The following is a 63,347-nucleotide window of genomic DNA, read 5'->3' as shown; positions in this document are numbered from 1 at the left end:
CAGGACTCTCTGGCTCGGCCCCACCAGGACCGCTCTTTCTCTCTGGCTCGGCCCCACCAGGACCGCTCTTTCTCTCTGGCTCGGCCCCACCAGGACCGCTCTTTCTCTCTGGCTCGGCCCCACCAGGACCGCTCTATTCCTCTCTTTTTCTGGCTTATCCTATTCTGGCCGCTTTCTCTCTCTCTGCGGCTCACCTCCCCCAACCATGGGCTGCTCTTTGTGGTTTGCCCCACCATAGCTCGCCCCCTGGCCGCTCTTTTTGTTGCCGTTCCTCTAATCCCTTTCCCGTCTTATTCTGCAGCTTTGGGAAGATAAGGAAGGCAAGAAGAAGATGAACAAGAATAACGCCAAAGCCCTGAGCACGCTGCGCCAGAAACTTCGCAAGTACAACCGCGATTTTGAGGCCCCAATTGCTGCCTACAAGCAGGTGAGATGACTGCTGTGACGGAGCAGGAGACCGCCGTGCGTCCGCTATACAGCATGGCGTGTGCACAATGGTTCCCGGATGCCGCTGGCGTGAATCTTTATCTATTACCTTCTCCCAGAATCCCGAGGAATCGGCTGATGAAGACCAAGACAAAGATGAGGATGAAGATGACTCGGATGGTGAGCGCGCCGGCCGCCATGTTTGTCCTGGCAGTTTTAATAGTTACTTTGACTGTTAATAACACGTTTCCTCCTCTCCAGCCTCGTCCTCCAGCGATGACGAGAAAGATGGAGGCATCAGCGCCAGCAAGTTCCTGAAGAAGGTGGACGCCGCCCCACCTGACTCCCGCAAGTTCCCGAAGAAAGCCGAGGTGAGGGGCGTTCTGGGTAATCCAGAAAGTCTGATCTCTGGTCCCGGATTAACGGAATTGTCTTACATATTTGTAATGTCTGCTGCAGGACGCAGAGGATGATGAGGAATCTTCTGATGATGAAATCTGGGAGTCCGACTCTGAGGACTCCGACTCTGAATCCGACGACGAAGAAGGCAAATACACCACCCTGGCCGCCAGATTCCTCAAGAAGTGAGTGGACGGGGACTCCTTCACACATGGCTGGGGAGCGCTGCTTTACCATAGTTTTCTCCAGGGCAGATTTACCTACTAGTCCACGACTCTGCAACCTCAAGCTTTTGTGAAACTACAACTCCCAGCATGCACACTTGCTTGGGAGTTGTACTTTCACCCTTGCACTAGTCTTTGAGGGTCTGGCCTGGTGGCTGCTGAGGCTCTGACACTGCTGCGTTGCAGGACGGGACCTCCAGGAGAACGTCAGACCACCGAGAAGAAGAAGGAGGAGAAGGCCAAGAAGAAGCATGATCGGAAAGTCAAGAGCAAAGCCGAGGAGGAAGCTGAAATGGATGACAACGAGGGCGGGGGAGAGTGGGAGAAGGTCAAAGGGGGCGCCCCAATGGTTAAGGTGAGATTGTAGGGATTGTATGGGGGGGATCTGAGGGGGGGGGTTCCGTCCTCTTTCCTCACCCCAACTCTTTGACCCCCCCCCCCACAGGAGAAGCCCAAGATGTTTGCTAAAGGTACAGAGATCACCCCCCCAATTGTGGTCAAGAAGCTGAACGAGATTCTTCAGGCCAGAGGCAAGAAGGGCACAGACAGGTAACTGGGCTGGGGGTGATGGTGGGGGGTCCTCATTCTCAGGGGTCTCCCTCTTACCACGGTGTTTGCCACTTTGCAGAGCGGCGCAGATTGAGCTCCTTCATCTGCTCGTCGGAATCGCTGAAGAGAATAATTTGGGGCAGGGTATCGCCGTTAAGATCAAGTTCAACATTGTGGCCTCGCTGTATGACTACAACCCCAATCTGGCAGCATACATGAAGGTAGTGTGCCTCGTACCGCGTGCAGCCCAGTGTGAATGTCGGGCCCACGTGCAAAATCCTGATCACATGACCTGTTAATCCCGCAGGCCGACATGTGGAAGAAGTGCCTGGAATGCATTAACGACCTGCTGGACATCCTCTTCTCCAACCCCAACATGTTCATCGGGGAGAACATCGCTGAAGACTCCGAGAACCTCATCATCTCCGACCAGGTGAGCCGATGGTCTCCAGGGGTTGCCAGACGACTACAATTCCCAGCATGCCCTGACAGCCAGCTTTTATAGATCTGCGGGCTGTCATGATGTGCAGGACCAGATTGTAGCTATGTGGAGGATGTCCAGACTCCGTGACACCCACCGGCGGGCAAGAATTGGGCCTGAAGGGTGATGATGCAATTACTTCTCTGTCTCCTCCAGCCTATGCGTGTCCGCGGCTGCATCCTCACCCTGATCGAGAGAATGGATGAAGAGTTCACCAAAATCATGCAGAACACAGACCCGCACTCGCAAGGTACGAGGGGCCACATCCCAGAGGGGGGTGGAAGGGGATCTGTCGCCGGTGTCAGGGGGGCGGAGGAGGCCGCTTGGTGTCAGGAGATGATTCTGGAGATGTCGTCACTTTTTTTATTTTGCAGAATATGTGGACAATCTGAAGGACGAGGCTCGTGTCTGCGAGGTGATCGAGCGGGTGCAAAAATACATGCAGGAGAAGGGCAGCACGGATGAGATCTGCCGCGTCTACCTCCGCAGGATCATGCACACCTACTACAAGTTTGACTACAAGGCCCATCAGAGGCAGCTCAGCACCGGCCAGGAGTCTAAGGTGACGTCTCCCTGACTGACAGCAGGGGGCGCTGCTCACTGTCTTGGCCTCTTTACTTACGGTTTCATCTTCTCTGTGCAGTCTGAACAGGACCAGGCAGAGAACGAGGCGGAGGACAGCGCCGTCCTCATGGACAGACTCTGCAAGTACATCTATGCCAAGGACAGGACGGACCGTATCCGCACCTGCGCCATTCTGTGCCACATTTACCACCACGCCCTGCACAACCGCTGGTTCCAGGCCCGAGATCTCATGCTTATGTCTCACCTGCAAGACAATATCCAGCACGCCGACCCCCCTGTGCAGGTGAGAGGGGGCGCTCCAGTAACCGCAGTGGGCCCTGACACCAGGGATGCCCCTTTGTCCCACTGGACTTTCCTGTGCCCGGACCCCCTATAAACTCGCTCTTGTATTTGCCCCCAGATCCTGTATAACCGCACCATGGTCCAGCTGGGCATCTGCGCCTTCCGGCAGGGAATGATCCGCGACGCGCACAACGCCCTCCTGGACATCCAGTCCAGTGGCAGAGCCAAGGAGCTGCTGGGTCAGGGTCTGCTGATGAGGACCATGCAGGAGCGGAACCAGGAGCAGGAGAAGATCGAGAAGCGGCGACAGATCCCCTTCCACATGCACATCAACCTGGAGCTGCTGGAGTGCGTCTACCTGGTGTCCGCCATGCTGCTGGAGATCCCCTACATGGCCGCGCACGAGTTTGATGCCCGCAGGAGGATGATCAGCAAGCAGTTCCACCACCAGCTGCGTGTGGGCGAGCGGCAGCCCCTGCTGGGTGAGTCTTGTGGGGGTCCGCCACCTCCGTAAGATATGTGTGTGCGCTCAGGTCTGACTGTCCATTCTCTGCCCCCAGGACCCCCAGAAAGTATGAGGGAGCACGTGGTGGCCGCGTCCAAGGCCATGAAGATGGGAGACTGGAAAACCTGCAGGAACTTCATCATCAACGAGAAGATGAATGGGAAGGTGTGGGACCTGTTCCCAGAGGCGGACCGTGTGCGCAACATGCTGATCAGGTGAGGACGGGGTCCTGGTGGTCGAAGGGCCCCCATTATACTGGTTAGACTGGGATTTGATGATTTCCCCTCTTCTCTGCAGGAAGATCCAAGAAGAATCTCTGAGGACGTATCTGTTCACATACAGCAGCGTGTACGACGCCATCCGGTGAGACCCCAACCTAAGCTTGTATGACTACAACTCCCAGCATGCTCTGACAGTCAGGGCATGCTGGGAGCTGTAGTTGTGTGATAGCGGTATGTCCACAGGTTGTACAGATCACTGCTTCGAGGAGTTTACTAGTTATATATATATATATATATATATATATATATATATGTATTGTTTCTTTCCCACTATTTTCAAAATCTGTGCTTGCTGCCAGTGAATGGAAAGATTCTTGTTTACCTCCAGCGGCTGAAAACCCATCCTGACCTAATTCTCCTCGCAGCTGAGGGCTTGTTACAGATCTCTCTTGTCTGGAAGGTTTGTTACAATGTATCAGTGCAGGTGAAATGGATCTCTTTCTTTGTGTATAGACTGGATTCATTGTCACGCGCCTCAGCTCTAAGGCATAATAGGTGTATACTGGAAGGTGTCAATTCACTGACAGCAAGCAGTTGAGGAATTGAAATGCAGTAGAAAGTTTCATAATGCTTCATTTGAGGCCTGGAGGGGCCGGTATACGACTGCATTACCGGGCTGACCGCCGCTCTCCCCTCAGGATGGGCATCCTGTCCGACATGTTCCAGCTGGAGATCCCCGCCGTGCACGGCATCATCAGCAAGATGATCATTAACGAGGAGCTCATGGTGAGTGCTTTCCCCCCCCCCCCCCCCCATGTCTGTCAAGGCATGTGACCGCCCGCACCCCAATCCAAACCTACCGCCTCGCCCCCTAACATGAGCTATGCAGGTTCTGGCTGGCCTGCTGAATATGATCTAAAATCTCCCAGCATCCCCTGCTTCTTCAGTGCCTGCGCGGTGCTTTCATTCTGGGACGTGTCAGACTCTTTATCGTCATCACTTACAGGGAAACGACCACCCTCCCTGCATTATATAAGACGTGAGGGGGATGTCCACCTGCTTGCTGACTGTTTCCAGCACAGTTGGCCGTCTTATAGAAAACCTGTACCGACCCTTTGCCAGCCCTGACGATTCCTTCTGCCTCTCTCCTCCTTTAGGCTTCCTTGGATCAGCCCACCCAGACAGTGGTGATGCACGGGACGGAGCCCAGTTCCCTCCAGAACACGGCTCTGCAGCTGGCGGAGAAACTGGGCAACCTGGTGGAGAACAACGAGCGGATATTTGACCACAAGCAGGGCAGCTATGGTGGATACTTCAACCGCGGTGAGGAAAGCTCTATGTGCTGTAGGCTCCTGCCCGTCATCCCTTACCCTCATCCTGCCCGGAGCGCTCCACCTGCTGCAGTACTACTACCTCCAGCATGTCTGGCTATACTGGAAGTAGTAGTGCAGCAGGGGGAGGGTGACTGGTATAAGGGCCTCTCACCTTCTACATCCATCCTGCTCCTCTCCTTCTATCATCCTGCGAGCGGGTCACTGCCGGAGACGTAAGGGAAGCATTAATGCAGCGCGCACCCCACTTCCTGTATTGGAACCACTGACTCCCTGCACTGCAGTGGTCTCTGATGCAGACCTACAATTCTCAGCTGCCGGCTGTTGGGGAATGTTGGGAGTTTTAGTGGAATTCTGGACAATCCTATTCCATGCTTGGGTTGTAATTGGGGGGCCCTGATAACTCCTGTTTCTCACACCCAACAATCCCCGGGTCCCTGCAGTAAGTGACCCTCCACCCTGGACACCCTTCAGCCAGTCGGAATTATACAGAGTGATCACATGACCCCTTGAGGTACCCCAATGTCTAGCGATGAGGGCGTGAAGGTCCGGTTGTGTTGGATTTTCCTGCCCCTTTGTTTCCTTAGGAGATAAGCGGCGCCGCACACTCAGATGTCTCTTATCTGTTCCCCTGGCTGCAGCTGAGCATACAGAGGAGACATCTGTGAGAAACCTCACTTTTAGGCACAGGTCAATAGGGGAAGGTAAAGCTACACGAGACTTCCTGACCTCCGCAGTACATTTACACGGAAGTCCGGTCTTTAAACATGGCGCACATAAGTGGGTGGGCGCCATAACTGCCGAGTTACTATAAAACAGCAGAGGCCTGGGGGTAATGTCTGCGATCAGCGGTAATGCCGATCGTGAACATTAAACTTCTCTGAGAGCGCTAAAACCCGGAGCCACGTCCTTCCCGGCCCAGGCTATCTTTCCCAGGCTATATTAGTAATTGGCCTAAGCCTGTACTAAGCTTTCAGGCCTATTACTAGTATATTCCAATGCAGGCCTTTAGGTGGCAGCACTGCATTGGTATATCATGGCTTCAGTATTCTATAACCCCATTTCCCCCCATTCCTCTGTTTTCCGTATGGAATAAATTATTATTAAAATAAATAGTTTATACCATACAGAGGAATGGGGGGGGGGGGGGGGAATTAAAATTGCAGATTAGCAGTTTTGTCACCCCCCACCCTAAAAAAAAAAAAAAAAAATTGGATAAAGAGTGATCAAAAAGTCTTTCACGCTCCGAAATGGTATCAATAAAAACGACAGATCGCCCCCACAGCGCCGTAAAACATAAGTGTAAAAGGTTGCCGTGGAATTTGGGGATCAAAAGAAAAAAAAAAAAATTCTTTTTTCAGTATTAAAACAAAAAAAAAAACTCTATAAATATGGTATCGCCGTAATCGTACTGACCTGGAGAATCAAGGTATCGGGTTATTTTCACCGCCTAGGGAAAAACGTAAAAACAAAACCCATAAAACTGTGGCGGAATTGAAAGTACAACTTGCCCTGCAAAAAACAAGCCCTCCTACGGCTGTGTGAACGGAAAAATAAAAAAGTTATGGCTCCAGTTAGACAGGGAGGGGAAAAGAAAACGCTCAAACAGAAAATCGCTGGGTCCTAAAGGAGCCGTCTGTGCACGACTATCGCTCCCGCCCTCCCCCATACACATACAGGTTAGGCATGTGTTTTCTAGGGGCAGGAAGGAATAGCCCCCTCTAGTGGTGGAGGTCCCTGAATATTTTTTATTTTTTCTAATTCTCCAGACCAAAAAGACTCGTACCAGAGGAAGGAGGGCGGCTACATGCGGCGGGGGTACCGGCGGGACCAGCAGAATCAGAGCAACTACTGATCCGTCCGCCATCATCCCTTCTTCACCAGATTCTCCGCTGTTATTTTTATTTTATTTTTTTGCCATCATGTCTATTAATAAAGGTATTGGAGTGAAGGCGTCTCCGTTTCCTCATCTGTTCACTAGCACCAGTAACAGGAACCTGAGCGATCTCCTTAAAGGGACAGTACAGACCCCCCCCCCCCCCCCCCCCCAGTACTAAATAATGCAATACTTCCCCTTAAAGGGGTTGTCTCATCTTGGACATAGGTGGGACCCACACCTATCTGACGCCGGTGCCATATCCTAGTGATACGCCGGAAATGTCTAAGATAAGACAGACCCTTTAAACATCTAGTAGAAAGTGTCTGCCCCCCCTAGGATGCTGTGTATTGTGTGCAGTGAGGCAGGCGGCATCCGCTTATCTTGTGAGAAGCGTCTCAGCTGCTGCTCTCTGGTTAGGACCCCGGGCAGATGTGCCGGTTCCCAGGGATTCTTGTGGGTGGCCTCGACATTCCTAATTACAACATGAGGGGAATCGGAGAAAAAAGAGATGCAAATTGCTTCTTTTGGATAAGCACCTAGAATGGAGCGATGCCCTCTGATGGTGAAGCTGAGGAACTGCACCTTTACTGCTAAATACAGGAGTCACTGACAGTTTAACCACCTCCCGACCGCCTAACGCACGGATGCGTCCGGAAGGTGGTTGATCTATTCCTCCTGGACTCATCCGTGCGTCATCTCGCGATAGCCGAAATTTCCTGTGAACGCGCGCACACAGGAACGGAAGGTAAGAGAGTGGATCTCCAGCATGCCAGCGGTGATCGCTCGCTGGCAGGCTGGAGATCTGATTTTTTTAACCCCTAACAGGTATATTAGACGCTGTTTTGATAACAGCGTCTAATATACCTGCTACCTGGTCCTCTGGTGGTCCCTTTTGTTTGGATCGACCACCAGAGGACACAGGCAGATCTGTAAAGTACCACAAAACACTACACTACACCCCCCCTGTCACTTATTAACCCTTTATGAACCACTGATCACCCCCATATAGACTCCCTGATCACCCCCATATAGACTCCCTGATCACCCCCCTGTCATTGATCACCCCCCTGTAAGGCTCCATTCAGACATTTTTTTTGGGCCCAAGTTAGTGGAAATTTTTTGTTTGTTTTTGTTTTTTCTTACTAAGTCTCATATTCCACTAACTTGTGTCAAAAAATAAAATCTCACATGCACTCGCCGTACCCCTCACGGAATCCAAATGCGTAACATTTTTTAGACATTTATATTCCAGACTTCTTCTCACGCTTTAGGGCCCCTAAAAAGCCAGGGCAGTATAAATACCCCACATGTGACCCCATTTCGGAAAGAAGACACCCCAAGGTATTCCGTGAGGGGCATATTGAGTCCATGAAAGATTGAAATTTTTGTCCCAAGTTAGCGGAAAGGGAGACTTTGTGAGAAAATACAAAAAAAATCAATTTCCGCTAACTTGTGCCAAAAAAAATTAAAAATTCTAGGAACTCGCCATGCCCCTCACGGAATACCTTGGGGTGTCTTTTTTCCAAAATGGGGTCACATGTGGGGTATTTATACTGCCCTGGCATTTTAGGGGCCCGAAAGCGTGAGAAGAAGTCTGGGATCCAAATGTCTAAAAATGCCCTCCTAATAGGAATTTGGGCCCCTTTGCGCATCTAGGCTGCAAAAAAGTGTGACACATCTGGTATCGCCGTACTCAGGAGAAGCTGGGGAATGTGTTTTGGGGTGTCATTTTACATATACCCATGCTGGGTGAGAAAAATATCTTGGTCAAATGCCAACTTTGTATAAAAAAATGGGAAAAGTTGTCTTTTGCCAAGATATTTCTCTCACCCAGCATGGGTATATGTAAAATGACCCCCCAAAACACATTCCCCAACTTCTCCTGAGTACGGCGATACCAGATGTGTGACACTTTTTTGCAGCCAAGGTGGGCAAAGGGGCACATATTCCAAAGTGCACCTTTCGGATTTCACAGGCCATTTTTTACACATTTTGATTGCAAAGTTCTTCTCACACATTTGGGCCCCTAAATTGCCAGGGCAGTATAACTACCCCACAAGTGACCCCATTTTGGAAAGAAGACACCAAGGTATTCCGTGAGGGGCATGGCGAGTTCCTAGAATTTTTTATTTTTTGTCGCAAGTTAGTGGAATATGAGACTTTGTAAGGAAAAAAAATAAAAAAATAATCATTTTCCGCTAACTTGTGACAAAAAATAAAAAATTCTAGGAACTCGCCATGCCCCTCACGGAATACCTTGGGGTGTCTTCTTTCCAAAATGGGGTCACTTGTGGCGTAGTTATACTGCCCTGGCAATTTAGGGGCCCAAATGTGTGAGAAGAACTTTGCAATCAAAATGTGTAAAAAATGGCCTGTGAAATCTGAAAGGTGCATTTTGCAATGTGGGCCCCTTTGCCCACACTGGATAACTCTAGTTCGTACTCCTAAAACTGCTGAGGGTTTGCTCCTTTGGCTGCTGGTGCAATATTAGGTAATCAAGGAGTGCAACAGCGGTGCCCGATGCAAATATATCTATCTATCTATAAAGTGCCCCCTTTGCTGCCCCTGGTGGTAGGTGGTGGACACTGCGCTGGTGATAGTCCTGTGCCCCTTCCTCCCCCTGGACATTTTGTGACCGGTCAGACCTTTATTTACTGAATAATCCTGGTGAAACGTTAAACCCAGATGAGGCTCAGCGCTGGATTAATAAGTTTTGGAAAGTGTTCTTCCTGCAGAGCATTGCACTTTTGTCGTCATAGAGGTAGCCTATACATTAACCCCTTCCTCCCCCGGTGTATTGATTTTAGTCAGGAGGTCAGACATGCCCATAGCCTCCAGCTGCCGCCTTCCCCCCGTCGGCTGTCATTGGTCGCTGACCCCCCCCCCCCCCCCTGTACTTTCGCTCCCTGCCGTCCCTCAGGTGGTGGAGAACCTGCACACAACATGTGGAGCTTCACCCGCTGCCTTCGATCTCGGCTCTCGCCCGGGGCCTGGACGTGGCCGCAGTCCTGTAGGGCGTTCGCTCACGGGTCAGAACCAGCGCTCAGTTTTTCTGATGGAAAGATCTTCAGGCTGAAGAGCGGATGGGAGGTGGCGCGGGGGCTCCTCATATTCCGCCTCTGCTCGGTGCCCACCCTGGTGAGGAACTCCGAGAAGGTGAGTGAGGACAACGCCAACGTATGTGCCGTCAATGCAAGCAGCGGTATTCGTGGACAGCCACCAACATGAGGCCTAATACTTCACAGCTGAGGGTTTGTTACAGTGTATCCAGTCCCTAGACAGCTCTGAACTCCAGACTGATACATTGTAACAAACTATCAGGACAGGAGAGAGACTGGTGCTGCATAGACTGATACATTGTAGTAAACCTGACCTGGTCCTCACAGAGCTGAGGGTTTGTTACAATATGTCCAGTCTAGATAATTCTCTGAGCTAAAGAGCCTGAACTCCAGACTGCTACACTGTAACAAACGACATTGTATAGTCCTCACAGAGCTGAGGGTTTGTTACAATGTGTCCAGTCTAGACTAGGATGTTGCAGACTCCAGAGTGATACAATGTATCAGGCGGTTTAGCTCAGGATTGTCTAGACTGGATACAATTGTAACAAACCCATCCTGATCTCACTGCTGAGATTTGTTACAATGTATCAGAAAAGGAGAACAGTCCCCCCCACATCAGATTGTACCCCTGGATCTCTGTAAGGCTTTGGTTTAGTGATCGGCGCTGACCCTTTCTCCCGCAGCTGCTTTCCGTCTCTCGCAGGCTCCTGGGCCGCAGACTCTTTGAATGGGGCATGAGACGTTCCGTGTACGGGCAGTTTGTTGCTGGGGAGACCCTCCCCGAGATACAGGACTGTATGGACCGGCTGGCCAGGCTGGGCATTCGACCCATGTTAGCTGTGCCCATAGAAGAGGATTTGGGCGAAAGCAAAAGCGGGTGAGCCGATATCACAGTCTTGTATTACGTGGGTGATTAGAACGCGTCTTCCTCACGTCCTGGTGATACAATCGGAGTGGTCGCAGTCACTTGCTGGAAGTCTACAATTAGTGGTGTAGCTGCAGGGGTCAGCGGTAGAAGTTGCATAGGGGCTCTGGGGCCACAATCACAAACACCAGTATTATAAATGTTTTTTTCTACTTTATATTTATTGAATTATGTATTAATAAAGAATATTTAAATAAATAAATAGCACATGGTTGACAGGTCCCTGTTTTAGATTTTGAGGACTAGGAGCTCAGCAAATGTGATGGGGACATAAAAAAAATAAAAACCTCTAAGCTGCATTTCCCTCTGCTGCCACCAGAGGTCACTGATTGACTTAGAAGCTGTTGTCCTCCATGGCAGCAGAGCCACCTGCAGGCTATAGGCGGTACTGCACTGGTCCTGTAGCCGCACCGTCCGCTCATATGTCACACGTATGGTTCCGTGTTTTTTGGCAGGGAGCTCTGGTACGAGCAGAACGAAGAGATCATGCTGAAATGCGTAGACCTCTCTGCGGTCGGGGGCGACCGTCCCATGATGCAGCTGAAGATCACCGCCCTGATGAGCGCTGATCTGTGCGTGAGTGCGAGAGACGTGATGGACATGGGGCGTGTGGGGGAGGGGAGCTGACAACTCCTTTATAGCATTTCCTTTCTCCCCTTGGTGTCACCAGAAGGTCCTGTCCATGTGTCTGTCAGACCCGTCCCACCAGATCAGTCCGCAGACGATCGTCTCCATCATGGAAGGGCAGGTAGGTGTAATAACCCCGCCGACGCGTGTTCCCTGGGCCCAGGAGCTAACACTCACTATCCTTCCGTTTCTCCAGGCGTCAGACCTCCCCTTCCTGTCCGATCAGCAGAATCAGCATCTCCAGGCCTCTGTGCGGCGACTGAGCCGCGTCGGGAAGGTGAGCGCGGTGAACGTGTCGCTACACTGGAGGTTATTCTAGAATTTGCATGGTGTTGCCTAGCGACCGCCTCACTTCCTGTCTGGGTGACCACCAGCTGCCCGCAGGACGCACAGTAGACTCCTCCTCTATTCTCTCCTCAGCACGCTAAAGCGAAGGGCGTCCGTGTCCTGGTGGACGCAGAGTACACGTACATGAACCCCGCCCTCAGCCTGGTTACCATGGCGATGATGGCGCAGTGCAACCAAGACGAGCCCTGGATCTGGAACACGTATCAGTGTTATTTAAAGGTAAGATGGCCGCCCCCCGGGCGTGTGAGGGGACACAGATGTGTAGGCCTCAGAGCCGTCCTCCGCCATCTTGGACCGGCTGTTATGTCCCTTTAAGAGGCCATCTTGTTTTGTCTCTTCCTCATGGAGGATTCCTTCAAGAACCTGACCCAGGACCTGGAGGCCGCCGAGCGGCTGGCGCTGTGTTTCGGGGTGAAGCTGGTCCGCGGGGCGTATATGGACAAGGAGCGGAAGCTGGCCAAAGAGAAGGGCTACCGTGACCCCGTACAGCCCGACTGGACCGCCACCAACGCGAGGTGAGGGCCACAGCGGTCAGCCGCGGGGCCGCCCTTCTATGTGTCCATTTTCAGGGTCTCTCTGCTTGCTGTCAGTGAATAGGGACACTTTTGATAACTATCCAAAGACTGAAGAGCCGCTGAGGGTTTGTTTCAGTGTATCAGCATAGCTGACAGACCTGCCGGGATCACAGGACATTATAGGGGGGCAGGAGACCCCAAAACTATGCCGCACAGGACCAGCACTCATGACCTCTGACCTCCCCCAGTTACCAGCGCTCCCTGGACAAGCTGCTCGATCTGATTGGACGAGACGGTCGGCGCCATAACCTCATCATCGCCAGTCACAACGAGGAGTCCGTGCTCCATGCTGCTCGGAGGTGAGTGCGCGGTATCACACGGATTAGATACACAGCTCTGCAGACTGTATCACACAGGATTAGATACACAGCTCAGCAGTCAGTATCACACAGGACAGGATTAGATACACAGCTCAGCAGACAGTATCACACAGAATAGGATTAGATACACGGCTCAGCAGACAGTATCACACAGGATAGGATTAGATACACAGCTCAGCAGTCAGTATCACACAGGAGAGGATTAGATACACAGCTCAGCAGACAGTATCACACAGGAGAGGATTAGATACACAGCTCAGCAGACAGTATCACACAGGATAGGATTAGATACACAGCTCAGCAGACAGTATCACACAGGAGAGGATTAGATACACCGCTCAGCAGACAGTATCACACAGGATAGGATTAGATACACAGCTCAGCAGACAGTATCACACAGGATAGGATTAGATACACAGCTCAGCAGACAGTATCACACAGGATGGGATTAGATACACAGCTCAGCAGACAGTATCACAGAGGATCAGATTAGATACACAGCTCAGCAGACAGTATCACACAGGATAGGATTAGATACACAGCTCAGCAGACAGTATCACACAGGGCAGGATTAGATACACAGCTCAGCAGACAGTATCACACAGGACAGGATTAGATACACGGCTCAGCAGACAGTATCACACAGGATAGGATTAGATACACAGCTCAGCAGACAGTATCACACAGGACAGGATTAGATACACGGCTCAGCAGACAGTATCACACAGGTCAGGATTAGATACACGGCTCAGCAGACAGTATCACACAGGATAGGATTAGATACACAGCTCAGCAGACAGTATCACACAGGACAGGATTAGATACACGGCTCAGCAGACAGTATCACACAGGTCAGGATTAGATACACGGCTCAGCAGACAGTATCACACAGGATAGGATTAGATACACAGCTCAGCAGACAGTATCACACAGGACAGGATTAGATACACAGCTCAGCAGACAGTATCACACAGGATAGAATTAGATACACAGCTCAGCAGACAGTATCACACAGGAGAGGATTAGATACACAGCTCAGCAGACAGTATCACATAGGATAGGATTAGATACACAGCTCAGCAGACAGTATCACACAGGAGAGGATTAGATACACAGCTCAGCAGACAGTATCACACATGATGGGATTAGATACACAGCTCAGCAGACAGTATCACACAGGAGAGGATTAGATACACAGCTCAGCAGACTGTATCACACATGATGGGATTAGATACACAGCTCAGCAGACAGTATCACACATGATGGGATTAGATACACAGCTCAGCAGACTGTATCACACAGAATAGGATTAGATACACGGCTCAGCAGACAGTATCACACAGGATAGGATTAGATACACAGCTCAGCAGTCAGTATCACACAGGAGAGGATTAGATACACAGCTCAGCAGACAGTATCACACAGGAGAGGATTAGATACACAGCTCAGCAGACAGTATCACACAGGAGAGGATTAGATACACCGCTCAGCAGACAGTATCACACAGGATAGGATTAGATACACAGCTCAGCAGACAGTATCACACAGGATAGGATTAGATACACAGCTCAGCAGACAGTATCACACAGGATGGGATTAGATACACAGCTCAGCAGACAGTATCACAGAGGATCAGATTAGATACACAGCTCAGCAGACAGTATCACACAGGATAGGATTAGATACACAGCTCAGCAGACAGTATCACACAGGGCAGGATTAGATACACAGCTCAGCAGACAGTATCACACAGGACAGGATTAGATACACGGCTCAGCAGACAGTATCACACAGGATAGGATTAGATACACAGCTCAGCAGACAGTATCACACAGGTCAGGATTAGATACACGGCTCAGCAGACAGTATCACACAGGTCAGGATTAGATACACGGCTCAGCAGACAGTATCACACAGGATAGGATTAGATACACAGCTCAGCAGACAGTATCACACAGGACAGGATTAGATACACGGCTCAGCAGACAGTATCACACAGGTCAGGATTAGATACACGGCTCAGCAGACAGTATCACACAGGGTAGGATTAGATACACAGCTCAGCAGACAGTATCACACAGGACAGGATTAGATACACAGCTCAGCAGACAGTATCACACAGGATAGAATTAGATACACAGCTCAGCAGACAGTATCACACAGGAGAGGATTAGATACACAGCTCAGCAGACAGTATCACACAGGAGAGGATTAGATACACAGCTCAGCAGACAGTATCACACATGATGGGATTAGATACACAGCTCAGCAGACAGTATCACACAGGAGAGGATTAGATACACAGCTCAGCAGACAGTATCACACAGGATAGGATTAGATACACAGCTCAGCAGACAGTATCACACAGGATAGGATTAGATACACAGCTCAGCAGACAGTATCACACAGGAGAGGATTAGATACACAGCTCAGCAGACTGTATCACACATGATGGGATTAGATACACAGCTCAGCAGACAGTATCACACATGATGGGATTAGATACACAGCTCAGCAGACTGTATCACACAGGAGAGGATTAGATACACGGCTCAGCAGGCAGTATCACGCAGGATAGGATTAGATACACGGCTCAGCAGACAGTATCACGCAGGAGAGGATTAGATACACGGCTCAGCAGACAGTATCACACAGGATAGGATTAGATACACAGCTCAGCAGATAGTATCACACGGGATAGGATTAGATACACGGCTCAGCAGACAGTATCACACAGGATGGGATTAGATACACGGCTCAGCAGACAGTATCACACAGGATAGGATTAGATACACGGCTCAGCAGACAGTATCACACAGGAGAGGATTAGATACACAGCTCAGCAGACAGTATCACACAGGATAGGATTAGATACACAGCTCAGCAGGCAGTATCACACAGGAGAGGATTAGATACACAGCTCAGCAGACAGTATTACACAGGAGGGGATTAGATACACGGCTCAGCAGACAGTATCACACAGGAGAGGATTAGATACACGGCTCAGCAGACATCTTCATGTTCTTCCAGGATGGAGGAGCTCGGGATTGATAAGATCAGCGGCGCCGTGTGCTTTGGGCAGCTTCTCGGCATGTGTGATCACGTCTCGCTCACTCTCGGTAAGTTTCGCCACATTGGCTGTCACCCAGCTTTCCCAGGAGCCGATCTCTGGGTTATCCTCGTGTCTCCTCAGGTCAGGCGGGGTATCTGGTCTATAAGTCCATCCCGTACGGCTCGGTGGCCTCCGTCCTCCCGTATCTGGTGCGACGAGCGCAGGAGAATCAGAGCGTCCTGCAAGGAATCCGGAAGGAGAGAGACCTCCTGCGGCGAGAGCTGAGACGGCGCCTGCTGGGCCGGGGCTGAAGAGTCCGACCGCGTCCTCATGATCGACAACCTGACAACCTCACGTGGTCTGCGCCAAAGTGTCATAACGTGGGGGGAGGGGCACTTACTTATTGATACGAGGGCGGTGGCTCCTGCTGTGATAATAATTATAATGATTTTTCTAAAATCTGCCTCCAGAACTGGTGAAAATAATCCAAAAAGAAACTATTTATAGAAGGACACCCCCAAATCCACCTCACCGCCCCAGAACCCCTAAAACCAGGTTCACACATTGCAGACGCTGAACCAGCAGGGGGCAGCAGGGTGGAGCATGCTCACTATAGATACTGAACCAGCAGGGGGCAGCACGGTGGAGCATGCTCTGTACAGACACTGAACCAGCAGGGGGCAGCACGGTGGAGCATGCTCTGTACAGACACTGAACCAGCAGAGGGCAGCACAGTGGAGCATGCTCTGTACAGACACTGAACCAGCAGGGGGCTGCACAGTGGAGCATGCTCTGTACAGACACTGAACCAGCAGGGGGCAGCACGGTGGAGCATGCTCTGTACAGACACTGAACCAGCAGGGGGCAGCACAGTGGAGCATGCTCTGTACAGACACTGAACCAGCAGAGGGCAGCACAGTGGAGCATGCTGTGTACAGACACTGAACCAGCAGGGGGCAGCACGGTGGAGCATGCTCTGTACAGACACTGAACCAGCAGAGGGCAGCACAGTGGAGCATGCTCACTATAGACGCTGAACCAGCAGAGGGCAGCACGGTGGAGCATGCTCTGTACAGACACTGAACCAGCAGGGGGCAGCATGGTGGAGCATGCTCTGTACAGACACTGAACCAGCAGGGGGCAGCACGGTGGAGCATGCTCTGTACAGACACTGAACCAGCAGGGGGAAGCACGGTGGGGCATGCTCTGTACAGACACTGAACCAGCAGGGGGCAGCACAGTGGAGCATACTCAGTGCAGACACTGAACCGGCAGGGGGCAGCACGGTGGAGTATGCTCAGTGCAGACACTGAACCAGAAGGGGGCAGCACAGTGGAGCATGCTTTGTACAGACACTGAACCAGCAGAGGGCAGCACGGTGGAGCATGCTCTGTACAGACACTGAACCAGCAGGGGGCAGCACGGTGGAGCATGCTCTGTACAGACACTGAACCAGCAGGGGGCAGCACGGTGGAGCATGCTCTGTATAGACACTGAACCAGCAGAGGGCAGCACGGTGGAGCATGCTCTGTACAGACACTGAACCAGCAGGGGGCAGCACAGTGGAGCATGCTCTGTACAGACACTGAACCAGCAGGGGGCAGCACAGTGGAGCATGCTCTGTACAGACACTGAACCAGCAGGGGGCAGCACGGTGGAGCATGCTCAGTACAGACACTGAACCAGCAGGGGGCAGCACGGTGGAGCATGCTCTGTCCAGACACTGAACCAGCAGGGGGCAGCACGGTGGAGCATGCTCTGTACAGACACTGAACCAGCAGGGGGCAGCACGGTGGAGCATGCTCTGTACAGACACTGAACCAGCAGAGGGCAGCACGGTGGAGCATGCTCTGTACAGACACTGAACCAGCAGAGGGCAGCACGGTGGAGCATGCTCTGTACAGACACTGAACCAGCAGAGGGCAGCACAGTGGAGCATGCTCTGTACAGACACTGAACCAGCAGAGGGCAGCACGGTGGAGCATGCTCTGTACAGACACTGAACCAGCAGAGGGCAGCACGGTGGAGCATGCTCTGTACAGACACTGAACCAGCAGAGGGCAGCACGGTGGAGCATGCTCTGTACAGACACTGAACCAGCAGGGGGCAGCACGGTGGAGCATGCTCTGTACAGACACTGAACCAGCAGAGGGCAGCACGGTGGAGCATGCTCTGTACAGACACTGAACCAGCAGAGGGCAGCACGGTGGAGCATGCTCTGTACAGACACTGAACCAGCAGAGGGCAGCACGGTGGAGCATGCTCTGTACAGACACTGAACCAGCAGGGGGCAGCACGGTGGAGCATGCTCTGTACAGACACTGAACCAGCAGAGGGCAGCACAGTGGAGCATGCTCAGTGCAGACACTGAACCAGCAGGGGGCAGCACAGTGGAGCATGCTCTGTACAGACACTGAACCAGCAGAGGGCAGCACGGTGGAGCATGCTCTGTACAGACACTGAACCAGCAGGGGGCAGCACGGTGGAGCATGCTCTGTACAGACACTGAACCAGCAGAGGGCAGCAGGGTGGAGCATGCTCTGTACAGACACTGAACCAGCAGGGGGCAGCACGGTGGAGCATGCTCAGTGCAGACACTGAACCAGCAGGGGGCAGCACAGTGGAGCATGCTCTGTACAGACACTGAACCGGCAGGGGGCAGCACGGTGGGGCATGCTCAGTGCAGACACTGAACCAGCAGGGGGCAGCACGGTGGAGCATGCTCAGTGCAGACACTGAACCAGCAGGGGGCAGCACAGTGGAGCATGCTCTGTGCAGACACTGAACCGGCAGGGGGCAGCACGGTGGGGCATGCTCAGTGCAGACACTGAACCGGCAGGGGGCAGCACGGTGGAGCATGCTCAGTGCAGACACTGAACCAGCAGGGGGCAGCACGGTGGAGTATGCTCAGTGCAGACACTGAACCAGCAGGGGGCAGCACGGTGGAGTATGCTCAGTGCAGACACTGAACCAGCAGGGGGCAGCACGGTGGAGTATGCTCAGTGCAGACACTGAACCAGCAGGGGGCAGCACGGTGGAGCATGCTCAGTGCAGACACTGAACCAGCAGGGGGCAGCACGGTGGAGTATGCTCAGTGCAGACACTGAACCAGCAGGGGGCAGCACGGTGGAGCATGCTCAGTACAGACACTGAACCAGCAGAGGGCGGCACGGTGGAGCATGCTCAGTACAGACACTGAACCAGCAGAGGGCGGCACGGTGGGGCATGCTCAGTACAGACACTGAACCAGCAGAGGGCGGCACGGTGGAGCATGCTCTGTACAGACACTGAACCAGCAGAGGGCAGCACAGTGGAGCATGCTCTGTACAGACACTGAACCAGCAGGGGGCAGCAGTGTGATGAAGTTATGAGTTATAAAGCTGGGTGACTCTGGATACAGCCTGTCACCCAGCTTTCCTGGGCTCCAGAAAGGCAAATCTCTATAGCGGCAGTGTTGGGAGCTGTAGTGGCGGCCACGCTCGTACGTTCCGGCTGCCGCAGGGTTAATTCTAGGTGAGGACTTTTATAACATTATATCAGGTTAATAAGCACCCGGCTGAACTTTGACCTTTGCAGTGGCCGAGCCCCAACTAATATAGGCACGGAATGTGCTGAGCTCGGGCCCCAGCAGTGAAGGGGTTACAGAGGGGACGTCCAGACTGGATCTGGGTCACATGACACCCAAAACACAGACTGGGGGGAGGGGCAGGACTTTGGTCAAGGAGAGCAGAGGGAAGAATCTGGGCACAGTCCGCAGCTCCAGCATCATGGAGAGCAAGTAAGAGCCACGAGGCCCGCCGTGCCTCCAGCCTCCCCTCTTAAAGGGGCAGTGACCCTGCAGCCCAGGATACATTACATTGTGTATCGCCATATATATATACGGGTATGTAGAGCGCCACATGCGCATTAAACGCGGCTGCCGGGTCCTCTGCGTGTGCTCGGGGCAGGCAGCGGTCCTCTGCGTGTGCTCGGGGCAGGCGGCGGTCCTCTGCGTGTGCTCGGGGGCAGGCGGCGGTCCTCTGCGCGTGCTCGGGGGCAGGCGGCGGTCCTCTGCGCGTGCTCGGGGGCAGGCGGCGGTCCTCTGCGCGTGCTCGGGGGCAGGCGGCGGTCCTCTGCCTGTGCTCGGGGGCAGGCGGCGGTCCTCTGCCTGTGCTCGGGGGCAGGCGGCGGTCCTCTGCCTGTGCTCGGGGGCAGGCGGCGGTCCTCTGCCTGTGCTCGGGGGCAGGCGGCGGTCCTCTGCCTGTGCTCGGGGGCAGGCGGCGGTCCTCTGCCTGTGCTCGGGGCAGTCCTTTGCGTGTGCTCGGGGGCAGGCGGCGGTCCTCTGCCTGTGCTCGGGGGCAGGCGGCGGTCCTCTGCCTGTGCTCGGGGGCAGGCGGCGGTCCTCTGCCTGTGCTCGGGGGCAGGCGGCGGTCCTCTGCCTGTGCTCGGGGGCAGACGGCAGATGAAGAGAAATAACCTTTAAAAAAACGTAGTTGCGGCCCCTTTGGCGCTGCCTGGACCTCGACTGAATGAACTTCAGACCTGAAGTGTCTGGTGCCACGCTGCGCCCGCAGAGGAAGGACCATGCCTCCTGACAGGCGGACTCATCTATTTACCTAGCCCTGCCCCTCCCCACAAGCCCCACCCCTATTCAGCCCGCCAAAAACGGGCTTTTAAACCTTGTGTAGCCCATCATACTGTAACCAGTCCTGACGAGGGGTTAATCCTGCCCCAGAAACGCGTTGACTGTATAATAAAGGGTCTCTTAATACCAGACAGGTCTAAGTTCATTCAGTCGAGGTCCAGGCAGCGCCAAAGGGGCCACAACTACTAAGTTTTTTTAAAGATTATTTCATATATATACAGGGCTGGGGGACCTCAGAGGGCCACACACCCAGGGACCCGGCCCCAGAGGGTGCAATTCCCCTTTAATTATTTGGAGTGGGGGGGGGGGGGAGATAACTGATTTATCACGCAAATATACACCCTGACGAAAATAATCCCGCACCAAGGATACCTGATGAGATACGGCCTCTAGCCTGGATACCTGATGAGATACGGCCTCTAGCCTGGATACCTGATGAGATACGGCCTCTAGCCTGGATACCTGATGAGATACGGCCTCTAGCCTGGATACCTGATGAGATACGGCCTCTAGCCTGGATACCTGATGAGATACGGCCTCTAGCCTGGATACCTGATGAGATACGGCCTCTAGCCTGGATACCTGATGAGATACGGCCTCTAGCCTGGATACAAGGTGAGATACGGCCTCTAGCCTGGATACAGGATGAGATACGGCCTCTAGCCTGGATACCTGATGAGATACGGCCTCTAGCCTGGATACAAGATGAGATACGGCCTCTAGCCTGGATACAAGATGAGATACGGCCTCTAGCCCGGATACCTGATGAGATACGGCCTCTAGCCCGGATACAAGATGAGATACGGCCTCTAGCCCGGATACCTGATGAGATACAGCCTCTAACCCGGATACAAGATGAGATACAGCCTCTAACCCGGATACAAGATGAGATACGGCCTCTAACCCGGATACAAGATGAGATACGGCCTCTAACCCGGATACAAGATGAGATACGGCCTCTAGCCTGGATACCTGATGAGATACGGCCTCTAGCCTGGATACCTGATGAGATACGGCCTCTAGCCTGGATACCTGATGAGATACGGCCTCTAGCCTGGATACAAGGTGAGATACGGCCTCTAGCCTGGATACAGGATGAGATACGGCCTCTAGCCTGGATACCTGATGAGATACGGCCTCTAGCCTGGATACAAGATGAGATACGGCCTCTAGCCTGGATACCTGATGAGATACGGCCTCTAGCCCGGATACCTGATGAGATACGGCCTCTAGCCCGGATACAAGATGAGATACGGCCTCTAGCCCGGATACCTGATGAGATACAGCCTCTAACCCGGATACAAGATGAGATACAGCCTCTAACCCGGATACAAGATGAGATACGGCCTCTAACCCGGATACAAGATGAGATACGGCCTCTAGCCTGGATACCTGATGAGATACGGCCTCTAGCCTGGATACCTGATGAGATACGGCCTCTAGCTTGGATACAAGATGAGATACGGCCTCTAGCCTGGATACCTGATGAGATACGGCCTCTAGCCCGGATATCTGATGAGATACGGCCTCTAGCCCGGATACAGGATGAGATACAGCCTCTAACCCGGATACAAGATGAGATACGGCCTCTAGCCTGGATACCTGATGAGATACGGCCTCTAGCCCGGATACAGGATGAGATACAGCCTCTAACCCGGATACAAGATGAGATACGGCCTCTAGCCTGGATACCTGATGAGATACGGCCTCTAGCCTGGATACCTGATGAGATACGGCCTCTAGCCCGGATACCTGATGAGATACGGTCTCTAGCCCGGATACAAGGTGAGATACGGCCTCTAGCCTGGATACCTGATGAGATACGGCCTCTAGCCTGGATACCTGATGAGATACGGCCTCTAGCCTGGATACCTGACGAGATACGGCCTCTAGCCCGGATACAAGGTGAGATACGGCCTCTAGCCTGGATACTAGCTGAGATACGGCCTCTAGCCTGGATACAGGGTGAGATACGGTCAGACATGGCAGCATACAGGTCCTGGTATCCTGCGGCACAGTTGCCCACAGATGTTACAGCTGGGCCTGTAGATCCTGCACTCAGGCTGCCGGTCCCATAAATGCTGGATCGGCTGTAATCTGGAGGAGACATTCACGGGAAGCCCTGCTGTGTGGCCGGGCGTTATCCTGCCATGGGAGGACACACGTGGCGGTAGGATGTCCTGCCCCTCATATCATTACTGGGGGTGACGACTGTCGTATGCAATGGCTTCCCCGATCATCACACCAGCGGGGGGACAGGATAGAAGCTCTCACCACGAGGCCTCCGTACTCCAACCCGACCGTTTTCTGGTTCATTACCCCACTGCTGCTGTCAATGGCCGGACACGTAATGGGCGCAGGGACAGCAAATCTCCTGCTAAGTGCCTGGAAATAGTCCGGGCAGAGACGGGTGTAATGAAGGGGGCGACGAGACTGTGGAGACACTCGTGCTTGTCGGGGGATCCTCTCTTCTGGAGCCTATACTCTGTGTGCTATCATGTAACTACTACCCCCAACATCTCCTAACAGCGAGGGCGGAACGAACTAGATGGCGACAATTCATCGAAACAACCATCCGGCTCCTTTTGATCCAATGATCGGCCAAATGTCTTTCAGTGCGTCATAGAGATATGTCCACCAGTCACCGCTCTCTTACCAAAAGGTACACTGCCCAAAAGTAGCCTCTGAGAGCCTTTTCATAGGTCAGCGGGGGAAGCACGTTGACGCCCTCTTGTCCCAAGACCCAGTGTCTAACCCGACATCTCTGGGGCGGGATTGTTATTGTCAATCCGTGTATATGAAATCTGTCAGCAGCGCCACCTTCTGGTCACAGAAAGACACTGCACCTAATAGAAATCTATGCACTGATTCTGGCTGAGCTTGTGCTGACACACAGCAGCTAAACAGAACAAGCAGAGCTGCAGTATAAAGCAGGGAGGAAGGACAGACCAGCAGCATGAGACGGGGTGGATTTCAGACTCCAATAGGTGGTATAGTTGGGGGTGTGGTTTGGGCAGACAGGACGGAGCTTATATAATGTCTCTTTATTACTCGGTCTCAGGGCGCCATCACGTGACCTGTACGTAGCCGCCATGTTGCTGAGCGGCGCCGGAGATGCTCTGGGCTACAGGAACCAGCTGTGGGAATACTGTAAGTCGGGGCCCCAGATCCACAAGGAGCTGCAGGAGCTGGGAGGACTCCACAACCTCGCCGTGTGCCCGCCGGACTGGCCGGTCAGCGACGACACCGTGCTGCACCTGGCGACGGGCGAGAGCCTGGCAACGGGTGAGTCCCCTGTAAGGTGAGCGGTGGGGCCCACAGCAACCAATCAGATCACTGCATGAACTCTCCGCCCCCTGCAGGGAAGGTGAAGGAAGAGCTGTACCAGGAGCTGGCCGCCCGATACGTGTCCGCCATGACCGACATGGAGGGGAGGAAGCCGGGACCCACCAGCATCCTGGGTAAGACGCTGATGTCGTCTGCTTCACTCACACCCAGAGCTGCAATCACAATTCTGCTTTCCAGCATTTCCCCACCGTGTTAGTAGAGATCCTGCCATACCGAGGTGCATTGTGGGAGATGTAGTGCGTACACCGGGCCCCGCCTGCGGTTTTGGATGATTACGCCCCTCGCGCTCCGCTGCACTGCCAGGACCGGTCCTCCGTTATACGCCTCCCTGTGCAGAGAGCTGCCCCCATTCTCGGTAGTCCATCACAAAGTCGTGCTGCCATAGGACGACCAGAAAACCCATAGCAACCAATCAGATTCCACCTTTCATTTTCCAAAGGAGCGCTCAGAAATGAAAGGAGAAAGCTGACTGGTTGCTATGGGCGACTTCACACCAGTTCTGATAAGCCTCCCCTGCCGTCTCTGGGCTGACGCGCGGACAGAGCTCTGCTACATCTGTCAGCCCCATAGACGGCCAGCTATCCCCACTCCTCGCGGTATGGCGGGCCTGGGACCCCCGTTCTAGTGGTTAGAGGGGCCCCCACTGATCAGACAGGAGATAAACGTCACTGGCTGGACAATCCCTTTAATTAAAGGGGTTTTCTCACCTCAGACAATGGGGGCATATCGCTAGGATATGCCCCCATTGTCCCAGCGGTGGGACCCGCACCTATATCGAGAACGGAGCCCAGAAAGTGAAGGAGGGCGCACTGCGCATGCGCAGCCGCCCTCTATTCATTTCTATGGGGCCGCCAAAAATAGCTGAGCGCTGGCTCGGCTATTGCCGTCCGCCCCATAGAAATGAATGGGAGCATGGGCCGCGCATGCACGGGAGAGGCGGGGATTAGCGCTTGGTGGTGGACGGACCCCGGGAAATCTGGAGTCCTCCAGCCACAGCGCTCCCCGCTCCGTTCTCGATATAGGTGCGGGTCCCACCGCTGGCATGGCAGCATATCGCTAGTCTAAGATGGGAATACCCCTTTAATGGGGTGTCAGGCGGGTTTATACCCCATAGAGTCCTGATAATATACTGCACTATTATAAATAATATCTGTTTATATTAGCAGCACTAAAGACTAAATAAATGAATACAGCACAAGTGCTGCTGTGTGTGGGAGAGATGGCAGCAGAAAAGACGCAAGGAAGGAGCAGACAGACAGGTGTGAACGCAGCAGAGCAGGCGCATTACCGCCACCGACCAGCAGGGGGAGACAGAGAACTGGAGGACCAGTCACCACACAGCGGATGCGGCTCCTCCCCAGTGACGTCACATCCGGGCGTCTCCAGTCTATCCCCCTGGAAACAGCAACAAACGGTCCGCTGTCCGGTGTCATCCTCCCCGGTGTCGGAGCCGGCGCTGTCGACATGCAGTCCGAGGACGCCCGCTACCTGAAGCGGAAGGTGAAGGGCGGAAACATCGACGTCCACCCGACGGAGAAGGCGCTGGTGGTGCACTATGAGGTGGAGGCCACCATCCTGGGAGAGATGGGGGAGCCAATGCTGGGGGAGCGGAAGGAGTGTCAGAAGATCATCCGCCTGAAGAGCCTGAACGCCGGCACGGACATCTCCTCCCTGGCCAGGAAGGTGGTGGAGGAATGCCGGCTGCTGCACCCGTCCAAGCTGGCTGAGGTGGAGCAGCTGCTGTTCTACCTGCAGAACCGACGGGAGGAGGGGGGCAGGGAGAAGAAGAGCGCCGAGCCGAGGGACCCCGCGCCCCCCGAGGGCCCGCAGATCGATGAGGTGGCCACCATCAACGACATGGACGAGTACATCGAGCTGCTGTACGAGGAGGTCCCCGACAAAGTGCGCGGCTCCGCCCTGATCCTGCAGCTCGCCCGCAACCCCGACAACCTGGAGGAGCTGCTCCTGAACGAGACGGCGCTGGGCGCCCTGGCCCGGGTGCTGCGGGAGGACTGGAAGCAGAGCGCCGAGCTGGCCACCAACATCATCTACGTCTTCTTCTGCTTCTCCAGCTTCTCCCAGTTTCGGGGGTTGATAACGCACTATAAAATCGGAGCCCTGTGCATGAACATCATTGACCACGAGCTAAAGCGCCACGAGCTGTGGCAAGAAGAACTGGCCAAGAAGAAGAAGGCCATCGACGAAGACCCCGAGACCCCCTCCTTAAAGAAAGAGTATGAGAAGACCTATAAGAAATACCAGGGGCTCCTGGTGAAACAGGAGCGGCTCCTGAGGGTGGCCCTCTACCTGCTGCTCAACCTGGCCGAGGATCCCCGCACCGAGCTGAAGATGAGGAACAAGAACATTGTCCACATGTTGGTGAAAGCCCTGGACCGAGAGAACTCCGAGCTCCTCATCCTCGTGGTCTCCTTTCTGAAGAAGCTCAGCATCTTCCTGGAAAACAAAAACGACATGGCCGAGATGGAGATCGTGGATAAACTGTGTAAGATGGTGCCGTGCGAGCACGAAGACTTGCTCAACGTGACGCTGCGGCTCCTCCTCAACCTCTCCTTCGACGCCGGGCTGAGGAACAAGATGGTGCAGGTCGGGCTTCTCCCCAAGCTCACGGTTCTTCTGGAAAACGAGAGCTACAGACAAGTGGTCCTGTGCATTCTGTATCACATCAGCATGGACGATCGGTGGAAATCCATGTTTGCCTACACAGACTGCATCCCCCGGGCCATGAAGATGCTCTTTGAATCCTCCGAGGGGCGCATCGATCTGGAACTGATCTCTTTCTGCATCAATCTGGCTGCGAACAAGAGAAACGCTCAGTTGATCTGCGAAGGGAACGGGCTGAAGATGCTGATGAAGAAAGCGCTGAAATGGAAGGATCCGCTGGTAATGAAGATGGTCCGGAACATTTCCCAACACGACGGGCTCACCAAGAACCAGTTCATAGACTACGTCGGGGACCTGGCGGCTCAGATCTCAAATGACGAAGAGGAAGAATTTGTCATCGAGTGCCTGGGGACGCTCGCCAACCTGACTCTCGGCGACCTGGACTGGGAACTGGTTCTCAAGGAATATAAGCTTGTCCCTTACCTCAAGGATAAACTGAAGCCGGGCTCTGCTGAAGACGACCTGGTCCTGGAAGCCGTCATCATGATCGGGACGGTGTCCACCGACGACTCGTGCGCCGCCCTGTTGGCCAAATCTGGAATTATTCCTGCGCTTATCGAGCTGCTTAACGCTCAGCAGGAAGACGACGAGTTCGTGTGCCAGATTGTCTACGTCTTCTACCAGATGGTTTTCCATCAGGCCACCAGAGATGTCATCATCAAGGAGACGCAGGCCCCGGCCTATCTCATAGACTTAATGCACGATAAGAACTCGGAAATCCGAAAGGTCTGCGATAATACCCTCGACATCATTGCGGAATACGATGAGGAGTGGGCGAAGAAGATACAGAGCGAGAAGTTCCGCTGGCATAACTCTCAGTGGCTGGAGATGGTGGAGAGCCGTCAGATGGATGAGAACGAGCAGTATCTGTACGGTGACGAGCCCATCGAGCCCTTCATCCACGAGGGCGATATACTGGAAAGACCTGACTTGTATTACAACGCAGAGGGGCTCCTGCCGTCTGAAGGGGCCCCCAGTCCTGATTTCTTCAGTGACTATCAGCTTCAGAACGGAGATCTCATTGGGCAGCATCTGTTTAGCACCGGGACTGGTGTTGATAATTTTGGGCAATCTGCTGCCATTCCTGGGCGTCCTACAACTGCATACGGCTACCGCCCAGATGAGCCTTACTACTACGGACTGGGCGCGCGATGATCGCCAGTCGCCACAGATCGATATATCAATCAGCCTATAATCCCATCCACTTGGAGAAATGCATGCTGTGTGTGATGTGCTGTAGATCCGTGACTTACATGTGGGGTCGTCCTAGGAGTAATGGGATGATCAGGCTGTGCCTTTAAAGGGGTTCTCTGCGAATTAATATCCTCCGGATAGGTCACCAATATCAGATCGGCGGGGGTCCTGGGTGTTGCTGGCGCTCTGTTTGTGCCATGTTCATTTCCTACACCGGTCACATGGCTTAGTTGCAGCTCAGACCCATTAAAGCCAATGGGGTTGAGCTGCAGTACCAAGCACAGCCACTATACCATGTATGGCGCTGTGCTTGGGAAGTGCCTGGGAAGCTGTTGCTTTAACCCAGGCACGCTCAACCTGCGGCCCTCCAGCTGTTGCAAAACTATAATTCCCAGACAGTCTACAGCATGGATGTCAAACTCATGGCCCTCCAGATGTTGCAAAACTACAACTCCCATCATTCACTGATAGCTGTAGTATGCCCAGGCATGATGGGAGTTGTAGTTTTGCAACAGCTGGAGGGCCACGAGTTTGACATCCCTGGTCTACAGCTATCAGCCTGCAGCAGGGCATAGTGGGAGTTGTAGTTCTACAACAGCTGGAGGGCCGCAGGTTGAGCATCCATGCTTTACCCAATGCTCAGGTGAGCACCGCAGCTTTCCGAAACAGCTGATCAGGACTTGGACCACCGCCGATGTGATATTGATGACCTATTCATCAATATTGTTTCCCGGATGACCCCTATGTACACCTTTGGGCTAATTTTGTTAATGATTGAACTTTACTCATTTTGGACTAAAAAAATATATAATTTTTTAGTTGGCTGTTTATAAAAAATGTTCAGCTGTTTTTGAGAAACAGGTTTATCACTTCTCAGTCCCGTTAGCTGACCGCTCATGTGAAGTCCGGTCGTTGTAGCTCAACTCTTATCAGTCTAATAACACTGTGTCAGGAGATCAGAGATAAGGGTTTACATGATCTGTCAGCTGACGGGACTGAGAGGTGATACTCTGGAGACCGACCGCTTTATTTTTATTTATTTATTTAACCCCTGTATCTCAAAAATGTCTGAACATTTTTAATTGAGACTAATTTAAAATATAATTTTACTGCCAAATGAGTAAAATGCAAGCTTAAAAAAAAATTGCCGCTTTGTTGTGCATATCCTTTAAACGTAAAACATGATGTAGGGCAGGCCTGCTCAACCTGCGGCCCTCCAGCTGTTGCAAAACTCCAACTCCCAGAATGCCTAAACAGCCTACAGCAGGGCATTGTGGGAGTTGTAGTTTTACAACAGCTGGAGGCCCGCAGGTTGAGCGTGCCTGATGTAGGGCTACCTTAAAGGGGTTGTGTCCCTTCAGTAAGTGGCACTTACTAATGTATTATTCTCCATATTGCCTCCTTAGCTGGCTGGATTAATGTTTCCATGGTTACGACCACCTTGCAATCCATCAGTGGTGGTCGTGCTTGCACACTACAGGAAAAGGAGCCAGCCTATGTGCACTCCCATAGTCCCAGCCGACAGAGAGAGGCCGGTGCTTTTTCCTATAGTGTGCAAGCACGACCACTGCTGCTGGATTACAGGGTGGTCGTAACCATGGAAACTAGCAGCGTCTAATGTGATGGAAAAATGATTATTATTATTTTGCTCACCTTTTATAGCGCTGACATATTCCGCTTTACAGACATTATCACACTGTCCCCAATGGGGCCCACAACCTAAGGGCTCATTCACACGAACTGTGTGCTGCCCGTTGCCATGTTGCGGCCTGCATTTGCGGATCCACAATACACGGGGGCGCCGTTCTGTGTGCATTCCGCATCACTGATGCGTACCCATTCCGCAAATCCGAAGAAACCGAACACTACAGAATGCTTCCGTAGTGTTCCGTTCTGTGCCTCCGCACCGCAAAAAGATAGAACTTGCTCTGTCTTTTTGCGGAACGGACCGATCGCAGACCCATTCAAGTAAATGGGTCCGCGATCCCCATGCGGCTGGGCCACGGTCAGTTGCCCGTGCATTGTGGACTGCAATTTGCGGTCCACAGCACGGGCTTCACGCGGTCGTGTGAACAAGCCCTAAGGTCCCTATCAGGATGTCTTTGGAGGAAACCGGAGGAAATCCTCACAAACACGGGGAGATCCGTTATTTCTGTGCGGGTGCAATGCGTTTTGATGCGTTTTTCACGCAGTTAAAAAAGAAAACTGAAAAGTTACAAACAACATCTCCGAGCAACCATGGGTGAAAAACGCATCGCATCCGTACTGCATCCAGGTTCTATCCGGACGCAATGCGTTTTTCACTGATGCCCCATTTACCTCTATGGGGCCAGGTCTGCGTGAAAAACGCGGAATATAGAACCTGCTGCGATTCTCACGCAACGCCGAAATGAGGCGTGAAAAACACTCGTGCACAGACCCATAGAAATGAATGGGTCCGGATTCAGTGCGTTCACGTCACGCATCGCACCCGCTCGTGTGAAAGGGGCCTAAAGCGAAGTAGTCCGACACCATGTTTCACGTTTAAAGGCTACGGACACCTTCAGGGCAGTTTTATTTTTATCGCATTTTGGGCTAAGAATCATTTTTTCGATTGGTCTTTATTAAAATGTTCGGCAGTTTTTGTGATACATGGGGTTAAAAATCAGTCGGATGATTACAGCTAAACGGATAAGAATATGGCTTGGGGCTCATGCACACGAGCGTATTTTCTTTCCGTGTCCATATGCGGAACCATTTATTACGGACAAGGATAGGACTGTTCTATTAGGGACCGGCTGTTCCGTTCTGCAAAATGCATACGGTCGTGTGCATGAGCCCTTCAAGGGGTTTTCCAAGACTTGCATACTGATGATCTACCCGATCGCTGGGGGTCCGACACCCGGGACCCCCGCTTTGAGAAGGCATCGGCACGCCATGCTTTTCTCAGCTTTCTCTAGGCCAGTGACGTCACGTTCATAGAAGTGAATGGGGCTGAGCGCAATACCAAGCGCAGCCACTATACAAAGGACGGCGCTGTGCTCGGTGAGCAGGAAGAAGGCCGCGGCGATCACAGGAGCACCACTGCCTTCTCAAACAGCTGATTGGTGGGGGTCCCGGGTGTCGGACCCCCGCCGATCAGCTAGCTAGAGGACAGAGCATCAGTCTACAAGTCTCAGAAAACCCTTTTAAATGAGAGGTCAGGAGATCAGGCTTCACATGAGCTGTCAGCTGACAGAACTCAGGAGGGACAGTGCAGATTTGAGATTTTTTAACCCCTTGTATTACAAACCAAGACCAATAGAGAAAATAATTTTTAGCCCAAAATGAGTAAAATGCAATAAAAAAATAATAATCAGGAACAGCCAGAAATGTTTAGTTTCGGGAAACTCCGGGGATCCTCCGATGTCCGATCTGTGAACGTGCTAACGTGTTATTCCATGTATATTTAATAAGCGCATGTCCGCCATTATTTCACGCGGTGTCCTTTTATTTATGGCCGCTGATCCGGCAGGATGTTCTGTAGTGTGCCGGCACCGAATACACGGATTAAACCGCTTCTGGTGATCACGTTATTTACTGGGGTTCTTTGGGTTTCCTCACAGAACGTCTCAGTGATTGGGCCGGTGCCGGTGGTCGCACATGCTCAGTAGCTCAGTAGTCTTCTCACCTAAATACTTTAGTATGCAGGCGGCAGAATGGATCCGCAGGCCGGATGTCAGGAAGTGCGCAGCTTCTTCTCCCTGGCACCGCACAACATGGGTTCTGATAGAGGACACGGCGGCGGTTTTAGCTCCTTTAGGACCACGCCGTTTACAGCTTCACTGCGTCAATGTATCGGACGGTAACGGAGCGGTGAGTTTTGCGGTCCAAAAAATGTGCAGGTCCGCAAAATATGGATGCTGTCTGCGTCCATTCCACGAAAGAGCATGTCCTGTACGCGGACACAGAGCGGCACATTTGTCGGGTATCGGCAACAGAATCTGCGACTTTACAGACAGATCTATAAAAGGGGCCTGGAGAGGGCGGGCCGGCACGCCCGTCTCATTCCTCATTTTCTATGCCAATTTTTGGCGTACAAAATGACTTGCAAAGGAGCCGGAGTAGATTTAGGATTGTCGCATGTCCTGCTGGAGGAAGCGCAAAACTTACCTAGAGGCCTTTACCTCCACAGGTCCTCTGCCTGCGCCTCCACATAACTTTGGCGCTTCCTCCAGCTGCACAGAGACCATGAAGACCGGCGTGTAAATAAGCCCCAAAATGCAAACCCATTAAAATCAACAGCTCTGCAAAAAGTGCGGATGCCACACGGACTGGATCTGTACCGCGTGGATCTGCAGTTTGTGGACCGCATTGTGTGAATGCAGCCTAAATCTGCCGTTGTTCTACAAGTAATTCTGCAGCTTTTTCCCCCTCGTATTTTGTGCTTTCTGTTCATCATAAACGTTAGTAAATATGGTTTGCACTTAACGATAAATAAAATGTAATCTGTCGATGCAGCTCTGGGTGTGACTGGAGTATAGAACAAGTTCCAGATAAATACATAGAAGGGTTTACATTACTGATGGGAGACATTTCTCTATAATCCCTGCCCCCCCCCCCCCCCCCCCTGTTTTAGGAACCTCCCAGCTGCGTCCCGGAGAACCTGGCGGCTACAAAATCCTGTTTAACCCCTCGGCGACTGGATGTGGAGCGGCCATGAGATCCATGTGTATAGGGCTGAGGTGAGGCACTGGTTTGGGATACAAGGTAGTAATAGAGAGGGGGCCCCAGTGCGCCCCCACTAACCGGCGCTGCCCTGGAAGCTGGATGACATATAATGATTATTATAACCTTATTACGGCCCCCCTTCCCCTCCGCAGGTTCCCCCGTCCGTCTGAGCTGCCCAGTCTGGTCGCGGTCAGTGTGGAGAGCGGGAAGATGACGCACAACCATCCGACAGGTCAGGGGGTAGTGTCCATGCTTTACCCACTAGTTACTGGGCAGACACGAGGTGCATGGGAAAGATGGGTGACAACCCCTGTGGGAGCCGTGGTGGCGGCCGTAATGGTTGTCACCCAGCTTTCCCAGCCTCAGGAGTGATCTTTACTGGTGCGATCCCCTTGTGTCTCCAGGGTACCTGGGATCCCTGGCCTCCGCTCTCTTCACATCCCTGTCAGTTCGGAGGGTCCCCCTTGAAGATTGGGGCTCCCTCCTGCTGGAGACGCTCCCTCTGGCCATGGAGTACGTGCGTGCGGCAGACGCCGATGTGGAGCGGCACGTGGAAGCGTGGGATTATTTCCGGCAGTCCTGGGAGAGGTGAGGGGGGTGGGTTTCTATCTCACTTAAAGGGGGGCTCTAGACACTGCACAGAGGACAACACAAGAAGTCACTAAGATAAAGCCTGTGAATATAGCCTGCAGTGTAAAGAATAGGGGTTCATGTCTGTATACAGATATTTAAATAACACAAAGTATATGTGACCCCAGCTATGGCCGTGACAACCAGAAAAAAAAACTCCATTCTTTACACTGCAGGCTGTATCCCCAGAACTTGGAAACACTGCAAAATGCAAATCTAAGTGACTTGTTGTATGTGATGATGATTTCTGGGTGCAGGGCCCTTTAATGATCAGCGTGAGGCTCTCTCCTCAGATACCTGTCGGAGCGGGGTCTTCTGCGGGGGGCCGGTCCGGCCGTGTTCCCATCTCCCTACAGCGCTGCCGACAGGGATGTGGAGTATGGGCGCTGGAGTCTGGACGGCTGGGCTGGGAGGAGCGGTCACGATGCTCCTATGATTGCCTATGATGCTCTGCTGGGGGCCCGGGGCTCCTGGGAGGAGCTGTGCAGCAGGGCCATGTTTCATGGAGGTGAGGTAGCGGGCTGGACGACGTCCCTGATTTGTGCGCGCTGCAGTCCTCCGGCCTCACGACCTTTGTCCTCACAGGTGACAGCGACTCCACCGGGGTCATCGCGGGCTGCTGCTGGGGGGCCCTATATGGACTAGCAGGGGCCCCAACAGGAAACCACAGTCACCTGGAGTACAGGGGCAGGCTGGAGGCGGTCGCCCACTCTCTGCACAAGCTAGCCTGGGGGGGCGAACCCTGACCACAGCGGAAGACCCTGGATCCAAGGAGAAGACCCCTGACAGTTCTGAGACACCCATCATACCTGTGTGGCAGAGGATGAGGGGAGTTGTAGTCGGTGTCCCCATTCTGTACTGATTACGTCGTGTGACTAATAAAATATTAAATTTAATACTTCTATATAAATTCAGTAACGGAGGAAGATTCCTCATCGCCACCTAGTGGACATAATGCAAAGTGCACAATGGCTGCTCTAGTACCGTAATCGCTCAGGTACGACAGCGGCGATGTGAAGAAATCGGAAATATTTATTTGTGGGGGTCATGGACATTACAACTGATACCGGAGTGAACCGCGTGCTGCGATTGGTCAGTGCCGGGGGCGTCCGTGTGGTGACTATACATATCACCATTACAACAGATAAATCACTGCCATGGAGGATGGGAGTAGTGGTCGTCAGGAAAAGGCGCTGCCTGTAGGACGCAGCAGGAAGAGTCTGTGACTGGAGGTAACGGCTAGAAGAGGGGCGAGCGGCGGTCCGGCAGACGAGACGTCCAGACTGTAGACTCCGCCGGGCAGGTCCACCAGGCTCCCCCGAGTCTGGAGGAAGGAGAGAGAGCGCCGAGTGTGAGCGCCTGCACAGGATCCCGTGGAGCGCGGCGTAGGTAGCGCATACTCACCAGTAAGGAATTGCGGTCTATGATTCGGCACATGTTGATGTCGCTCCCGGCTGCGATCATGTGACCTGCGCCCAACCAGCGACAGCCGTACACCTGAGAGGCAGAGCGAGGCTGTGAGAGGGCGAGGAGCTATGCAAACACTACATCGTCCTCTACTCCAGTCACATCTAAAGCTGCGCTCACAGCTCAGCTGGCTATGTTAGCCTTTAGGATCGGGGACCCCACATTTCTGCACAGTGTCTGCACCGAGCACGCTCCGCTGCGGGAGGTCCAGGATACTGCTCTGTAGAAAATAATGCTGAGCAGAATAGTAAATGCAGCTCTGGATGTGACTGGAGTACGTGATGGAATACAGGCTCACACTCACCCTGGACGGTCCACGGTAGTCATCGGGCACAGTCTGTGTCTTCTGTCCAGTCTGAGAATCCCAGATCTGAGCACAAGGAGACAGTCAGTGAGCGGGGGGCGGCCATGATTTAAAGGGCAATACTCCCATTACTTGGAAGTCAGACCTAGAATATATTCTGTATCTGGGAAAGCTGGGTGACAACCGACATGGCCGCCTCTGATCTCCTCACCTGCAGATTCTCCTCCTTCCGCCATGAGCCGACGAGGATCTGCTGTGTGTCAGGATCGATGTCTAGGGCGTCTCCGCACACGTGGGGCCCGGAGATCCTCCTGGGGGGGGGGAGTAGAGGAGGTTAGGGGTATTATCAGTGGCTACACGCCTGTTCGCACTGCCTGCGCGTCATCTGCTCGCCGTTACCTTAACGAATGCTTCTGCCTGATGTCCCAGAACTGCAAGAGAGCAACACAATGAGAGGCTGAAGGGGTTAACGAGAACAGAAGCGGGCGCCGTATGCAAAGTCGGGATCCCTCTGGGTAGACGGGGGTCAGCTGTCCAGGTCCCCACGGTCATGTGATCCCTGCAAGCCAATCATCCGAGCGGTGTAGCTCCTTTGCATACGGCAGGGCCCTCCTCCTGATGGAAGACACTTAGTTATACTGACCTGCACGGTGTCGTCCCAGCCCCCGGAGATGAAATGCTCCTCGCTGAAGGGGTGGAACGTAAGTCCGAAGATGCGGGAGCGGTGGCCGTCCATCACAGACAGGGAGGGGCTGAACGGAGAAGCATGAGAGGACGCAGATATTTGTGACTGACCCTGCAGTACTACCACTCCCAGCAGAATAAATGATCACAAACTGATCAAACACATACGTGTAATAATGTCCACTACCTGTTGCTGCCACTAGAGGGCGATCTGTATGCAGCTCCAGTCCAATAGCAGTAAGACCCAGCTGTGTCAGATCGCCCTCTAGTGGTGCAGGGGGAGAAGTGCCGCTCCCAGGATGCACCACCTTTTCTACACTCCTCTGTTCTTCAAGGGGCTGTCCACTTTGCAGGACTCTTAACCATGTGTCCTCTGAGGGAGGACAGCTCCTTGAAGTACAATGGGCCCCCGACAATCAGATGGGGGTCGCGGGCACCGACCTGGGCTGGCAGATGTTCACACACGTCATGGTGTCGGTGTTGTACACAAGGATCTCATCGCTGGAGCCCGCTGTCAGGAAGTGGCCCCCGGACGGGGTGAAGGTGCTGGTGAGGATCTGCCGCTCTTCTCTCAGGGAGCGCACGCAGCTCTGGGTGGAGATGTGCCAGAACTTCACCTGACCGCCAGCATCTGAGGGGGCAAGAAAGAGATGAGGAGGATATGGGGGGGGGGGGGCAGCGGCAGGACCCCCCACATCAGGGTCTGGGGGCCCCGGGTCTCACATGTGGCCAGGAGCAGGTCCCCCTTGGAGGCAGGTCTGGTCGGGTGGAATCTCAGCGCGGTCACAGGCAGGCGCTCCGCTACAGACTGGGCGTCCCTTAGGGTGTGCACCCACTTACCGTCGGCCACGGAGTACACCTGGAGAGACACAGCGTGCGGGTCACGTGCAATGCTCTGCCTGCAGCTTATTACCCCACCGTAATGTACTACGTTACCTTTATGGTCCCCGTGATGAGGCCGACAGCAAGCAGAGATCCTGAAGGGTTAAATCTACAGCTCATCACCTCCTCTCCACAGTCACTGGGGGTAAGAGAAGTCATAGGAAGAACAGTGAGTGCAGCTCTGGAGTATAATACAGGATGTAACTCAGGATCAGTACAGGATAAGTAATGTATGTACACAGTGACTGCACCAGCAGAATAGGGAGTGCAGCTCTGGAGTATAATACAGGATGTAACTCAGGATCAGTACAGGATAAGTAATGTATGTACACAGTGACTGCACCAGCAGAATAGTGAGTGCAGCTCTTGAGTATAATGCAGGATGTGACTCAGGATCAGTACAGGATAAGTAATGTATGTACACAGTGACTGCACCAGCAGAATAGTGAGTGCAGCTCTGGAGTATAATACAGGGTGTTACTCAGGATCAGTACAGGATAAGTAATGTATGTACACAGTGACTCCACCAGCAGAACAGTGAGTGCAGCTCTGGAGTATAATGCAGGATGTGACTCAGGATCAGTACAGGATAAGTAATGTATGTACACAGTGACTGCACCAGCAGAACAGTGAGTGCAGCTCTGGAGTATAATACAGGATGTAACTCAGGATCAGTACAGGATAAGTAATGTATGTACGCAGTGACTGCACCAGCAGAACAGTGAGTGCAGCTCTGGGGTATAATACAGGATGTAACTCAGGATCAGTACAGGATAAGTAATGTATGTACACAGTGACTGCACCAGCAGAATAGTGAGTGCAGCTCTGGAGTATAATACAGGATGTAACTCAGGGTCAGTACAGGATAAGTAATGTATGTACACAGTGACTGCACCAGCAGAATAGTGAGTGCAGCTCTGGAGTATAATGCAGGATGTAACTCAGGATCAGTACAGGATAAGTAATGTATGTACGCAGTGACTGCACCAGCCGAATAGTGAGTGCAGCTCTGGAGTATAATACAGGATGTAACTCAGGATCAGTACAGGATAAGTAATGTATGTACACAGTGACTGCACCAGCAGAATAGTGAGTGCAGCTCTGGAGTATAATACAGGATGTAACTCAGGATCAGTACAGGATAAGTAATGTATGTACACAGTGACTGCACCAGCAGAATAGAGAGTGCAGCTCTGGAGTATAATACAGGATGTAACTCAGGATCAGTACAGGATAAGTAATGTATGTACACAGTGACTGCACCAGCAGAATAGTGAGTGCAGCTCTGGAGTATAATACAGGAGGTAACTCAGGATCAGTACAGGATAAGTAATGTATGTGCACAGTGACTGCACCAGCAGAATAGTGAGTGCAGCTCTGGAGTATAATACAGGATGTAACTCAGGATCAGTACAGGATAAGTAATGTATGTACACAGTGACTGCACCAGCAGAATAGTGAGTGCAGCTCTGGAGTATAATACAGGATGTAACTCAGGATCAGTACAGGATAAGTAATGTATGTACACAGTGACTGCACCAGCAGAATAGTGAGTGCAGCTCTGGAGTATAATACTGCAGCCTCTTACATCTCTCCCTCTAGGTGCAGTTCGCCCTCTGTACTCGGCTCTGGGATGGATTCCTGGGCGTCTACAATGGGATCTGATGTGATCAGTTGGGTGGAGGAACGGCTCAGCACCCCTCGAGGTTTTGGGGTCACCAACATCCCGGACATTGCTCAATACTGTGTGTGGTCTGCAAAATCCATGAATAAAGACGTGTCAGTAGCGGAAGGATCTATGGACACAATACACGTGCACTCAGGGGTTTTTAACTCATTGCATCCCTTTAACTTTAGAGGGGATCTCCACATTCTGCCCACAAACCACCAGGCGACCCTGTAATACAATATGTGCAGTACAGACAGCGCAGGAGGCGGTATATATGTACACACTGCCTGCAGCGGAGCAGTCACAAACCGCAGCGTCTTTTATGAGGTGTCGATGCGTTTGTATACCGACTAGCGGCGCACGGTCTCTCGCGTCCTTCTCCTCTCCAAAGCGTCCTCTCGTCTCCTAGCAACCAACCGGAAGTGACGTAGGAGGTGAGGAGGGCGGGGAGACGCTGGTGCAGGTGCCATCTCCCCCTCAGACTCAGAGGAGGGGACGTTATCATGGCGGCTCTGTGTGTCTGTGTAAAAGTCTTCACACCTCTGTTCAGCCTGGACTCTGTGACAGGAGCTGCGGGGTAAATGACTCCTGGGTGACCCCCTAGCGCCCCCATTGTCTGTGGCCGTGTCAGGTATTGCAGGTTTGACCGGTTTATGTCACTAGGACACAGAGGAGCGCTGCCTCCACTCAGGTCTCACCATTGTTGGCTGACAACCTAGAAGTCCACAGACCAGCTTCCATCGGTTGTCAGAGCTTGAGGTGCCCCAGAGCTGCGCTCACAGTTCTGCTGAGTGTCACTGTGTGAGGTTACAGGAGCTGCGCTGCACAGGCTCCTCGGATGACACTATATATGACAGGCCATAGGGGGCGCTCTTCTTTCTAGTGCTGCATCTGAACCTGTGCACTGGGTGCGCCATCTGGCGGTTGTGGTTCAGTCAGTGTGGGACGTGCAGCCTGCGGTTCCTGCAGCGCATTCGCCGTCTGTTATAGGAGAGCACATGGCGGTTACACTGCAGAGGGGCTCGCCGGCTCGACAGTTGCATTATCTTAAAGGCGCAGTACACGTAATGGTTCTGACTATGCATATACACAGTCAGTCATCACCGGTGGGACCTCCCGCCCCAGGGCTGATGTGTTGTATTACTTCTCCCTCCACTGCAGTGTTTGCAGGGACTGACGCACGGACCCGGGCGTTTGCGGGAACTGACGCACGGACCCGTGGGTTTGCGGGGACTGACGCACGGACCCGGGGGTTTGCGGGGACGGACGCACGGACCCGGGGGTTTGCGGGGACGGACGCACGGACCCGGGGGTTTGCGGGGACGGACGCACGGACCCGGGGGTTTGCGGGGACGGACGCACGGACCCGGGGGTTTGCGGGGACGGACGCACGGACCCGGGGGTTTGCGGGGACGGACGCACGGACCCGGGGGTTTGCGGGGACGGACGCACGGACCCGGGGGTTTGCGGGGACGGACGCACGGACCCGGGGGTTTGCGGGGACGGACGCACGGACCCGGGGGTTTGCGGGGACGGACGCACGGACCCGGGGGTTTGCGGGGACGGACGCACGGACCCGGGGGTTTGCGGGGACGGACGCACGGACCCATGTGGCTCCTCCTGTATTGATGACTGATATGGTGCCCGTCAGTCCCTGACATCAACCTGCATGATTGTGTCACCGCATATAAAGTCGGATTCCACCTCCGCCCCCTGCAGACCCCATAACATAGTGGAGCCCCTATAATCCAGGGGAGACGGTACAGAACCTGATGTAAGGATTCCACTTCCCAAAATGCACATTACTGAAAATGCTGGTAATACTGGGAGATTTCAGCTCTGAATCTGCAGAATAGTGAGTGCAGCTCTGGAGTATAATACAGGATGTAACTAAATGATTTTCCTATTTCATGACGTAAAGTCATAGTTTTACAGCCAGACACGGAGGCTCCTATTGCTTTCTCCTTCTTTACTGACCACCAATAGCAGCAAAGAGAAAAAATTAACATACAGGAAACCATAGCAACCAATGTCCCTCCCCTATGGCCCCTATAATAGGCCGCTCCTCCTATGGCTCTTCCTCTTTCTTTGGGATCCTGGTGCCAACATCCCGAACAATCCAACGAAACTCTGAACTTTGACCGGAACGAAGAAATCCAACCTCGACGAAGCGGGAACCAGCAGTCGCCAACCTGGCCAACTACCGAAGAACATCAAACCGGAACACGGCATCCTATCCTGGAAGAAGCTTCAACCTGAAAGAGAGAACAGACCATGGGCCCAGGTGAAACCGGCATGTCAGGACAAGAGCGTCCGAAAACCATCTGCTCAAACAGACCCGATAGGGGTCGAATGACCAAAGGCAATAAAGTGCATCAAACAAACACAACAATGGCAATGAAATAACCAACAGGACAATAAATACAAAGGCACTGAATAAATAACAGGACAATAAACACAGCAAAATAATAAACATAAGCGAGCCCTGAAAGAAAACAACCCACCAGAAGACCCAAGGGAGGGAATCCAGGGGGGGCAATACTCGCCTCCGTGTCTTTAACCACTTCAGCCCCGCTAGGTGAAACCCCCTTAATGACCAGGCCACTTTTTACACTTCGGCACTACACTCCTTTCACCGTTTATCGCTCGGTCATGCAACTTACCACCCAAATGAATTTTACCTCCTTTTCTTCTCACTAATGGAGCTTTCATTTGGTGGTATTTCATTGCTGCTGGCATTTTTACTTTTTTTGTTATTAATCAAAATGTAACGATTTTTTTGCAAAAAAATGACATTTTTCACTTTCAGCTGTAAAATTTTGCAAAAAAAACGACATCCATATATAAATTTTTCGCCAAATTTATTGTTCTACATGTCTTTGATAAAAAAAAATGTTTGGGCAAAAAAAAAATGGTTTGGGTAAAAGTTATAGCATTTACAAACTATGGTACAAAAATGTGAATTTCCGCTTTTTGAAACAGCTCTGACTTTCTGAGCACCTGTCATGTTTCCTGAGGTTCTACAATGCCCAGACAGTAGAAAACCCCCACAAATGACCCCATTTCGGAAAGTAGACACCCTAAGGTATTCGCTGATGGGCATAGTGAGTTCATAGAACTTTTTATTTTTTGTCACAAGTTAGCGGAAAATGATGATGATTTATTTATTTATTTTTTTCTTACAAAGTCTCATATTCCACTAACTTGCGACAAAAAATAAAAAAATTCTAGGAACTCACCATGCCCCTCACAGAATACCTTGGGGTGTCTTCTTTCCAAAATGGGGTCACTTGTGGGGTAGTTATACTGCCCTGGCAATTTAGGGGCCCAAATGTGTGAGAAGAACTTTGCAATCAAAATGTGTAAAAAATGGCCTGTGAAGTCCGAAAGGTGCACTTTGGAATATGTGCCCCTTTGCCCACCTTGGCATCAAAAAAGTGTCACATCTGGTATCGCTGTACTCAGGAGAAGTTGGGCAATGTGTTTTGGGGTGTCATTTTACATATACCCATGCTGGGTGAGAGAAATATCTTGGCAAAAGACAACCTTTCCCATTTTTTTATACAAAGTTGGCATTTGACCAAGATATTTTTCTCACCCAGCATGGGTATATGTAAAATGACACCCCAAAACACATTGCCCAACTTCTCCTGAGTACGGCGATACCAGATGTGTGACACTTTTTTGCAGCCAAGGTGGGCAAAGGGGCACATATTCCAAAGTGCACCTTTCGGGTTTCACCGGTCATTTTTTACACATTTTGATTGCAAAGTTCTTCTCACACATTTGGGCCCCTAAATTGCCAGGGCAGTATAACTACGCCACAAGTGACCCCATTTTGGAAAGAAGACACCCCAAGGTATTCTGTGAGGGGCATGGCGAGTTCCTAGAATTTTTTATTTTTTGTCGCAAGTTAGTGGAATATGAGACTTTGTAAGGAAAAAAGAAAAAAAAAGAAAAATCATAATTTTCCGCTAAATTGTGACAAAAAAAAAAAATTCTAGGAACTCGCCGTGCCCCTCACGGAATACCTTGGGGTGTCTTCTTTCCAAAATGGGGTCACATGTGGCGTAGTTATACTGCCCTGGCAATTTAGGGGCCCAAATGTGTAAGAAGTACCTTGCAATCAAAATGTGTAAAAAATGGCCGGTGAAATCCGAAAGGTGCCCCTTTGCCCACCTTGGCTGCAAAAAAGTGTCACACATCTGGTATCGCCGTACTCAGGAGAAGTTGGGGAATGTGTTTTGGGGGGTCATTTTACATATACCCATGCTGGGTGAGAGAAATATCTTGGCAAAAGACAACTTTTCCCATTTTTTTATACAAAGTTGGTATTTGACCAAGATATTTTTCTCACCCAGCATGGGTATATGTAAAATGACACCCCAAAACACATTCCCCAACTTCTTCTGAGTACGGCGATACCACATGTGTGACACTTTTTTGCAGCCTAGATGCGCAAAGGGGCCCAAATTCCTTTTAGGAGGGCATTTTTAGACATTTGGATCCCAGACTTCTTCTCACACTTTCGGGCCCCTAAAAAGCCAGGGCAGTATAAATACCCCACATGTGACCCCACTTTGGAAAGAAGACACCCCAAGGTATTCAATGAGGGGCCTGGCGATTTCCTAGAATCACATTTTTTTTGCATAAGTTAGCGGGTATTGATTTTTTTTTTTTTTTTTTTTCACAAAGTCTCACTTTCCGCTAACTTAGGACAAAAATTTCAATCTTTCATGGACTCAATATGCCCCTCACGGAATACCTTGGGGTGTCTTCTTTCCGAAATGGGGTCACATGTGGGGTATTTATACTGCCCTGGCTTTTTAGGGGCCCTAAAGCGTGAGAAGAAGTCTGGAATATAAATGTCTAAAAATGTTTACGCATTTGGATTCCGTGAGGGGTACGGCGAGTGCATGTGAGATTTTATTTTTTGACACAAGTTAGTGGAATATGAGACTTTGTAAGAAAAAACAAAAACAAAAACAAACAAAAAATTTCCGCTAACTTGTGCCAAAAAAAATGTCTGAATGGAGCCTTACCAGGGGGGGGGGGGGGGGTGATCAATGACAGGGGGGGGGGGGGTGATCAATGACAGGGGGGTGATCACCCATATAGACTCCCTGATCACCCCCCTGTCACTGATCACCCCCCCTGTAAGGCTCCATTCAGACATCCGCATGATTTTTTACGGATCCATGGATACATGGATCGGATCCACAGAACGCATGCGGACGTCTGAATGGAGCCTTACAGGGGGGTTATCAATGACAGGGGGTGATCAGGGTAATCAGGGTGATCACCCCCCTGTCACTGATCACCCCCCCTGTAAGGCTCCATTCAGACATCCGCATGATTTTTTACGGATCCATGGATACATGGATCGGATCCACAGAACGCATGCGGACGTCTGAATAGAGCCTTACAGGGGGGTTATCAATGACAGGGGGTGATCAGGGTAATCAGGGTGATCACCCCCATGTCACTGATCACCCCCCCTGTAAGGCTCCATTCAGACATCCGCATGATTTTTTACGGATCCATGGATACATGGATCGGATCCACAGAACGCATGCGGACGTCTGAATGGAGCCTTACAGGGGGGTTATCAATGACAGGGGGTGATCAGGGTGATCACCCCCATGTCACTGATCACCCCCCCTGTAAGGCTCCATTCAGACGTCCGCATGATTTTTACGGATCCATGGATACATGGATCGGATCCGTAAAAATCATGCGGACGTCTGAATGGAGCCTTACAGGGGGGGTGATCAATGACAGGGGGTGATCAGGGAGTGTATATGGGTGATCACCCGCCTGTCATTGATCACCCCCCTGTAAGGCTCCATTCAGACGTCCGTATGCTTTTTGCAGATCCGATCCATGTATCCGTGGATCCGTAAAAATCATACGGACGTCTGAACGGAGCCTGACAGGGGGGTGATCAATGACAGGGCGGTGATCAATGACAGGGGGGTGATCAGGGAGTTTATATGGGGTGATCATGGGTTTATAAGGGGTTAATAAGTGACGGGGGGGGGGGGGGGTGTAGTGTAGTGTGGTGTTTGGTGGGACTGTACTGACCTACCTGAGTCCTCTGGTGGTCGATCCTAACAAAAGGGACCACCAGAGGACCAGGTAGGAGGTATATTAGACGCTGTTATGAAAACAGCGTCTAATATACCTGTTGGGGGTTAAAAAATTCGGATCTCCAGCCTGCCAGCGAACGATCGCCGCTGGCAGGCTGGAGATCCACTCGCTTACCTTCCGTTCCTGTGAGCGCGCGCGTTCACAGGAAATCTCGCGTCTCGCGAGATGACGCGTATATGCGTCCAGGAGGAGTAAAGCAACCACCTCCCGGACGCATATGTGCGTACAGCGGTCGGGAGGTGGTTAATAAAACTATGACTTTACGTCATGAAATGGGAAAATCATTTAGTTTTACAGCAAGACACGGAGGCTCATATTGCAAGTTCAAAGCCCGTCAATAATTGAAGCAAACAAATTAGCTGGAGGACAGAAATAGAACTCCCTGAACGTGGTAACATTAGACCAGTCGGCCAGGCGCATCACGTCCTCCAATCTGGCCCCCAAAACCGCCAGCGCGGTGGCAGAGGCCCCCCGCGCAGAATGGGCCGTGAAGACAGAAGTGTCAACACCCGCCAACGACATAACGTGCTAACGTAGGGCTAGACACCGGCCCAAACGGATGAAGAATAGAAACGAACAGCTGCGGCCTGGTAGGAGACCTGTGTGCCAGAGTCCTGGACTCGTATTCCCGAAGGCACGCCACGGGGCATAAGATCGGAGAAGAGGGAAAACTGGGGTAGGACACGAACCGGATGCTAGTCTTGGTGCGACGCAAGATGTTAAAGGTAACCCCCTCCGGGGTAAACGAACGCGCGTCGTAATCAAGGGCCCTCACATCCGAGACTCTCTTACATGAAATGAGGCAAAACAACGCCAACAATTTAGCGGACAATTGTCTAAGTGATAGATCAGAATTCTCAGGCCAAGAAGGCCAGAACCAGGGAGACATCCCAAGTAGTGGAAAAACGAGGCCGAGGGGGACGAGACAACCGAGCCCCCCGAAGAAGGCGAGACACAGAAGGATGTTGACCGGCCGCGACACCTGCGTAGCCCTCGTGGGTAGAAGAAATAGCGGACCTGAAAAGGTTAATGGTCCGATACGCCTTCCCCGCCTCAAATAGAGAGGTGAGGAACTGCAGCAGTTCAGCTACAGGTGCCGAAACGGGATCCAAGTCCCGTTCCACGCACCAGTTAGCCCAAGTTCTCCAGGCTGCCCGGTAAGACATTCTGGTGCCGGGAGCTCATGCACTGTCCAATAGTTGTCGAGTCGCAGCCGAAATTCCCTCGAAAGATCCAGGTGTCCGAAGATCCAGGTGTCCGGAGATCCGGCACGCCAGCAGCCGCAGAGATCCGTCGAGGAGAAGGGGATGGTGTAGACCCTGAGGGTTGCGTAGGAGATCCAACCGGCTCGGGAGAAGAACAGGGATCTCCACCAGAATCTTCAACAATGAAGGGAACCAGACCTGGGACCCCCAGAACGGGGCCACCAGAACCAGGTCCACCCGATGGCGGAGAACCTGCAGGAGTGTCCTCGGGATCATCGAGAATGGAGGAAACGCGTACAGGCGGGACACCGACCAGTCCTGGAGGAATGCATCCACCGCCATCGCCTCCGGGTCCGGACGCCAGCTGAAGAACCGGGTGAGCTGTCTATTGAGCCGAGAGGCGAAGAGATCGACGGACATCGGACCCCATAAATCCGAAATCGCCGCGAACACCTGCGGATCCAACTGCCAATCGCTGCCATCCGATAGGTAGCGAGAGTTCCAATCCGCCTGAACGTTGCTCAACCCCGGCAAATACTCCGCCTGCACCATGATGTCCCTGGACAGGCAAAACGACCAAAAATCTTTGGCCAAACGAGCCAAGGTAGCCGAGCGAGTACCCCCCAAACGGTTGACATACCGGACCGCCGACACGTTGTCCATCCGCAGCCTGATACACGCGTTGGCGATCCCGTTGGAGAAACTCTTCACCGCGAAAGACCCCGCCAGGAGTTCCAACGCATTGATGTGTAGGAGGGATTCCTCCGCAGACCAGGGACCCCCCGTGGAGACCGTGTTGTAATGGGCACCCCAGCCCTGGAGGCTCGCATCCGATTCGATTGTCAATTCCGGCAGGGATCCAAAGATCGCTCTGCCGTTCCACGCCTCTAGGTTGGCAATCCACCAACTCAACTCCTCCCGGGCTTCCGAATCCAGAACCACCGCGTCCGCAAAGGAGGCACCGGTCCGAAGATGGGGGATCTTCAGTCGCTGGAGCGCCCGGTAATGCAGTGGGGCTGGGAACACCGCCTGAATCGATGAGGCCAATAGACCGATAATGCGAGCCAGGTGACGTAACGATAGATGGGGAGCGAGGAGTGCATGCCTCAACTCCTTGCGGATCGCACGCAACTTCGCCGTCGGCAGACTGAGGGACTCCGAGAGCGAATCCACCGTGAATCCTAAGAACTCCATCCTCTGGGCCGGAGTGAGGCAGGACTTCTCCCAGTTGAGGAGGAAACCGAGACCCGACAGCAGGTCCGCCGTCCAGCGTAGATGTTCCAGCAATCCCGCTCTGGACTCGTGCATCAGAAGGATGTCGTCCAGGTAGATGATGAGGCGTACACCCCGAGTCCTCAACCACGACACGACCGGACGTAGCAACTTGGTGAAACACCAGGGAGCTGAAGACAGCCCGAATGGCAGACAGGTGAACCTCCAGACCTCTCCTTCCCACCTGAATCGAAGCAGGTCCCTGGAACGAGTGGCCACCGGGACCGTCAGGTAGGCATCCTTCAGGTCCAGTTTCACCATCCAGTCCCCAGGGACTAACAAGTCCCGAAGGAGATGGATCCCCTCCATTTTGAAATGATGGTATCGCACCACCGCATTCAACGCGCGAAGGTTGATGACCGGTCTCATCTGCCCACCTTTCTTCTGCACGAGAAAGATATTGCTGATCACACCCGCCACAGCCGGGGGCGCCGGCTCTATCGCCAACTTTTGTCTGCGGGACCGCAGCTCCGCGTCCACCAACGCGCAATCTGTGCGTGATAGGGGAACGAGCGGCGGGGCGGGAACAAGAAAAGGGGACCCCGTGAGCTCTATGTGAAAACCCCTGACCGTGGCAAGCACCCATGGATCCGCGGTGATGAGACTCCAAGCGTGGGAAAAAAGCCGGAGTCTGCCCCCTACACAAGGTACCATAGAATCCCCAATCTGGGGAACACTTACCCAAGGGTCTGCGATGGTTCGGGTTGCCCCGGAAGGAGCGAGAACGCCACTGATTCCCTCTTGTGGCGAAGAACGGAGATGCGTTGCGCTGGTCCTGGAAAGGAGGACGGTGTCCACCGGGACCTCTGTTCGCTCCACGGGCCTGGAAATTTGCACGGCCGGACAGGCGGCCCCTACCACTGCCGGCCTGATGAGAGACCCGTCCCTGGAAGACCCTGCGCATAGAGGCTTGGGCCTTGTCCAGCGCAGTAAAAGTGCCCACGAACCGGCTCATGTCCTTGATGAAGGACTCGCCGAAGAAGAGGCCCTGTGCGTCCTTCCCTGCCTCAGTGAGCGCCAAATTCGCCAACTTGGGGTCTATCTTAAACAAGATAGCCCTGCGCCTCTCAATCGCCACGGCCGTATTGGCGTTGCCGGTAAGGCATATGGCCCTCTGGGCCCAGCCCCTCAATTCCACCGGGTCTATCGGGGTTCCCTCAATTCTAGCTGCCTCGGCCATCTCCAAGATCCTGGTCAATGGACCAAACACATCTAAAATCTTGTCCTGGCAGCTGCGGAGCGCTGAATCCAGGCCCTTTTTTGGATTCCAGCCCGTCTTGGCTAAAAACTGCGACATCGTGGGGTCCACCAACGGGGTGTCACAAACCTTATTGGGAACCACTGGCCGGGGACACTCGGCCCTAAGTTTGTTGCGCGACTCGCGGCTAAGCGAGTGACGTACCCAGTGCTCCAAATAAGCCCCCACATGAGGGGAGGGAAGCCATTCCGCCGAACGAGGGTGATGCAACGACTCGGGGTCGAACATCGGTTCGCCCGAATCATCCAACACGACCTCAGAACGGGTAGCGTTGGAAGCCGACGCCACTTCCTTGGCAGAGGAGGCCGCCGCAGCGGAGGTCGAGGGGCCCTGAACTGGGGGGGTGAGATCCTCCTCTGTGCCGTAATCAAAATCCGCCATTGCCTCCTCGTCTGAAGCTCTATCCGAGTCAGACAGATCCGGTGATTGCGCTCTAGCGCATTTCTATGTCCGCACCCGTTCTGCCTGGCGGGAAGAGGCCCTTTTCCGTGAGCTAAGCACGGTTTCTGGGGTGGCAAGATGCGCACCAGTCGAAGTCCCCTGTGACACAGGGGGATCAAAAGAGGTAGGCTGCGGTGCGGCAATGGGGTCCTGCAAGGGAGCACTAGCGGGATGTGCGGACAGAGCCTGGGCAATAGTCTGTGACAAAACTGACGACATGGAGCCCATGGCTGCCATAATCACGTCAGACACCGAGCGCTGCAGAGCCAGCGCTTGCACATCCGTCTCAGTGGAGTTAAACCCCTCAGGGGAGGAGGGGAGCCGACTGGCAGTAGGAGGGGGAGTAGGAGCCGACATGCCTAAAGCTGATGCCTGAAGGGAGCTATGCTGGGACTAATAGAAACCCACTGGACAAGGCCGAGGTCACCTGAGAGACGCCTAGGAGCAGGGGAGCAGGAGCCGCCGACCGCGCTGGGAACTGGAGGCGAGTGTCCGGCAGGAAGCGCTGTAAGCCCGCCCCCAGAAGCCCGCGAAATGCGGCCGCCCAAACTAAGATGGCCGCCGAAATCCCGCGGCCGGCCGATCACAGAGGGCGTCCAAGATGGCCGCCGCGGCCTAACGGATCACAGACGCGCCGGGAATGGCGCCGCCGATAGCCGAGAGGGAGGACCCGCCCCCAACCCCCGGGCAGCGCGGACGCTAGTGTAAGGTAAAAAAATAAGCAAGGGGGGGCGGGAGGAAGGCCAACGCAGAGCAATGAGGACAGTGCCAAGATAAACACTGAAAACCACTGAAGGGGGGGAGAGCCCTAATGGCGCAGAATAATAGATCCCCAAAGCGCAGGGATAAGCGCAGCGATGAAAACCCCCCACCTGCTCCGCAAAGAGGCAGGGAGGCCAATGCAATGTGAGCGCTGTTAGCAAGCAGGGTTAATCACCCTGGGGTACACAGCGCAAAAATAAAGAGACACCTAACACAAAGATAAAACAGCAGAGAGACAGAGGTGTACTTAGCTTGGCAGCAGCAAAGAAGGAGGAAGAGCCATAGGAAGAGCGGCCTATTATAGGGGCCATAGGGGAGGGACATTGGTTGCTATGGTTTCCTGTATGTTAATTTTTTCTCTTTGCTGCTATTGGTGGTTCAGTAAAGAAGGAGAAAGCAATAGGAGCCTCCGTGTCTTGCTGTAAAACTCAGGATCAGTCCAGGATAAGTAATGTATGTACACGGTGACTGCACCAGCAGAATAGTGAGTGCAGCTCTGGAGTATAATACAGGATGTAACTCAGGGTCAGTACAGGATAAGTAATGTATGTACACAGTGACTGCACCAGCAGAATAGTGAGTGCAGCTCTGGAGTATAATACAGGAGGTAACTCAGGGTCAGTACAGGATAAGTAATGTATGTACACAGTGACTGCACCAGCAGAATAGTGAGTGCAGCTCTGGAGTATAATACAGGATGTAACTCAGGATCAGTACAGGATAAGTAATGTATGTACACAGTGACTGCACCAGCAGAATAGTGAGTGCAGCTCTGGACTATAATATAGGATGTAACTCAGGATCAGTACAGGATAAGTAATGTATGTACACAGTGACTGCACCAGCAGAATAGTGAGTGCAGCTCTGGAGTATAATACAGGATGCAACTGAGGATCAGTACAGGATAAGTAATGTATGTACACAGTGACTGCACCAGCAGAATAGTGAGTGCAGCTCTGGAGTATAATACAGGATGTAACTCAGGATCAGTACAGGATACGTAATGTATGTACACAGTGACTGCACCAGCAGAATAGTGAGTGCAGCTCTGGAATATAATACAGGATGTAACTCAGGATCAGTACAGGATAAGTAATGTATGTACACAGTGACTGCACCAGCAGAATAGTGAGTGCAGCTCTGGAGTATAATACAGGATGTAACTCAGGATCAGTACAGGATAAGTAATGTATGTACACAGTGACTGCACCAGCAGAATAGTGAGTGCAGCTCTGGGGTATAATACAGAATGTCACTCAGGATCAGTACAGGAGAGTTGGTAATTCTATAGGTGAACCTGGGCTTTCCAGGTGTAGATCTGTTCCGGGTAGTAATCTGGTGTCCGGCTGGACGTACAGAATACGCAGTGATCTCTGTGGTTTGGGATTACGCGGTGTCCTTACTCATTCCTCCGGGGAGATTCCTGCAGTAATTCTGCCTTCAGACTGGTTTATAATCCTGAGATTTGTGCTACATTAATTAGAGTAAGGTTAGCGGCGCGAGCAGCGGCGCCTCGGGAGTCGCTCTGACCCTGTTCTTATTACATTGACCTGTGAATATTCCTCGGCTTTTGGCTGCGGTGCCGGCTTTATCTCATGAGCTGTCAGGATCCGGCTGTCCATCTGTCACCTATGCCCCCCCCGCCCGTCACCTCATGTGCCGGCAGAAGATAAGTGTCACACAGACCCCGGCACCTGCATCCTCAGACCCCACCAGGGCTCGGTCCTCCAGCCTGGGCTGGACACATTATAGGGAGAGCCGTCGAGACCACCATATGTGAAGGCGACCGTCTGAGGGGATGAGGACCGCCAGTGTCAGGATGGGCAATCATATGGGGAACCACGACCAGTGCATTCATGTGGAGGGGATTCCAAAAGTGAGTATGGCCCCCGCATGGACGTTCCGTCTCAGATCGCCTCCCCGGTTGTCGGGCTGGTGACTCCTCTTCAGACCATAGAGGTCATCATTCAGCTTCTCCACAGTAGATCCTAATTTGCGTTTTCTTTGGGATAGAGATGCGCCTTAGGAAGAGAAAGTATTAGGGCTCATGGACACCACCCAAACTGCGGATCCGCAAAACACGGATACGGGCCGTGTGCATTCCGCGAAACGGCCGACCCCTAATAGAACAGTCCTATCCGTATCATTAATGAGGACAATAGGAGGACATGTTTTATTTTTCTGCGGAACGGCCATGCGGATATATATTATTTTTTTCACGGATCTATTAAAGTGAATGGTTTCGCAAGCGGGAATCAATAGCAGGCAGCACAGCCGCCCTGGGAACAATCGTGTCCCTTCTCAGCGCAGCCGCCAGTTTTTGGTTTTTTTTGGGGGGGGGGGGAGGATTTTGGCGCAGCCGCTGAGGGTGCCTGCACACTGTGCGGATTACACGCGTTTTTTCCCCGAGTGGATTTCGTGCCAGTAAACTGCAGCGCACAGTACAGCACCAGCAAAGTGATTGGACAGATCTCTTGCACACACTGTGTATATTTTCCGCGTTGATTGTTTGTGTGATTCCGCACCGTAGCGGGTTTTCCCATAGACTTCAGTGCGGTCGTTAAAATAGAAAAAAGCGCGCCAAATCGGTAGTGCAGATTTATGTGTGGTTTTTATATGGTTTTGGTCCAGATTTCACGTGGGTTTTCTGTGTACAAATCTGCACAGTGTGGGATCTCGTCTGCCTTTGATGCAGTTTTTATATGTTTTATTTTTTTACCCACTTATATAGCGCTGACGTATTTCGCAGCGCTGTACAGACATCGTCATCGCTCTGTCCCCAGCGGGAAGTGTGGGAGGAAACGCAGACACCGGGAGAACATACAGACTCCTGCAGATGTTGTCCTTGGTCGGATTTAAACCCAGGACCCCAGCGCTGCACAGAACCAGTGCTGACCACTGGGCCACTGCTGACCGCTGAGCCACCGCTGACCACTGAGCCACCGCTGACCACTGAGCCACCGCTGACCGCTGGGCCACCGCGCTGCCCTCAGACAGTTGCATCATGTATGTGATAAGCTGCCGGTTTATTAGTGGGGCCGTGGACTCCTCTCGGACTGTATGCACGTTTATAGACCACGTGTAGGAAAACTGGTGGCTGGGTACAACGTTCTTATGGAAACGTCTGCGCAGGTGACCACGGATATTCTGCGTATCTGTCTATTCTGACCCGAGCGCGGTGTGTACAGGGCCATACTAATAGATGGGTGGCTGCGCTGTAGAAGGTTCACGTGGACACCGGGGACTCAGCAAATCTTCTGCGTCCAGAATTAACAGAACAGATGTCTGATGGGAGGGGGGGCATTAATAAAGCAGATGTTCTGAGCAGACATGTGATGTAATCTGTATTATCCTCTCCCGGTGATCTCCGATACCCGCACATCCACCCATCGTCCCACAGCCTCCTCGCCGCTGAGCACTGTCCGGCCTCCTCCACCTCTCGCCCTCCATCTATAACCTCTCTTACCTTGTGGGCTGACGCTCTACCTGTAAGTTGTGACCTTCCCTCCTTCTCTGATCCCCAAATCTGTCTCCTTCTGTACCTCGTCCGCTCTTTTGGCCTGGCCGTGGTTCTCCGATACAGGGGAGAAGTGTCACGTTTCTACAGAAAGGTCGGTGTCCATAGCCATGTCATGGAGAAAGGTGTGAAGAGATAGATATGAGATAGACAGACAGATATGGGATAGATATTAGATAGGTATCAGGTAGATATGAGATTCATACACGTGTCAGTCTGATGTGGTTTGTGGCACAGATGTAATGTGGGATTTATCTTTCTGTCACCAGGCGGCGGGAGCGGTTTCTCGGTTCCGCCGAAAACTGACGGTCACAGAGCCGGAGCTGACGTTACCGGTCCTAACCTTCGGCGCTGGCATGCAGGGAATGGGTCCGGCTTGTATCTTTCTACGTAAGGGCATCGCTGAGAAGCAAGGGGTGAGTCCACACGTCCGCCGCCCGGCATCCGTAGACTGCCACGTCGTACATCAGCTGCATGTGACAGATGTAGCAGAGCTGAGTTTGTTATCAAGCTTTTTGGAGCGCCATCGTTCGCGTCTCCTGCACATCACCTGATGTCTTATTGTTACATGTTCTCTGTGATCTTTTTGATCAGTCCGTGACAAAAATGAAGCATTTCACAACCCCCATCATCCTTGGTGGCGTTGGAATAGAGCCAGCATTGATAGATGCCGCTTATCACGTATTCGATGTATTAGGCTTATGTTATGATCCTTGTTGGTATTCCTTAGGCTTTATCTTACATCCTAGCGCCCTTTATGTCTGATCCTCTGGTTTACAGACTGGGCAGTGGCCCCTGTGTGTTCCCCTTCGGTGTAGTCGGGTTTATTGGGGTCACCCCTTATAAAACGTGACGAGGGGGCGTCAGATGTATCCAGAATGTGACGTCTTTTATTGACCCGCAGCCCCCCCAAAGTCTCATGTTCTTTACTCTTTTCATAGTACCGCGAGCTGGGAACGGATGAGATTGAAGGTAAGTGTCTCTTGTGGTTTCCGTCCTTTTTGACAGTAGGAATAGTGCTGCTGACCACCGCCGCCATATTGGTTGTCACCCAACTTTCCCAGAATCAGATATAGCTGGGTTACATCTGAATAGAATTTATCGGATGCGGTGTAATCATTGACGCGATGCATTGAATGTATGATAAGTTGCGCATCGTTGCGGTGGAGTTTGCGCCTATCCCTTCTCAGTCTTCCTTCCCTTGTGTAGAATTACGCGACGCCTTCGTGGAGTTTGACAAGGACAAGGATGGTTTCATCACCTGCAAGGACCTGGGGAACCTGATGAGGATCATGGGGTACATGCCCACCGAGATGGAGCTGATCGAATTGTCCCAGCAGATCAACATGAACCGTAAGCGTGGCAGGATAAGTGTACGTTCCCTGCAGATCTCGTCTCAGATCCACGGCACGGATTTAAAGTGGAGAAATCCGCAAGGCCGTATGAGAGGGTCCGCACCCGATCCGCAATTTCGCAGAACGGGAGCGTACCCATTCGTTCCTATGGGGCCGCAAAAGATGCGTCCGTAGTTCCATTCCGCGGCCCGCAAAAAATACAGAGCGCGTCCTATTCTTCTCCTCAATTGTGGACAAGAATAGGCATTTTCTATGAGAGCGGCGACCATGCGGCGTACAAGAATTGCGGATCGCTCACGGGCCGGTATCCGTGTTTTGCTGATCCGCAATTTGTGGACCGCAGAACACATCCGGCCGTCTTAATGAGCCCTAAGCTGGTCTTCCACACTGAAAATGTCTGCACCGTGTGAATGAGATCTGGAGAATCTCCTTCGCTTGTCTTGTTCTGTAATGCAAACCCGCCACGTGTGAATGCGGCCCTAAGGGGGAAGGACGATAGGAGTTATTGACTTTCCATAATGAGAGGAGTAGTAGTAAGGTCCCCTGTTACTGTGCAGCCGCCATCTTTCACCCTCGCCCTTTTCCATCTTCAGTTGGAGGGCGCGTTGACTTTCAGGACTTTGTCGACCTGATGACTCCGAAGCTGCTGGAGGAGACGGCTGGGATGATCGGCGTGAAGGAACTCAGGGACGCCTTCAAAGAGGTGAGACGCTTGCAGAATAGTCACTAGGGGACAGCTGGGGGACAAACAGTACAGCCACCATGACGTCTTCTTCTGAGGTTCCCGCTGACTGTCCTAGACTCCTGAATGGTAAGTGCGGTAGCGGGGATGTATCTTTGCATAGAGTCTGGGAACGATGGGTGACAAACAGTACAGCCACCATGACGTCTTCTTCTGAGGTTCCCGCTGACTGTCCTAGACTCCTGAATGGTAGGTACGGTAGCGGGGATGTATGTTTGCATAGAGTCTGGGAACGATGGGTGACAAACAGTACAGCCACCATGACGTCTTCTTCTGAGGTTCCCGCTGACTGTCCTAGACTCCTGAATGGTAAGTGCGGTAGCGGGGATGTATCTTTGCATAGAGTCTGGGAACGATGGGTGACAAACAGTACAGCCACCATGACGTCTTCTTCTGAGGTTCCCGCTGACTGTCCTAGACTCCTGAATGGTACGTGCGGTAGCGGGGATGTATCTTTGCATAGAGTCTGGGAACGATGGGTGACAAACAGTACAGCCACCATGATGTCTTCTTCTGAGGTTCCCGCTGACTGTCCTAGACTCCTGAAGGTAAGTGCGGTAGCGGGGGTGTATCTTTGCATAGAGTCTGGGAACGATGGGTGGCAAACAGTACAGCCACCATGACGTCTTCTTCTGAGGTTCCCGCTGACTGTCCTAGACTCCTGAATGGTACGTGCGGTAGCGGGGATGTGTCTTTGCATAGAGTCTGGGAACGATGGGTGACAAGAGCTGTTTTTGTTTTTTTGCATCCGAGTGTATTCGGTTTTTCACTGGTCCGATCGACTTTAATGGGCGACTCGGATTAGTGAGGCGATATTTGAGCTCCTTATAATCCCAGCAGTGCCGACCCCAGTGTACATTATGCCATTGAAGTGCATCGGTTCTGTTGCGATCCAGGTGATATCAATTATAAAAACTCGGGGGGGGGGGGGAATGTGCGAGGGGCATTACACTCTGGGGTGATATATAGACTGCGTATATTAAAACTGGTACCAGCAAAAACTGTAAGCGACCAATCAGATTCCAGTTTCATTCTAGCAGAGAAATTGATCTGATTGGTCAAATAAAAAATCTTCAATTTCCCCCCCAAATATTCCGTTGATGACTGCGTGTTATGTCCACAGTTTGACGCCAACGGCGATGGCGAGATCACACTGGATGAGCTTCAGCAGGCCATGCAAAGGCTTCTGGGAGAGAAGCTGACCAATAACGAGATCGCCGATGTGGTCCGGGAAGCCGACTTGAACGGAGACGGGACGGTGGATTTTGAAGGTACGATGATGAGGTTTCTAACGTCTTGCACCTCCCGCCCCCATAACTGCGCCTGGTTAACGTCACCCACTTTCTCTGTCCCTGGCAGAGTTTGTCCGGATGATGTCGCGTTGACGCTTGACGTCCTGGGAGAATCGAGGACGCCCCGATCTCGTCTAACCCCCAATTCGCCATATGTTTAACAGACGTCGCAGCGGCCACTGTATCTGGTGTGTGGATGTAGCAATGTGTAGGCGCCCCCTGGTGATGTATAGAAGATATTACTGTGAATAAATAAACTCTGCTTTTGTAACTTGTGCCTGCGCTTATCCTGGGTGCAAAGTAACTGGGGCCAGACTGGGGTGCGGGACACCCGCTCATTCCTCTCTTACCCGCTGCCCATTTGTCACAAGAGCTTACAATCATGTCCTCCCCATATATCAATCGGAGGCTGCCGTGAAGGAATATGTGGAATACGGAGGGGGGGGTTCAAGGTCCAGGATCGTGTCACATGACCACTGAATGTGGAAAACGGCAAAACAAATGATTGGGGGGAGGGGGGGGTCCAGGATCGTGTCACATGACCACCAAAATGTGTGCGGCTTCATTGAGAAATGCGGATGTTGGCTGGAAACTTGGCAGGTTCTGGATGAATCGTCTGAGAACTGACGACGAGATGTAAACAGACTCAGGGATGACATCTCCAAGACCCCTGACCGTCCCGGGCCCTCAGGACCCCCCACACTGATTGCAGCCCGTATTCACTTTATTTCATTTGCTCCCAAACTTCTGTGCAGTCCGGCACTCCCTTACCTAAGGGGCGTTCATTCTGTGAATAGAATACCAGAATTGCAGTGAACACTGACGCATATACATAGGCAGGGAGCAGCAAGAAGAGGAGACGTGACTGAAAATTAACCTATTTTTTTCCCATTTGGAGAACGTTCGGGGGGCTCCTAGTCATCCTCGCCGGGCCAGGACTATGTAGGTCACCTGCGGATGTGACATGATGAAGATTCCTCCAGATGGGTGACAGCCCCTAAGGGCAGCGGCTGAACGTCTGCCCCCCGAGTAACAGACCAAGAGAATCCAGAAACAGTCAGGATTTCTTATTTTCCAAGAGATATCTGCTCCATTAATCTAATTAGCAAGTGAGGCCCACGGTACAGAGCGCCTCGTGCCTCAGTGATGTGTCGGGCGCGAACTGCGGGCCAGCGGCTGAGTGGAAGCGGATGGCGTCTGTCGCCCCCGACGAAAATACTTTCCTGTTTATAATTTGAGGTTTTTGAGCTTGTACAGATGGAGATACCTCGCGCCTCCCATCATGGAGGTCAGAATTTCTCCCGGAGAATTAACCTATTTTCCCACTTGGAGAAGGTCCCCCCCGCTCCTCGTCATCCTCACCTGGCCAGGACTATGTAGGTCACCTGCAGATGTGACAGACGAGCGGCAGATTTGTGGCCTCGTCTGATTCCAGACGTCCTCACGAGCCGCTCCTTGCCATGGAGGACGTCACCCAGCTTTCCTCAGACCACACACACTGAATGACCCCTTTATTACATCTAATTACATTAGGAGAGGCATGCTGGGAGTTGTAGTTCGCCAATCACAAGTTGGCGACCGCCGATCTATGTTATCGCACATTCCCCAACCCGGTGCGTTCTGATGAAACCTTAACCCTTTGAGGACATAACTATTTTCCATTTTTGCCTTTTTCGTTTTCAATTAATGGTTCTGACCCGCAATACCAAGCCCAGCCACTATACAATGTATGGCGCTGTGCAGGGCTCGAGTGAATGTAGGGGCCTCCTCAAATAGCTGACTGGCGGGGAAGGGGTCCCAGGAGTCGGACCCCCGCCAATCTGATATTGATTTTCTATACAGAGAACAGGCCAGCAATATCAAATCCCTGGTTAACCCCTTTATCGTCTCACACTCTAGTCACATCCAAAGCTGCATATACACTTCTACTGGACTAGGATACTTCCCACAAGCTATCAGTACTATGCCGACATATACATCCTCAGCATGTGTGAGCGCCATAATGCACTGCCATGTCACTTACTGAACCAGCAGTGACAGGCGCGATCCTGCAACCTCAGGATAACAGAAGAATTGTGAATGCAGCCCCGGATGTGAGTGGAGTAGACATGATGGGGGTCATTTACAAAGGCCAGTCTTAGTTTTCCCCCTGCTCTTCTATGCTCCTCGTTAAAACTACTCCGGCCCCTGACTGGTCCCATCCAGGTGTAAATGGTGGGAAGTTTCCTGGAGCTGCCCCCCCCCCCCCCACTCCGAAATGTGGGGGATGGTGTAAAAATGTCCGTGTGACAAAATGTTGTCGCACAGGTTTTTAAAATGTCACAAAAAGGGATCGTGCACCATTTTATTTTATTTTTATGCCAAAAAATGTCATAAAAATGTTGCGAATGACCCCCAATGTGTCTCATGATGACTAAGGCAAAACACAGCCAGTGCATTCTGCTAGTCGGGGGGGGGGAATACCGTATGATAATACGCGTCCGTCCGCTTTAAGAGCGCTACACATGTGTTACTTATCACACGGCACGGCTCAATGTTTAACATGAAGCGTGATCAGGGGTCGCCATCTGAGTTAAATCATTCACATTAAATCAGTCACAGCTTCCAACAGGATCAAATGACTTGTACTCCAGTCACAGCTAGAGCTGCACCGACAATTGTGGTACCTGTCTAATGGAATCTGTCAGCACTATGCAAATAATTGTCAGATGAGCTCCCATAATGCACTGCAATCTGCTGTCCGATGCTGAGGAGATAGGGGAGACACAAGAGCTTACAGTCTATGAGGAGATAGGGGAGACACAAGAGCTTACAATCTATGAGGAGATAGAGGAGACACAAGAGCTTACAATCTATGAGGAGATAGGGGAGACACAAGAGCTTACAATCTATGAGGAGATAGGGGAGGGAGACACAAGAGCTTACAATCTATGAGGAGATAGGGGAGACACAAGAGCTTACAATCTATGAGGAGATAGAGGAGACACAAGAGCTTACAATCTAAGGAGATAGGAGACACAAGAGCTTACAATCTATGAGGAGACAGAGGAGACACAAGAGCTTACAATCTATAAGGAGACAGAGGAGACACAAGAGCTTACAATCTATAAGGAGACAGAGGAGACACAAGAGCTTACAATCTATGAGGAGATGGGGAGACACAAGATAAAAGATCAGGGGTAGGGGGTAGACAGAGATGAGGAGGAGATGTAGGGGTGCAGCACTGTGGAGAGCGGGGGTAGACAGAGAAGAGGAGGAGATGTAGGGGTGCAGCACTGTGGAGAGCAGGGGTAGGGGGTAAACAGAGATGAGGAGGAGATGTAGGGGTGCAGCACTGTGGAGAGCAGGGGTAGGGGATAGACAGAGATGAGGAGGAGATGTAGGGGTGCAGCACTGTGGAGAGCAGGGGTAGGGGGTAGACAGAGATGAGAAGGAGATGTAGGGGTGCAGCACTGTGGAGAGCAGGGGTAGGGGGTAGACAGAGATGAGGAGGAGATGTAGGGGTGCAGCACTGTGGAGAGCAGGGGTAGGGGGTAGACAGAGATGTAGGGGTGCAGCACTGTGGAGAGCAGGGATAGGGGGTAGACAGAGATGAGGAGGAGATGTAGGGGTGCAGCACTGTGGAGAGCAGGGGTAGGGGGTAGACAGAGATGAGGAGGAGATGTAGGGGTGCAGCACTGTGGAGAGCAGGGGTAGGGGGAAGACAGAGATGAGGAGGAGATGTAGGGGTGCAGCACTGTGGAGAGCAGGGGTAGGGCTAGACAGAGATGAGGAGGAGATGTAGGGGGTGCAGCACTGTGGAGAGCAGGTGTAGGGGGTAGACAGAGATGAGGAGGAGATGTAGGGGTGCAGCACTGTGGAGAGCAGGGGTAGGGGGTAGACAGAGATGAGGAGGAGATGTAGGGGTGCAGCACTGTGGAGAGCAGGGGAAGGGGGTAGATAGAGAAGAGGAGGAGATGTAGGGGTGTAGCACTGTGGAGAGCAGGGGTAGGGGGTAGACAGAGATGAGGAGGAGATGTAGGGGGTGCAGCACTGTGGAGAGCAGGGGTAAGGGGTAGACAGAGATGAGGAGGAGATGTAGGGGTGCAGCACTGTGGAGAGCAGGGGTAGGGGGTAGACAGAGATGAGGAGGAGATGTAGGGGGTGCAGCACTGTGGAGTGCAGGGGTAGGGGGTAGACAGAGATGAGGAGTAGATGTAGGGGGTGCAGCACTGTGGAGAGCAGGGGTAGGGGGGTAGACAGAGATGAGGAGGAGATGTAGGGGTGCAGCACTATGGAGAGCAGGGGTAGAGGGTAGACTGAGAAGAGGAGAGATGTAGGGGGTGCAGCACTGTGGAGAGCAGGGGTAGACAGAGATGAGGAGGAGATGTAGGGGTGCAGCACTGTGGAGAGCAGGGGTAGACAGAGATGAGGAGGAGATGTAGGGGTGCAGCACTGTGGAGAGCAGGGTAGGGGGTAGACAGAGATGAGGAGATGTAGGGGTGCAGCACTGTGGAGAGCAGGGGTAGGGGGTAGACAGAGATAGGAGGAGATGTAGGGGTGCAGCACTGTGGAGAGCAGGGGTAGGGGGTAGACAGAGATGAAGGAGGAGATGTAGGGGTGCAGCACTGTGGAGAGCAGGGGTAGGGGGTAGACAGAGATGAGAGGAGATGTAGGGGGTGCAGCACTGTGGAGAGCAGGGTAGGGGGTAGACAGAGATGAGGAGGAGATGTAGGGGGTGCAGCACTGTTGAGAGCAGGGGTTAGGGGGTAGACAGAGATGAGGAGGAGATGTAGGGGGTGCAGCACTGTGAGAGCAGGGGTAGGGGGTAGACAGAGATGAGGAGGAGATGTAGGGGTGCAGCACTGTGGAGAGCAGGGGTAGGGGGTTAGACAGAGATGAGGAGGAGATGTAGGGGTGCAGCACTGTGGAGAGCAGGGGTAGGGGGTAGACAGAGATGAGGAGGAGATGTAGGGGTGCAGCACTGTGGAGAGCTAGGGGTAGGGGTAGACAGAGATGAGGAGGAGATGTAGGGGTGCAGCACTGTGGAGAGCAGGGGTAGACAGAGATGAGGAGGAGATGTAGGGGTGCAGCACTGTGGAGAGCAGGGGTAGACAGAGATGAGGAGGAGATGTAGGGGTGCAGCACTGTGGAGAGCAGGGGTAGGGGGTAGACAGAGATGAGGAGGAGATGTAGGGGTGCAGCACTGTGGAGAGCAGGGGTAGGGGTAGACTGAGATGAGGAGGAGATGTAGGGGTGCAGCACTGTGGAGAGCAGGGGTAGGGGGTAGACAGAGATGAGGAGGAGATGTAGGGGGTGCAGCACTGTGAGAGCAGGGGTAGGGGGTAGACAGAGATGAGGAGGAGATGTAGGGGGTGCAGCACTGTGGAGAGCAGGGGTAGGGGGTAGACAGAGATGAGGAGGAGATGTAGGGGTGCAGCACTGTGGAGAGCAGGGGTAGGGGGTAGACAGAGAAGAGGAGGAGATGTAGGGGTGCAGCACTGTGGAGAGCAGGGGTAGGATGGTAGACAGAGATGAGGAGGAGATGTAGGGGTGCAGCACTGTGGAGAGCACGGGTAGGGGTAGACAGAGATGAGGAGGAGATGTAGGGGTGCAGCACTGTGGAGAGCAGGGGTAGGGGGTAGACAGAGAAGAGGAGGAGATGTAGGGGTGCAGCACTGTGGAGAGCAGGGGTAGACAGAGATAAGGAGGAGATGTAGGGGTGCAGCACTGTGGAGAGCAGGGGTAGGGGTAGACAGAGATGAGGAGGAGATGTAGGGGGTGCAGCACTGTGGAGAGCAGGGGTAGGGGGTAGACAGAGATGAGGAGGAGATGTAGGGGTGCAGCACTGTGGAGAGCAGGGGTAGGGGGTAGACAGAGATGAGGAGGAGATGTAGGGGTGCAGCACTGTGGAGAGCAGGGGTAGGGGGTAGACAGAGAAGAGGAGGAGATGTAGGGGTGCAGCACTGTGGAGAGCAGGGGTAGACAGAGATAAGGAGGAGATGTAGGGGTGCAGCACTGTGGAGAGCAGGGGTAGGGGGTAGACAGAGATGAGGAGGAGATGTAGGGGTGCAGCACTGTGGAGAGCAGGGGTAGGGGGTAGACAGAGATGAGGAGGAGATGTAGGGGTGCAGCACTGTGGAGAGCAGGGGTAGGGGGTAGACAGAGATAAGGGAGGAGATGTAGGGGGCGCCAACTGTGGAGAGCAGGGGTAGGGGGTAGACAGAGATGAGGAGGAGATGTAGGGGTGCAGCACTGTGGAGAGCAGGGGTAGGGGGTAGACAGAGATGAGGAGGAGATGTAGGGGTGCAGCACTGTGGAAGAGCAGGGGTAGGGGGTAGACAGAGATGAGGAGGAGATGTAGGGGTGCAGCACTGTGGAGAGCAGGGGTAGGGGGTAGACAGAGATGAGGAGGAGATGTAGGGGTGCAGCACTGTGGAGAGCAGGGGTAGGGGGTAGACAGAGATGAGGAGGAGATGTAGGGGTGCAGCACTGTGGAGAGCAGGGTAGGGGGTAGACAGAGATGAGGAGGAGATGTAGGGGTGCAGCACTGTGGAGAGCAGGGTAGGGGGTAGACAGAGATGAGGAGGAGATGTAGGGGTGCAGCACTGTGGAGAGCAGGGTAGGGGTAGACAGAGATGAGGAGAGATGTAGGGGTGCAGCACTGTGGAGAGCAGGGGTAGGGGGTAGACAGAGATGAGGGAAGAGATGTAGGGGGTGCAGCACTGTGGAGAGCAGGGGTAGGGGGTAGACAGAGATGAGGAGGAGATGTAGGGGGTGCAGCACTGTGGAGAGCAGGGGTAGGGGGTAGACAGAGATGAGGAGGAGATGTAGGGGGTGCAGCACTGTGGAGAGCAGGGGTAGGGGGTAGACAGAGATGAGGAGGAGATGTAGGGGTGCAGCACTGTGGAGAGCAGGGGTAGGGGGTAGACAGAGATGAGGAGGAGATGTAGGGGTGCAGCACTGTGGAGAGCAGGGGTAGGGGGTAGACAGAGATGAGGAGGAGATGTAGGGGGTGCAGCACTGTGGAGAGCAGGGGTAGGGGGTAGACAGAGATGAGGAGGAGATGTAGGGGGTGCAGCACTGTGGAGAGCAGGGGTAGGGGGTAGACAGAGATGAGGAGGAGATGTAGGGGTGCAGCACTGTGGAGAGCAGGGGTAGGGGGTAGACAGAGATGAGGAGGAGATGTAGGGGTGCAGCACTGTGGAGAGCACGGGGTAGGGGGTAGACAGAGATGAGGAGGAGATGTAGGGGTGCAGCACTGTGGAGAGCAGGGGTAGGGGGTAGACAGAGATGAGGAGGAGATGTAGGGGGTGCAGCACTGTGGAGAGCAGGGGTAGGGGGTAGACAGAGATGAGGAGGAGATGTAGGGGTGCAGCACTGTGGAGAGCAGGGGTAGGGGGTAGACAG

The 63,347-nt window shown here is 52.8% G+C and overlaps 6 protein-coding genes across 12 annotated transcripts in view; 5 read left to right on the top strand and 1 right to left on the bottom strand.

The window, feature by feature from the left end:
* LOC122945543 (eukaryotic translation initiation factor 3 subunit C-like) overlaps positions 1-6,954 on the top strand; it is a 22,157-nt gene extending 15,203 nt beyond the window's left edge. The window contains exons 2-18 of the mRNA XM_044304607.1: positions 302-427; positions 546-606; positions 688-797; positions 886-1,010; positions 1,236-1,404; positions 1,495-1,598; positions 1,678-1,819; positions 1,906-2,031; positions 2,236-2,329; positions 2,454-2,641; positions 2,723-2,947; positions 3,065-3,428; positions 3,507-3,666; positions 3,749-3,814; positions 4,371-4,458; positions 4,830-4,995; positions 6,773-6,954. Coding sequence (XP_044160542.1) covers positions 302-427; positions 546-606; positions 688-797; positions 886-1,010; positions 1,236-1,404; positions 1,495-1,598; positions 1,678-1,819; positions 1,906-2,031; positions 2,236-2,329; positions 2,454-2,641; positions 2,723-2,947; positions 3,065-3,428; positions 3,507-3,666; positions 3,749-3,814; positions 4,371-4,458; positions 4,830-4,995; positions 6,773-6,858 — 2,400 coding nt within the window. The 3' untranslated portion in view covers positions 6,859-6,954. The remainder of the gene's footprint in view (positions 1-301; positions 428-545; positions 607-687; positions 798-885; positions 1,011-1,235; positions 1,405-1,494; positions 1,599-1,677; positions 1,820-1,905; positions 2,032-2,235; positions 2,330-2,453; positions 2,642-2,722; positions 2,948-3,064; positions 3,429-3,506; positions 3,667-3,748; positions 3,815-4,370; positions 4,459-4,829; positions 4,996-6,772) is intronic.
* A 2,828-nt stretch (positions 6,955-9,782) lies between these two features.
* On the top strand, positions 9,783-16,250 carry PRODH2 (proline dehydrogenase 2). The gene is made up of 10 exons (XM_044304318.1): positions 9,783-10,038; positions 10,628-10,821; positions 11,325-11,445; positions 11,540-11,617; positions 11,693-11,773; positions 11,917-12,063; positions 12,193-12,359; positions 12,608-12,718; positions 15,770-15,858; positions 15,933-16,250. Exons 1-10 carry the CDS (start codon positions 9,826-9,828, stop codon positions 16,100-16,102), a joined length of 1,371 nt encoding a protein of 456 aa, XP_044160253.1. The 5' UTR covers positions 9,783-9,825; the 3' UTR covers positions 16,103-16,250.
* Positions 16,251-19,455: 3,205 nt separating this feature from the next.
* LOC122944489 (protein ADP-ribosylarginine hydrolase-like) lies at positions 19,456-33,852 on the top strand. Of its 3 annotated transcripts, none has more exons than XM_044302815.1 (8): positions 19,456-19,569; positions 23,477-23,700; positions 23,778-23,876; positions 32,237-32,342; positions 32,481-32,560; positions 32,733-32,916; positions 33,252-33,466; positions 33,544-33,852. In XM_044302815.1, exons 1-8 carry the CDS (start codon positions 19,466-19,468, stop codon positions 33,702-33,704), a joined length of 1,173 nt encoding a protein of 390 aa, XP_044158750.1. In that variant the 5' UTR covers positions 19,456-19,465; the 3' UTR covers positions 33,705-33,852. The 3 variants fall into 3 exon arrangements, with proteins under 3 accessions (XP_044158750.1, XP_044158751.1, XP_044158752.1); XM_044302816.1 differs by having other exon boundaries at positions 19,504-19,569; positions 23,471-23,700; XM_044302817.1 differs by having other exon boundaries at positions 19,537-19,674.
* KIFAP3 (kinesin associated protein 3) lies at positions 24,932-28,108 on the top strand. The gene has a single exon (XM_044302814.1). The coding sequence runs from the start codon at positions 25,108-25,110 to the stop codon at positions 27,598-27,600; it is 2,493 nt and encodes an 830-aa protein (XP_044158749.1). The 5' UTR covers positions 24,932-25,107; the 3' UTR covers positions 27,601-28,108.
* A 120-nt stretch (positions 33,853-33,972) lies between the features above and the next one.
* On the bottom strand, positions 33,973-38,372 carry LOC122944888 (uncharacterized WD repeat-containing protein alr3466-like). Of its 3 annotated transcripts, none has more exons than XM_044303606.1 (11): positions 38,312-38,372; positions 37,884-38,049; positions 36,350-36,434; positions 36,137-36,272; positions 35,855-36,044; positions 35,373-35,481; positions 35,129-35,160; positions 34,941-35,040; positions 34,730-34,795; positions 34,363-34,455; positions 33,973-34,282 (listed from the first exon to the last, which is right to left on the bottom strand). In XM_044303606.1, the coding sequence occupies exons 2-11, from the start codon at positions 38,027-38,029 to the stop codon at positions 34,139-34,141; spliced, it is 1,101 nt and encodes a 366-aa protein (XP_044159541.1). In that variant the 5' UTR covers positions 38,030-38,049; positions 38,312-38,372; the 3' UTR covers positions 33,973-34,138. The 3 variants fall into 3 exon arrangements, with proteins under 3 accessions (XP_044159541.1, XP_044159539.1, XP_044159540.1); XM_044303604.1 differs by having other exon boundaries at positions 38,274-38,357; XM_044303605.1 differs by having other exon boundaries at positions 38,249-38,332.
* Positions 38,373-38,463: 91 nt separating this feature from the next.
* Positions 38,464-56,167, top strand: CABP5 (calcium binding protein 5). 3 transcript variants are annotated; one of them, XM_044303611.1, is made up of 7 exons: positions 38,464-38,541; positions 52,839-52,985; positions 53,511-53,541; positions 53,779-53,922; positions 54,518-54,627; positions 55,790-55,937; positions 56,026-56,167. In XM_044303611.1, exons 2-7 carry the CDS (start codon positions 52,926-52,928, stop codon positions 56,049-56,051), a joined length of 519 nt encoding a protein of 172 aa, XP_044159546.1. In that variant the 5' UTR covers positions 38,464-38,541; positions 52,839-52,925; the 3' UTR covers positions 56,052-56,167. The 3 variants fall into 3 exon arrangements, with proteins under 3 accessions (XP_044159546.1, XP_044159545.1, XP_044159544.1); XM_044303610.1 differs by lacking the exon at positions 38,464-38,541 and adding an exon at positions 38,553-38,595; XM_044303609.1 differs by lacking the exon at positions 38,464-38,541 and adding an exon at positions 50,594-50,928.
* The last annotated feature ends 7,180 nt before the right edge of the window (positions 56,168-63,347 follow it).

This window comes from Bufo gargarizans, chromosome 8 (genome assembly GCF_014858855.1).
Source record: "Bufo gargarizans isolate SCDJY-AF-19 chromosome 8, ASM1485885v1, whole genome shotgun sequence".
Lineage (NCBI taxonomy): Eukaryota > Metazoa > Chordata > Amphibia > Anura > Bufonidae > Bufo > Bufo gargarizans.
This window is presented reverse-complemented; position numbering and strand designations above follow the sequence as displayed.

Excerpts from the sequence above, each read along its gene's own strand:
- LOC122944888 (XM_044303606.1), bottom strand. The coding sequence starts at position 38,029 with ATGTCCGGGATGTTGGTGACCCCAAAACCTCGAGGGGTGCTGAGCCGT. Across the intron at positions 35,482-35,854 it reads GTGAACATCTGCCAGCCCAG|CCCCTCCCTGTCTGTGATGG; the intron begins GTCGGTGCCCGC and ends TTCTCCGTTCAG. Across the intron at positions 34,456-34,729 it reads ACTACCGTGGACCGTCCAGG|GTGTACGGCTGTCGCTGGTT; the intron begins GTGAGTGTGAGC and ends TCTGCCTCTCAG.
- KIFAP3 (XM_044302814.1), top strand. The coding sequence starts at position 25,108 with ATGCGGCTCCTCCCCAGTGACGTCACATCCGGGCGTCTCCAGTCTATC.
- PRODH2 (XM_044304318.1), top strand. The coding sequence starts at position 9,826 with ATGTGGAGCTTCACCCGCTGCCTTCGATCTCGGCTCTCGCCCGGGGCC. Across the intron at positions 11,618-11,692 it reads TCTCCATCATGGAAGGGCAG|GCGTCAGACCTCCCCTTCCT; the intron begins GTAGGTGTAATA and ends CCGTTTCTCCAG. Across the intron at positions 12,064-12,192 it reads CGTATCAGTGTTATTTAAAG|GATTCCTTCAAGAACCTGAC; the intron begins GTAAGATGGCCG and ends TTCCTCATGGAG.
- CABP5 (XM_044303609.1), top strand. The coding sequence starts at position 50,851 with ATGAGGACCGCCAGTGTCAGGATGGGCAATCATATGGGGAACCACGAC. Across the intron at positions 52,986-53,510 it reads GCATCGCTGAGAAGCAAGGG|TACCGCGAGCTGGGAACGGA; the intron begins GTGAGTCCACAC and ends CTCTTTTCATAG. Across the intron at positions 54,628-55,789 it reads TCAGGGACGCCTTCAAAGAG|TTTGACGCCAACGGCGATGG; the intron begins GTGAGACGCTTG and ends TTATGTCCACAG.
- LOC122944489 (XM_044302815.1), top strand. The coding sequence starts at position 19,466 with ATGACACCCAAAACACAGACTGGGGGGAGGGGCAGGACTTTGGTCAAG. Across the intron at positions 32,343-32,480 it reads TCCATGTGTATAGGGCTGAG|GTTCCCCCGTCCGTCTGAGC; the intron begins GTGAGGCACTGG and ends TCCCCTCCGCAG. Across the intron at positions 32,917-33,251 it reads TTCCGGCAGTCCTGGGAGAG|ATACCTGTCGGAGCGGGGTC; the intron begins GTGAGGGGGGTG and ends CTCTCTCCTCAG.